Source organism: Danio rerio, chromosome 13 (assembly GCF_049306965.1).
Source record: "Danio rerio strain Tuebingen ecotype United States chromosome 13, GRCz12tu, whole genome shotgun sequence".
NCBI lineage: Eukaryota > Metazoa > Chordata > Actinopteri > Cypriniformes > Danionidae > Danio > Danio rerio.
This window is the reverse complement of record NC_133188.1, coordinates 7,714,488-7,786,576: the sequence shown is the minus strand read 5'-3', so window position 1 is coordinate 7,786,576 and position 72,089 is coordinate 7,714,488. Positions and strand designations below refer to the sequence as shown.

Sequence of the window (72,089 nt, the reverse complement as noted above, 5' to 3'; positions counted from 1 at the left end):
ACAAAATATTTAAAATACAGCTACTCACTATATATAGATCTCCATTTTTATTATATTTTACTCCCAAAATATGGCATTGAACTGAAAGTATAGTTACTGATTAATTGCTTATGATGTTTCTATTTTTAAGGATAAAAACACCTCCTAAATGTATTTATTTATGTTAGTTTAATGCGTGTAGCAGTGCTTTGACTGTATGCAGATATCCTGCCACCATATCCTCCTTTCTATATGTCCATACCTGTAAAATCCACAGGATGTCCTGACCCTGCTTTATCCGGAATATCTAAAGTGGTAGGCCTACTGGAAGTCTGGAGCACTGCTTTATTGGAAATTCCCAATGAGGGGAAAGTACACTCCTCTTTTGACACCATTTGATGGCCTGAGCTGAAACAGTGAGTAACTTTAGACTGGAAAAAGAATTAATTAAATTCTTGACCTCTCTTTATCTCTGACTGAATGAGTTTGACCTGGTTTAAATCTTATGGTGGCTGAAACAATAACAAGCTATTAACCGGTACTGGGGGAAAAGAGTTAGGGAGGACTCAAAGAGCTGACTAAGGATTTTGTCATTATATATTTCACAAAGTTCAAATGTCTGTTCATGATTGGTGAATAGATACCAACTAATACAATAAAGAGCTTGTTGGAATCATTTCCTAATTATTTACCATTTAAAAGAATTATTAAAATAAATAATATTTGTTTGAAATACACAAAACATATATTATTCATGCATGAATAGTATACAGAGGTCAGAATTATTAGCCCACCTTTGATTTCTTTTTTAAATATTTACCAAATGATGTTTAACAGAGCAAGGAAATTTTTACAGCATGTCTGATAATATTTTTTCTTCAGGAGAAAGTCTTATTTGTTTTATTTCGGCAAGAATAAAAGCAGTTATTCATTTTTATAGAACCATTTTAAGGACAAAATTATTAGCTCCTTTAAGCAATTTTTTTTCGACAGTCAATGTTAGAGCCATAAAGAGCACTAGAGATTTGTCTTTTTATTTTTGTAATATTTTTCTATAATATTGTATTGTTTGTATAGGGATGCAAAGTTAGTGCCATTTGATGCAGTATTTAATATTATTATTTGTGATATTATGGTGTGTGCATGACGTTTTATGTGTTCAGTGGTGCTATACGTCATATGTATGCGTAAGCATCTGGAAAAAATTATCAGAAAGAAGGAAGGGGCTTGATGATAAACAGTCTTTTGACCGTTTTAAAATCATATTTATTTCGAAACTTGATAAAGTGTACATAGTTCTTTTGTTTGTATTTTGATTATTGTTGTTCTCGACAAACAAAAAAGTAAACTGTTACATTGCAAGTTTTTGGTTTTGCGCGTCAAATCCTTTGTTTCGAGCCCCTATGGAAATGGTGAAGAACTTGAAGAATTAGATCGCCATTACAGTCAACAGAACAAACCATCATTATACAATAACTTGCCTAATTACTCTAACCTGCCTAGTTAACCTAATTGACCTAGTTAATATCTAGTCAAATATTATTTACTGTCATCATGGCAAAGATAAAATAAATCAGTTAATAGAAATTAGTTATTAAAACTATTATGTTTAGAAATGTGTGGAAAAAAACTGGGGGGCTAATTCTCACTTCAACTGTATGTTTATGTTTTGGTACATTTATAAATTTGTCTCCACTAAAAACACAAATGTTAATTTTCTAGAAGTTACTTTTATGATCAGAAAATAATTGACTATTCTTTATTAATTGGTCACAGTTCGCACACAGTTCTCAATGACAAGATTTCATTCATTTATTCGTTTTCTTGTCAGCTTAGTCTCGCCACAGCGGAATGAACCGCCAACTTATCAAGCAAGTTTTTACACAGCGGATGCCCTTCCAGCCGCAACCCATCTCAGGGAAACATCCACACAAACGCTCATACACTACGGACAATTTAGCCTGCCCAATTCACCTGTACCGCATGTCTTTGGACTGTGGGGGAAACCGCAACCCCCGGAGGAAAGCCACACGAAAGCAGGGAGAACATGCAAACTCCACACAGAAACGCCAACTGAGCCGAGGCTCGAACCAGCGACCCAGAGACCTTCTTGCTGTGAGGCAACAGCACTACCTACTGCGCCACTGCTTCACCCATGACAATGTTTTTCTTTATAAAAGGTTACTAATGATTAAATCCAGAGCTGTAGCCAGCCTGGTGAAAGGGGTGGTTAATTTTTTTCTCAAAAAGTGGACTTTTTTTGCAGTTATAGGCCTCATTTAGGCTACTGTTTAATAATGACATTTAAATACTGCATTTATCCTCTGGCCAAACTTTCTTTGTTCGTCTAGGCACCGGAGACTGGAGAACTTTGGACGTCCATCGTGGAGAAGCTGCAGGTGCTTGGAGACACTGCTCGTCGCAGAGCCACTTGAGCTGCAGCGAGGGGGAGCTTGAGCTCCGACTCCTCCTCCTAGAAGCTGTTTTAATTCGTACACCCACCCCACCCCACCCCTAACCCCAACCCCCAGTGACATCACTTGTAAAAGAATTGCAAGGAAGGAGGAGATGGAGCTCAGCTCTGCCCAAGTGGCTCTGCAGTGAGTATCACTTGGGGTGTGAGTAGGTCACCAGCGGGTGACTCAAGATGCAGAAATGAGTTTACAGCGACGACGGGGTTCGATTCCGATGAAGAACGGCTCCAAAAAGAGGGTAAGACAAAAACAGAAGCCAAAAAAATCAAACAAACAAGTAAATAACAGGATGAGAATGTGGTAAAATCTGAAAACGTGATAAACACCAGGGGACTTTTCTTTTTCTGGCTTTCTTTTCAAAACACTATTGGTTGGGTTTAGGAAAGGGGGTGGGTGGGGCGCGAATGGCACTCTTGAGAGATATTTGAGATCTGAGAAACCGAACCGCCAACTTATCCAGCATATGCTTTTACGCAGCGGCTGCCCTTCCAACTGCAATCCAGTCCTGGGAAATATACACACACACTGTGAATAATTTAGTTCATCCAATTCACCTGCACCGCATGTCTTTGAATTGTGGTGGAAACCGGAGCAGCCAGAGAAACCCATGCCAACACGGGGAGAACATGCAAATTCCATACAAAAATGGCAACTGTCCCAGCCGTGACTCGAACCAGTGACCTTCTTGCTGTGAGCCGACCGAGCCACCATGCCGGCAGCTAGCTCTCTGCAACTCTCACATGGTCGCCCACTGAAGCTAAGCAGGGCTGCGCCCGGTCAGTACCTGGAAGGGAGACCACATGGGAAAGCTAGGTTGCTGCCGGAAGTGGTGTTAGTGAAGCCAGCAGGGGGCGCCCAACCTGCAGTCTGTGTGGGTCCTAATGCCCCAGTATAGTGACGGGGATGCTATACTGCTCAGTGAGCGCCGTCTTTCGGATGAGACGTTAAACTGAGGTCCCGACTCTCTGTGGTCGTTAAAAATCCCAGGATGTCCTTCAAAAAGAGTAGGGGTTTAACCCCGGCATCCTGGCCAAATCTGCCCACTGGCTTTTGTCCATCATGGCCTCCTAACCATCCCCATATTCAATTGGCTGCATCACTGTCTCCACTCCACCAATCAGCGTGTGTGAGGTGTGCGGTCTGGCGCAAAATGGCTGCCGTCGCGTCATCCAGGTGGATGCTGCACACTGGTGGTAGATGAGGAGATTCCCCCCACTGTGTAAAGCGCTTTGAGTGCCCAGAAAAGCGCTATATAAATGTAAGGAATTATTATTATTATTATTATTATGCCGTCCTATATTAAAAACTACTTCAGTTATTTAAACAAAAAACTTTCTGACAAGGCTTTCTCAAGCCACCATAAAGTTTGTCTACGAACTTTACTGTTCTAGTTTATTATTAATGGATTCAGTTTACTGTTAATTATACATTTGTTGTATTGTATGTCATTCCAATTAAAGCAAAATGAATGGGAAATGACTGAAATGAACCTACAATTCCGGAATAAACTGCATATTTAATTACTTTATTGAACTTTATATTGTGTTTTTATAAATTATCCTGAAACCTATAGTTAATGCAGGAAGCGCAGTCTTCTTCAAAATATAATTTGTTCTTTTCAGACATTCAGTATTGCATGCTTGTGGCTTAAAGAGAAGTAAAACAAGGAACATGATTATTCAAATTTTAGTAAAGCCACGACATCTTAATATGGACATGTGAATGTTGTGAAAGTGGTCATTTGACTCATCTATTATTAGAGTTGCTTACTTTAGCTGTTACTGTGCACACAATTCTGACGAAACAATTAAAACACAATTAGCCAATTAATTGGCTATAACTGTTTATTTTAGATGCAAAAGGAATACTGTTCGTTTATTTTGATCATCTTTACAATGTAAGTTGATGTTCCAACAACATTCACTTATGCTGTTTGTGTCAGCTTGTAAAACTGTTCCCCTTTTACATGAGAGTCAGAAAACCCCACATCTTAGTGAATTTAATCTGGACTGGGTTATGCAATTGTTTGGGCAGGGGGGTCATGTTTAAACAGAAGTGGTCATTTACTTTTCACTTTTAACTGTATTTCCCAAACGTTGATATCTATCTATCTATCTATCTATCTATCTATCTATCTATCTATCTATCTATCTATCTATCTATCTATCTATCTATCTATCTATCTATCTATCTATCTGTCTGTCTGTCTGTCTGTCTGTCTGTCTGTCTGTCTGTCTGTCTGTCTGTCTGTCTGTCTGTCTGTCTGTCTGTCTGTCTGTCTGTCTGTCTGTCTGTCCGTCCGTCCGTATGTCTGTCTGTCTGTCTGTCTGTCTGTCTACCCTATCCATCTATCCATTCGTCCATCCATCCATCCATCCATCCATCCATCCATCCAACCATCCATCCATCCATCCATCCATCCATCCATCCATCCATCCATCCATCCATCCATCTATCTATCTATCTATCTATCTATCTATCTATCTATCTATCTATCTATCTATCTATCTATCTATCTATCTATCTATCTATCTATCTATCTATCTATCTATCTATCTGTCCGTCTGTCTGTCTGTCTGTCTGTCCGTCCGTCTACCCTATCCATCCATCCACCCTATCCATCCATCCATCCATCCATCCATCCATCCACCCTATCCATCCATCCATCCATCCATCCATCCATCCATCCATCCATCCATCTATCTATGTATCTATCTATCTATCTATCTATCTATCTATCTATCTATCTATCTATCTATCTATCTATCTATCTATCTATCTATCTATCTATCTATCTATCTATCTATCTATCTATCTATCTATCTATCTATCTATCTATCTATCTATCTATCTATCATCTATCCATCTATCCTATCTGTCTGTCTGTCTGTCTGTCTGTCTACCCTACCCTATCCATCCATCCATCCATCAAGACTGTCATGGTACACTAAAGTCATGGTTCGGTAGATACCTCAGTATTGGAGTCACATTTCCATACATTCCTGTGCTGAAACTATCCAAGGGGCATGTGCAGGATTACAGTTGTTTTAGAGCGGGGGGCAGGTGTGTTTTAGGGTGGGGGGTGGGGGATGTGTTTCAAGGGAGGGAAGTTGGTTGTCTGGGGTGGATGTTATGTCGAGTTCGAACTGAAGAGTGGGGGGGGGGGGGGTTGTGGGCATGGTAGTGGGGGCTTAATGTCGCGCGTCAACTGAAGATGGGGGGGATGGGGGGTGTGCGGTGCAGTGTCGCTGGGGCACTTCAGATAATTTTGAAAGGGCACTTTCTATCCAAGACTAAAAAGGGCACAGGTTGAGCCCTATGTGTGCACGTGCCTGTTTCCATATGGGTTTTGTACAAATGAGCATCAAATCTGCGAGTGCTCCTTTATTTGAACAGGAAAAGTTGTTTTGTCCAGCGCAATATCACGGTAATTTGTAACAATTTGATTTAGTGGCTAATTTGTATGAATTTGTACGATCTAATTTGTACATTTTAGACGATTTGCTCATCATCACCCAATGATGGTTGGGTATAGGGGCGGGTTGGGTGCTACGCCTCCTTTTTAAAATCATACGTTTTCATCTGACTCAACTTTAATTTGTACGAATTAGACAATAAACTGACAAAACGTAAAATACTTATGTTTTCTCGGCTGGTTTTGTCACAATCAACTACAGACCTGAAAAGCTTCCTGTGATGCAAAAGTAAAATGAACACAATAATGAAAAATAAAACTGTATAAATAGACATATATGGGCCTAAAATTTATTAATCATTAATTTTATTAATAGTTAGGCCCAAAATGCATGCATGGGCCTTTAGAATTGTCCTAACTTCTGTATGTAGGCTATAGCTGCATTTCGTCTTTAAACGAACGCTTTGGAGCAGTATGATGCCATTTCTTTTCGCGCTAGCAGCTGACTCTTTAGCTCCATATGGATGGCTTTACCGCTGTTACCAGTTTTTTCTCAGTAGCTTGCCATGTATGTTGGTGGACTTGAGATGCAGATAGGAGTTGACCACAACGACGAGGTTTAAGTGCGACTAAGAACTGTTCCAAAAAAAAAAAATGAGTGAGACAAAAGCCAAAAATAAAAAATTTAAATAAACAGGATGAGAAAGATAACATCAGAAAACGATGTGAAAATCAGGGGGCTTTTCTTCTTCTCGATTGCTTTTCAAAACACTGTCGGTTGGGTTTAGGGAAGGGAGTGGGTGGGTGAATCTCTCAGTCAGTCAACAGCGGCCTCTGGTGGATTTACACAAGAACAGCAGGGGCGAATGGCACTCGTGAGAGAAATTTGAGATCCGAAAAAGTGTACACAACAGCCTCTGGTGGTTTTGCAAAAGCAAAAACTGCAAAAAAAAAAAAAAAAAAAAAAGTAGCTTCTGGGACATATTTGGCGCTCTCCAGAATTGATGTGTATACAGTAGGGCTATGTTTTCAGAATTAGCATACGGTGACAGTTCCGAATGAATACATATACAAATAAATTTACCAGAGCCTTATTGTTTTTAGTCAAAACTGTGAGCACAGAGTTGTGGTGCATACTCCTACAACTAAAATAACCCCATTTGATTTATCTCTTCTACATCTTACTGATATACTCCAACAAGTATAGTTTTGCTGTCTGGATCGATGCAGTTCAGTGTTCAAGAGAAGCCTGAATCTCGTCACATCACACTTCAGGTCTAACGCAAAAAATAAATAAATAAATAAATAACATGTCTAATCTTCTGCCGTTATTCCTTAAACATGGACTTTGCGACAGTAGGAAATTACAGTCAAGTATTTTTAGCCTTGTTTGTAAGAAGCATAGTGTTTATCTTTTGGTTAGTGTTTTAAAAAAGTTTAACTCACATGTAACTTTTCTAAAATATAATATCTTGTAGTCAGTAATTTCCTTTGAAGACAAGCACATTAAAATCACATAAAAAACTGTGGAGTTGGCTCTGTTTAGACTTTAGAGAACCATGAGGAGACCCAGATTGAGGGGTTTTCCTGTCAGCTGCAGACTACTCTGTCACTCCTTTAAATCACGTGATTTTTAAAACATATTCGTAGTTTATTTTAGTTTAGTTTTAATATTTAAAGTTAAATACAGTTAAATGAAAAAAAAACTTAATGTAAATAATACGGTTTTGCACAAAATTAACCGGCCTGTACAGTTGCGCACAGTTATCAGATCTTATCTGTAAATGTTTGTTTGTGAGATAACTGGTTTATTTTTCTGCAATGAACACGTGAGCTGGTTTCAAACTATTTTCACTTGCTCCAGATTCACGTTTAAAGAAAACAGCACTAATAAGGCTTTAATGTAAAAAAAAAAAAAAAAAAAAAAAAAAAAAAAAAAATATATATATATATATATATATATATATATATATATATATATATATATATATATATATATATATATATATATATACAATTGTTGAATATTTTTTCTTATCATCATCATCTCACTTCAAACAGACTATAAATATCAATTGGAACATTAAGCTGAGTTTAGAGTTGAAATTTGATTATTTATCAAATAAGTTAAACTATCAAAAACATTTGATGTCATTAACTGGGTTTGTGTTTATGTTAAAGAGCACTTCTCTGTGAAACTCTGTGAGGAAGGGAAAGTTCAAAATTAATAATTCCTCAAATACATCTTTTGTTGGTTAGCTCACCATAAGCATGGATGATGAAAAATGTATCGTTTCTGATAAATAGAACCCTAAGGGTTCTTCCAATAAAGCAGGAGGTATGATTTGCAAAAAAATAAATAAATGATTTCTTTTTCAATGCTACGCAAACCAAAATAAACACTTGGCCATACAAAAAAATTTATATATATATATATACATTTTTTAATTAGTCACCACCGTGGATCGACCAACTTATTCAGCACATGTTTTATGTAGCGGATGCCCTTTCAGCTGCAACCCATCAATGGGAAACACTCATACATTCTCATTCACACTCATACACTACAAACAATTTTAGCATACCAAATTCGCCTGTACCGCATGTCTTTCAAGTTGTGGAGGAAACCGGAGCACCGGGAGGAAAACCACATGAACGCGAACATGCAAACTCCACACAGAAATGCCAACTGACCTGCCAAGGCTTGAACCAACGAGCTTCTTGCTGTGAGGTGACAGCACTACCTACTGTGCCACCGCGTCGCATTAAATTAAATTAAATTAAATTAAATTAAATTAAAATTATGTTTTTGGGGTGCAGATGCAATAAGAAACATACACACATACAAACCAAAACCTGCCCTTTTAATTAAATGGAACTGCACCACTTTGAAACTTAAAGGGTGTCATTCACACACAAATAAAATAATTAAATAAAGAAACATAAAATCAAAAATAATTTAAAAACTATTATAAAATACCATTAATGTATTGTGTTCACCTACACGGTCAAAAAGTGAACTGAACATTTTAGTTGTCACAAAAAAAAAAAACAACTTTGTTGATTCAGCTCATTTTAAATGACATTTTTTGAGTGTACATCAAAATAAACAATTGAACACTTGCTCGCTGTGCACTCAAGCAAATAGAGTTACACTGTGTGCTTAACGAGGCAACATAAACTATGTAACTTAGAGCATAAACAAATCAACAAAAGAAAATTCACCTTTGCCAAAAAATGACATTTGCTATTTGTTAAAAGTAACGACTTACTGAAGTTTATTTCTAAAGTAACTTCGAGAGGATCAGATGTTTATTATTGTCCGCGGCTGGTTCTGCATTAGCTAACACATGATTCACCAATCAGATAAAATTCTAACTCACTAAAAATAACTAGGGTTTCTTACCTCAGTGTCTTTGTCTTGAAGATTCCCCCTTCCACCCCTACTCCCACTCCTTTCTTGATTGGGCAACACGGTAGCCCAGTGATTAGCACTATTGTCTCAAAGCAAGAATGTCAAGGGTTAAAGTCCCTACTAAACCAGTCTACATTTTTGTGCAGAGTTCGCTTGGGTCACACTTTATTGTGATGGTCCGATTGGTGAATTTAAGTTACACTGCATCTACATGCCAACTAATTCTCATTAGATTATAAGTAGACTGTTAGGTTGGGGTTAGGGTTAGTGTAAGCTGATATGTACTTGCAAAGTTTTTTTATAGTCAGTTAAATGTCTGTTAAAGGAGCAGTATCAGCAGATATTAAGCAGACACTCTACTGATACTCAAATGGACCCTCAATATAAAGTGTTACCTTTGCTTGTTCTCCCCGTGCTTGCGTGAGTTTCCCTCGGGTTCCCCCATTTCCTCCCACAGACCAAAAACTCACAAGTGAAATAAATATTTCAAATTGGCATCATAGTTAAGCTCCTACTAAGCCGTATATCTCTCTTTAGCCATCTCTATATCTGTTATTAGCCAGAAACAAGTCAGGGGAGTTCATCGAGATATACCTAAGATCAGGGCCGGAATGAGACTCCTTTTCAGCCCTGGAGTTTCAAGCCTCAGACCTCAGTTCACGACTGACAATATTAAAATAAGGTCATTTCCAAATCAGTTTCTAATGACACTATCACATCTTTTTTTTTTGAGAAAACAGCTGCTTTAGAACTTCAAATGTTCAACAACCCTAACAGTATTATATGTCTTAACAATAAAAATGAAAAAAAAAAATTAGTACTCAAACGAGGATCGTACCCAGGTCAGTGGAGTCATAGCATAATGTGCTAACTGCTGGACCACAACAACTATACATTGACTAGAGACTCATCTGAGTTATATCATCATTAACCTGCAGGCTGCATCTTGCTCACGAGGATGCGAGAAAATAGATAAAAAGAGAAGAGTTGCGTTAAAATAATGAATAAAAAGGCTGTGGTCAAATAAATAACTGAATAAATTTAAAAAGTGTGACTGCTAAGAGCAACAGATTCTGGAGCTAGGGACACCGGCCCTCGCGGCCAAAAAACGGACTGGCCCACCGGGAATTCTCCCGGTCCTCCCGATTAGCCAATCCGGGCCTGCCTAAGCTATACCTATACCTCAAACTACCCTCCCGCCCTGCTAGAAGGGAGCCCAGGGCTCGAGGATCTTATAAGCTCATAGCTTTCTCCAGAGACAGCATGCCAGACAAGCTCCATTATCAATCATCAGCCATTTTCTTGAATTTAAATTAAGCTGATTTTATTTTATTTTATTCATTTATTTATTTTATTATTTATTTATTTATTTATTTGCGGCGAGAGGACAACTTAATTGTTTTATGTTCAGCCACTTAATTTTGAATACTCTGCAGGTAGTGCTGTCGCAGGTAGAAGGTCGCTGGATCGAGCCTCGGCTGGGTCAGTTGATGTTTCTGTGTGGAGTGTGCATGTTCTCCCTCCATTTGCATATCCTCTGGGTGCTCCGGTTTCCCCCACGGTCCAAAGACATGTGGTACAGATGAATTGGGTAGGCTACATTGTCCATAGTGTGTGTGTGCGAAAAAGTTTGTATGGGTTTCCCAGTGATGGGTTGCAGCTGGAAGGGCATCTGCTATGTAAAACATATGCTGAATAAGTTGGCGGTTCATTCCGCTGGGGGGCGACCCCAGATTACTAAAAGGGACCGAAAAGAAAATGAATGAACGCTGAATGAATATTCACTGAGAAATGGATAAAAATATTCATTTTCCGAATTGGGGTGCACTTATTTATGTTGAGCACTGCATGTGACCTCAGTCCTCACAGAAACTAAAACCCGATTTGAAGTCAGATGTCATTAAAAAAGTTCTCTTGTTTTACTTTTAAATGTTTGCAAAGAGAATCAGAAACTGTTTTGAGTGTTTGAAAATAGCACTGTTGATATCTCCGATCATTTCAGGACACAGTTTGAACCACAAGACCTTAAGAGGCCACAAGAGAAAGTAAAACAGGGGACTTCCTATTTAATTAAAAAATTAGGAGTTTACCTTATTATTAATGTTAGAATCTCTTCTCTAATGGTCAGTATTGATGCCTGAATTAACCCTTAATAATCTTAGGTTTTTTCCTTTATTTCCACACCTCCATTGTCAGGTCAGTGTTTCTGGAAAAAAAAAGATGTTCTCATACCTATTAAAACCTTTTGTTTGACACATGCTTTTTTGAAGTAATTCTGAAACTCTGAGCAGAAGTGTCATGTGGTTAATGCACATGCTCCACAAATATCTTCCTACGCCTATACATTATTTATGTCATATTAAGTCATACAAAGCCTTAAACCCTAGTTCCCTTTACCATTTTCAATTGAAAGAAGCCTGCACTGAATGATACGAAAATATATAAAGTTGAAGTCAGAATTATTAGCCCACTTGTTTAGTTATCTCCCCAAGTTCTGTTATTCTGGAGAGACACATTTCTAATCATAATAGTTTTCATAACTCATTTCTAATAACTGATTTATTTTATCTTTGGCCATGATGACAGTATATAATATTTGACTAGATATTTTAAAGACACTTCTATACAGCTTAAAGTGACATTTAAAGACGCATCTAGGTTAACTAGGCAGGTTAAGGTAATTAAGTGAGTTATAATGATGGTTTGTTCTGTAGACTATCGAAAAAAATTATAGCTTAAAGGGGCTAATAATTTTGTGATTAAAATGTAAAAAAAAATTGAAGAGCAATATATTTCAAGTATTGCAGGGCATTTCCAATGTGGCTAGTGTTGCAACGATTGAAAGTGTTATTTCCGTATTTGGACAGAATAATAACCGCTGGTTCAAAGTAAAAACAAAGAGCTTAGAATGACCAAGAGGCGACACTTTAGTGTAATTTGGAAACAGCCACTAGAGGACGCGGCGGCCATTTTGGAATGAAAACTCCAATAGAACTACAGCATATTGTAAGTCTGTAAAATAAACTGTTAAAAGTGCTGATGATTGTGATAATAAGTCTCGTATTGTCGTCTTTCAGGTTGTAGCTCAGCTTTAATACGCTTTTTAAATAGATAAATAAAAAACAAAGCAGCTGCTTGCCATCGCAAAAGTAATGAGAGCCAATGAACAGCCGATCACTTTCACTCCAAAATGGCTGAATTCGGGGCTGTTGCTGGGCGCTGCTGTTGCAATGGAACGTTCTATTGAGTGTCGCCTCTTGGTCATTCTAAGCTCTTTGGTAAAAGTGATGAGATGTAAACATCTTCATCATTTTGTTTTCATTTCAAATACATCTATTAAAGGTTTGTTTCAGGCCCCGTTTACACTAGTGCGTTTTAGTTTTAAAACGGCGTTGTAGAATGAAAACGTTCCGCGTCCACACCCGCGTTTTACCCAGCGTTTCTGAACTGCTCTCCGTCCACACCAAAATGCTGAAAACGCACATCACGTGACCACACACACACTCTCGGGCAAGCGCTCCAGCATTTCTACCCAGATGAGAGCTCTGCTTGTCGGACTGCTCATCACGCATCTCCCGCGGGATCTAATCTCACTATATTTGCTAAACGTGATATTTCATTCATGTTGTTGTCTTTATCTAACGACATAGGCCAATTCCCTGACTTTGGTCATTGGAATCTATTAAGTTACTTGTTCACGGGTAACATGTTTTGGTTAAGCGCAAAGATAAGTTAATGATTAATCCAGGTACATTGACTGATTGCTTGCCTTTATTTCCTACAATATATAAACTTATTGTATGTTATACTTTTATAATTATCGATTATTAAAACTGATATTCAGCAAAAGAGAGACTGCGTTTCGTATTTTCACTGAAATTGAAAGGAGGCAGTTGTTATCGTCTCCGTTTTGTTATAAATATCCACACAGTGAAGATGACGCTCATATATGCAGCACGACGCCTCAACATTTCTGCTGTCTGTTAAGTTGCTAATATTAAAATGAAAATAGGCAGTTCCTTAAATCATGTTTACATTTTATTGTTGAGAAAGTGAAACAACGTAGCCAAGGTGATGTGAATGAAGTTATAAAGTACACTGTTCCCTGTGAAGATTTACCCGTGTCCTCGGTATAGTCTGTTTTCCATATCAAACTGAGAAGAAGAGACTGCAGCATTGATCAAACTTGCGAAGTCTGAACTTACAAGAAGAGGATGCGAGACTGAACTGTGTGTGGGCTACTTAATATTGAGGAAAAGCCCCAATCAGATAGGCGAACGTTTGCAGCCCCGCCTCCGTTTTCAGATGTCTCCGTCTTTCCCCATCCACACTGAGACGGAGCAGCAGCGTTTTAGAATGAAAACGGCCTCTCCAGCGTTTTCAAAAAGCTCCGTTTTTGGCGCTCGAGAACTCCGGCGTAGTGTGGACGGATGGCGTAACCGTAGCAAAACTTGTGCGTTTTCAAACTAAAACGCACTAGTGTAAACGGGGCCTCAGTCTGTTAGTTTTAAAGGGCACCTATTTTACCCCCTTTTCATGATGTAAGATAAGTCTTTTGTGTCTCCAAAATGTGTCTGTAAAGTTTCAGCTCAAAATACCCATCAGATTATTGATTTTCCCTGCTAAAAAATCCAGCTTAAACCAGCCTAGGCTGGTTGGCTGGTTTTAGCTGGTCAACCAGGCTGGTTTTAGAGGGGTTTTGGCCACTTCCAGGCTGGTTTCCAGCCATTTCCAGCCTGGTCTTAGCTGGTCAGGCTGGAAAATGACCAGCTAAATCCAGCAAAAACCCGCTTGACCAGCCTGGTTTAAGCTGGACATAGCTGTTTTGGCTGGGCTCCCAGCTTGGCTAGGATGGTCAAGCAGGTTTTAGCTGGTCATCTCCCAGCCTAGGCTGGTTTAAGCTGGATTTTTCAGCAGGGTTACCTTTCTTAGGGTGCTTTCACACCTGTGAATCGATTCATTTGTTCCGGAAAAGGGATTAAAGTTGTTACATTGTTGCTCTTTGTTCTTGGTGCGGTTTGCTTTCACATGGCAAAGTTTCTAAACGGACCAAAATAGCTAAAACAAGTCACGGTCAAGTCATTGGTCAGTGTTTCAGGGTTTATATTGCAGAGTCCCGTTCAGCTGCCATGCGTCCTTATTTTAATTTATGACGATGAACAATAAGACGTTATAAGCAAAAAGCTAAGGCACTAAACTTTTGGCAAAAAACAAATCCCCTGACTCCAGTGGATAAAAGCTGTTGGCAGATTTTAGGGTAACAGTAGTGTTAACTGCACAGGACTTTTAAAATCTACTCTCGACTAGCATGAAAATAAATTTGTTTTTGATAAAATTCTCGGAAGGATGACTATTAATGCCAATGAGTTTTGAAATGCCCCTGCACAAGCAATTCAGGAATGATCTTTTGAAAGATACAGGCTATTTCAAAACACTCAGGCCAGGTCATCTGCACACATCCAGCCCTGCAGAGGAACATTCCAGGAAAACACCAGCAGATTACAGGAAAACCCTGCCTCTGTCTGAACTAAAGCTTGTGAGTCAGCAATCCAGGCGAGGGGAAAAGGCAGTCGGTTACAGAGAAAGGAAAAAGATCAAACCTGCAGTGTTTGTGCAGTGGAGCTGATCTTCAGCGGGTCGTCGTATTGACATTCATATAAAGCTGAAATGAATAAGTGTTAATCTAATCTACAACCACACCAGCTTTCTACCACTGCTATGCTGTCTGACATGCTGTTCCATTGCATCTGATATATATCCATATGAAGATGTCACCACAACCAGCCCATATAATCAATTTTCTGAAACACTTACATACATACATACATACATACATACATACATACATACATACATACATACATACAGTTGAAGTCAGAATTATTAGCACCCTTTGAATTTTCTTTTTTAGATATTTCCCAAATTATGTTTAACAGAGCAAGGATATTTTCACAGTATGTCTGATAATATTTTCTCTTCTGGAGAAAGTCTTATTTGTTTTATTTTGGCTAGAATAAAAGCAGTTTTGAATTTTTTAAACACCATTTTAGGGACAAAATTATTAGCCCCTTTGAGCTATATTTAAGCTCTCTCTCTCTCTCTCTCTCTCTCTCTCTCTGTGTGTATATATATATATATATATATATATATATATATATATATATATATATATATATATATATATATATATATATATACATACACATATATACATATTATATTTATACAGAACAAACCATCATTATACAATAACTTGCCTAATTACCGTAATCTGCCTAGTAAACCTAATAAACCTAGTTACCTAGTTAAGCCTTTAAATGTCACTTTAAGCTGTTTAGAAGTGTCGAAAAATATCTAGTAAAATAGTATTTACTGTCATCATAGCAAATAAAAAAAATCAGTTATTAAAGATGAGTAAATAAAACTATTACGTTTAGAAATGCGTTGAAAAAAACTGCTCTCTGTTAAACAGAAATTGGGGAAGAAATAAACAAGTGGTCTAATAATTCAGGGGGGCTAATAATTCTGACTTCAACTGTATGCATGTTTGTGTGTGTGTACTCACACACACACACACACACACACACACACACAAACACACACACACACACACACACTCACTCACTCACTCACTCACTCACTCACTCACTCACACATATATATATATACACATGTGGCTGTTGTTCCATTATTCAAGTGGATGCTGCACACTGGTGGTGGTGTGGAGAGACCCCCCTCATGATTGTGATGTGCTTTGGGTGTATGGCCATACACTATACATGCACTATACAAATACACATTACATTACATAATTCTAAATTGTAAATATTATGTTTTATTCAGCTATTTCACATATTTTTCAACTAAAGGTTTTATTTCTTTGTCAAATATGCTGTTGTTCATTTAAAACATTTTGTGTTTTATTACTTAGAATGTTTAAAATGTAAGTGAGAATTTTTCAAAAACAAAACTGAAAATGTAAGAAATAATTGTTTATTATGTTGTCAACATGTTGCGATTTGAGTAGTTTTTTAGTATTTAGTCAAGTAATTAATTTACCAATTGAGTAACTAAATTTCTTTTCAGACAAAGTAATTAAGTATTTTTTAATAAAATTGTAATTAATACTTAATCATTTTTTAAAGTAACTTACCCAACACTGCCTGTGCAACATACAGTACGGATGTTTGTTTTTGCTTAAGGCTCACATATTATTGTTTTTTTTTTTTTTATGATCTTTCATTTTCTTTTTTTATGCTGTCTGACACCACACACATTGTAGAACACTCTGTATGAATAAAGGTGACTTAACTTGTTTTGGTGGAGTCAGGACCACTTGGTAGCTGTTTCTGGATAAACTGTCTGCTCCTCTGCCTGTAAATGACTGCAGAATCTGCTCCTTTTGTAATTTGATGTAGGAAATCCTCCACCGGAGGAAAAGCTACTTGATCTCACAAGTTCATTTCAGAAAAGGATATCCTGCTATCTACAATTTATGAGTAAATACAGCCAAAACAAAAATCCAATTAGGCATCCTTAATCCATTTGGGACTTGGGTTTATTTTAGAACAAAATTTTCCCACTTCATAAAGCAGCCCACTGATATGTATAATAGTAGTTAACTTTTAGATACAACTTGTTCGATCTAAAAAAATGTAAATACATTTTTTTAAATTAAATTATAAAATGTTTCATTTGTATTGCAAATGTACTACAAGTGAACCCTTCACAACAAAGAGGCTTCGGCAGGGCCCATGCTGGCTTTTTGCAGGCACAGTACTACGGCCAGTTCATGCCAAACCTAAGAAGATCAGGTATAGACTTCACTGTGGGCTCTGTGTGAGACGCCCATACCAGCAGACAGCCTAGAAAACTATATATACACTAAAAATATCCATGAAATAGCAGTTTTTCGTATTTTATTATTCAAGTTTTTGTTCATTTTATTTTTTTCACCATTTATTTATGCATTTTGGTACGCCAGTCTTTCTTTTTACAACTTTCAACCTTGAAAAGTTTGAAAAAGTGACTTTTATTAGCATTTTTGGTAGTATATAGTGATCTATTGTCTGGGTTGGTGTTAAATATTACAGTACAAAAACATGTAATAAACTCAGTAAATTTTCTGTTATTTACAGACATATTTCTCCAAACATTATTTCAAAAGTACTAAAATGTCAACAAGTCACTTTTTAGAGTTGAATTTTCAATATGAAATGTCGACAAAGCAGCGATTAAGCTCCCATAATGCAATTCACAAACAGAAATAAACAGAATTATTTATAACAGAATATAAGATAATTATTTATTTCTTTATTTTTATTCATGATTTTTTTTTTTTTGGTAAAGAATTATTACAGAAGCCAGTAAAATAAACCACAAGCCACAAGTATTCATAATAATAATTGATTATTCTTTTTAAATATATGTTGATCAAAAGAGTCAAGCAACTTTTACCTAAAACTACATAAGAATACTTCACTTAAATTCTAAGTTTATACACAGTTAATGCATAAAGTACATTACTGAGACGAATACAAAACATGCTAATAAGACAACTTCAACTCATCGACGTTGCATGTGTTACATCATTTTTGAAAACCATTTGTCATGACGGAGTAATTTTGAGAGAAAATGTATAAATATTAATTATAAATAATTATTATTTTTATAAATAAATATAAATAATTAATTCTACAAAAGATTACAAATCATACAGTAGCCATATGATTCTACAAGATAATCAGGTAAGATAATACGCGTTTAATTTTGTCAAAATCATTTATTTCAATTGAAAAAAAAATCAAATTAAGGTTACGGTGCCAATATTATGCCAGTGTGTTGCAGTTAAGCATTTTACTGGTTTCATTGGTAAAATAACAGGATGATTTAAGGTTGCTTAGAAAGGTTGTTACTAGAGAGACCAAGCTTCAGCTTACAGCTTAATTCACCAAAGTCATTACACCATCATATATATATATATATATATATATATATATATATATATATATATATATATATATATATATATATATATATGATGGTGTAATGACTTTGGATATATATATATTTAAATATATTACATGCTAGGAACATTTAATTCATACCACCCATGTACTTACAACAGGCTAATATGAGCTAGCAATATGAAATTCATGAGTCCTTCTGATAAAATAAAAAACATACTAGAATCTTGCTAATTTGTGTTGCAGACATGCTAATTAATGATAGATTCATGTTGGTAACATTCTCATTCGAGCAAATAGACACTGAATTAGCCTATATTAGGAAGGATTTACATGTATTCATATGTGCCAATCCCTTAACCCTTCAGAATAAAATGCATTGTGATGCCAAACAACTTACCTTTGCAAAGAATCATGCAGGCCCAATTAAGGTGTCCATCACCATGCTGGTTTTAGCTGGATTTGGCTGGTAATTTCCCAGCCTGACCAGCTAAGACCAGGCTGGAAATGGCTAGAAACCAGCCTGGAAATGGCCAAAACCCCTCTAAAACCAGGCTGGTCAACCAGCTAAAACCAGCCAACCAGCCTAAGCTGGTTTAAGCTGGATTTTTCAGTAGGGTTTCCATTCCTTTTTTTCTGAAGGTCCTTTTTCCAAGTCGCCATAATTGAGCACTTCAGTTTAGAACGACAAAACAACATGGGGGCCATGATTGGTGCAATATCCAGTTTGTAATGCACCACATGTGTAACATGACATGCTGGCCAACTAATTCAGCTAGCCACATGCTGATTTCTACTAAACATGGTAAGTTCTAACCTTATTATGCTTATAAATGTGTTGAAAAAATCTTCTCTCCGCTAAACAGAAATTGGGGAAATAAATAAACAAGGGTACTTCAAAAATTCTGACTTCAATTGTAGATATATTTCAGAAATTAGATGGTGATGAAGAGAATACTTCTGAAATGTCAAAGATGTTTTTTAGATCCAGAGTGCCCTGCTGAAAAATACTGCTTAAACCAGCCTAGGCTGGTTGGCTGGTTTTAGCTGGTCGACCAGCCTGGTTTTAGAGGGGTTTTGGCCACTTTCAGGCTGGTTTCCAGCCATTTCCAGCCTGGTCTTAGCTGGTCAGGCTAGAAAGTAACCAGCTAGAACCATCTAAAACCAGCTTGACCATCCTGGTTTAAGCTAGACATAGCTGGTTTTGGCTGGGCTCCCAGCCTGGCTAGGCTGGTCAAGTTGGTTTTAGCAGGTCATCTCCCAGCCTGTCCAGCTAGCGGCTGGAAACCAGTCTGGAAGTGGCCAAAACCCCTCTAAAACCAGGCTAATCGACCAGCTAAAACCAGCCAACCATCCTAGGCTGGTTTTTCAGCAGGGTGTGCAGTTGCCACATCTGCCGGCAGGGAGAACTGTGCCAACCGGTGTCCAGACATTTTATCCTACCCATCAGATAATGCTAGCAACACTGTAATTAAATGTTTCTGAGGTTGGGATTAGTGATTATGTGGGTTAAGGCGATATTACAGCTTCATAACACACTTCTCCACATTAAAATTTACACTGGTAGCAAAATCTGATGGGTAGCACATTGCGTCATCAAAATCTGCTACCTACTTTTTGAATGGGAGGTAGGAAAATCTAACAAGGCAAGACAAATCGACAGAACACCGGCTGCAGCCTTGATGTTTTTCTTTTCATATTTCATCATATGGTTATTTCTGTTGCTTCATCATAGCGGAATAACACTGCGCAATCTTTTATTATGAATATTATTCTTGAGATGACTTTAGGGATGCGGTTCTGTCATCATTCACTCATGTTATTTCAAACATACAATTTTTTTTTTTTTTTTTACGAAAAAAAGAAGCTTGATTTCTCCACTGAAGGTCTGTTCAGCCAGAACTTAAGCCACAGTTCAATGTCTAAAAGTTGTCAGTTCATTCTTCCACATATGTTATTTTAAAAAAAAATGAAAAATACAATTCATGCAATTCTCCATATAGGTTACTCACCTCTAAATCAGAGTAACTGCTTGCTTATGAGCATCATGAAGCATGATGGTAGCCTACTGTGTCATACTAAACGGGAGTGCAAGTTTCAAGAAATGATTATTGCAAAAGAAACCACAAACTGATGCACACAGAATTGAACTAATTCCCATAAACTCCATATCATGATAACAAAACTGATCTATTCTACTATAAAATTAAATATAAATCCACATTCCAAATCAAATTTTGTTTACCCTCAATTATATTAGTATATAAGCCTATTACTTATATTTCAGAGATGCACTTTCATTGACCATCGTGTGTGTTATCATGTTCATAAATATAAGACAGAAGGCAAAATGTGTTGAACAGCTATAGCATGTGAAATAAACCCTGAACCGACACCGGCTTGAATTATTAAAAACATGTTGAGTTCACATTACATCAATTTTATTGTACATCGATTAGTGTCACATAACAATGTTCATGTAATGTTGGTATCAATGCATTCACTTGTATAATTGCATATGTAAATACCCATAACCACCTTATGTTTACAATGTTATCATTGTCAAACGTGTATAAGATTGTATAAAACCTTTAATTTCAAAACATATTTAGCATATAAGTGACTTCCCTGATCCTAAGAGTTCCCTGATCCTGATTTATTTATTTAGGACATTCACACTGCTACCATGATCAACACAGTGCATCTTAAACCATTAAAATCATGTGTACAGAATAGCAGAGTTTAAGCACAGCTCAATAAAAATATCATAACCATAATGTGTATTAATTCAAAATCATATATATATATGTGTGTGCGTGTGTGCATGTGTATATATCATTTATTCATTTTCTTTTCGGCTTAGTCCCTTTATCAATCTGGGGTCACCAAAGCAGAATGAACCATCAACTTATCCAGCATATGTTTTACGCAGCGGATGCCCTTCCGGCTGCAACCCATCTCTGGGAAACATCCATACACACTCATACACTATGGAGCATTTAGCCTACCCAATTCACCTGTATCGCATGTCTTTGGACTGTGGGGGAAACCGGAGCAACCGGAGGAAATCCACGCGGACGCTGGAAGAACATGCAAACTCCACACAGAAACGCCAACTGACCCAGCCGAGGCTCGAACCATGGAAGTTCTTGCTATGAGGCAACAGCACTACCTTTGGTCACTTGTGCCAATGACAAACATCAGTTTTAATGCTGCCAGCAGTGAAAATGTTGGGCTATGGACAACATGAAACATGTATTGTTCTCTGATGAGTTCACCTTCAATGTCTTACCCACAAATGGGACAGTCACAGTGTGGAGAATCCCCAAGAAGCATACCAACCAGACTGTTGCATGCTCAGGGTAAAGAATGGGGGTGTATCAATGATGGTTTGGGCAGTAATATCATGACATTTCCTAGGCCAATACTTGTGCTGTATGTGCACATCACTGCCAAGGATTACCCAACCATTCTGGAGGAAAATGTGCACCCAGTGGTTCAAGCATTGTATGCTGAAGACAGTGCCATGCATCAGGATGATAATGCAGCAATACACACTGCTAGACTGGTGACATAGTGGTCTGATGAACAAAAGTATAGTTGAACATGGCCAGCACATTTACCAGAGCTAAATATTATTAAGCCACTTAAAACACTTACTTTAGGATTATTAATGTTGATGACATTTTATCGCGATTCGATATAATATTGTTTATCGGCCCAGCCCTAGGCTGATACAATAATTATTCATAATTATTATCTTATAATTACATAAGTTATCAAATTAAAATCTGTATCAGCCAATGTTTTTTTTTTCTCTATCAACTAATATATTATATTTATATATTATAAAAATATAATTTTTGTTACTGAGAATTGGTAAAAGCAAAAAAAAAAAGTGGGCTGATACAAATTTAGAAAAAAATAATAATATTGGCTACTACGCCCACACGAGTGGAAAGCAGAGGACTACAGTTTGACAAATATTGCAGCTGTTGGACAACATAATGAACTTTTAAGGCTTTTTCAGGCGAGAATGTAATTTAGATTGCAACTATGCAGTTTATTTCGAAGGATAGTGCCTATTTTAAATGTTCTTAATTTCGGAAATTTAGCACATCGGCGGCTATCAGCCTATCATACTGAGCAGAGTAAAGACGGTTGACATTCTGCCACAAGATTGCAACAGAGACTGCATAATAAGTCCTTAGGGGAGAGACAGGATTTTCTAAGCATACATTTCAAACTACAACTAAACAAATCATTACAGAACAGAATAATATATATATACATATATATATATATATATATATATATATATATACACATATATATATATATATATATATATATATATATATATATATATATATATATATATATATATATATATATATATATATATATATATTAGTTCTTATTATTTTTTTGTATTTGTATTTGTATTTATTATGTTTTGGAGGAGCGAGTGAGGAAACATTTTCCCCCATCAGCATCACGAAGTGACCTGGTCACTATTCTACAAGAAGAATGACTCAAAATCCCTCTGGCCACTGTGCAGGACTTGTATCTGTCTTTCCCAAGATGAATTGTTGCTGTATTGACTGCAAAAGCAGGACCTACACCATACTAATGGATTATTGTGGTCTAAAACCAGGCTTTCATTGTACCCTGTACATCCAATTTGTGTGACAAATGCACACAATTATTATCTGGAAAAATCTGTCATTTTCCTGAAAAGGCCTCGGATGGTGTACAGAGCATATTGGCTCTTATTATTTACAACATTTACATTTCTGAGTGACACAAGCGATCTAAAACCCATCCTGAATGTAAGTTTGAGAGTTATTGAACCGCCACAGATGTGCTTTTTTCAGAAAGCACCATGAATATGATGTGGCAGCTAAAAATGTAGCATCATCATTTACAGTACTTTTTATTTACCATTAACTAGTGCCTATTCGTTTAAAAGGTGGGCTGGCTAAAACATAACATCACAATTTTTTTGGCCAATCTGTGAACAGTTTGTTTAGAAAATTCAAAAGGATTCACTCAAAGGATTCAGTACAGGGAAAATAATATCTAGTGACATTTACACACGCTAAAAAAACGTTGAGTTATTTATTTAACCCAATGGTTGAGTTAAACATGCTTTGTTGGGTTATTTTTAAGCTTTATTATGTTTTTTATTAAAACTTTGTTTTTTATATCCATTTCACCATCCAAGACTATCTTTTAGAAGCGTTTGGATGTGGTTCAAATGTACTGTACATTGTGGACACTGAGTGGAGCCTGCTGCAGCTGCTGGACAGCCTCTACAGCATACAAAGCTCCATATTCTGCTCCATCAACAGAGGATTTTCTGCTTGCACAGTTTATAACTGTCTGCACTTTGTTCTGTTTCTTCATTGTTTGTGATTCTTGATTTATTTTAACAAAAGTGTCTGGAATTAAAATGTAATGGAATGAAGCCTTTTCAATATTTAAAAAAAATGTATGTTTTTTTTTTTATTTACCCAGCCATAACTATAAAAATAACAGTAGTATTATTAATTAAACTATTTTAACAGAGCACTCCTGAAAGCCTTTCTACCATTCGGACACAAAATGAATGCTTATATAATGTTCAAGATAATAATGAACACAAGAGCTACTCTGTGCTGTAATGTCAATGTGTTTGAGATTAATTCAAACTATAATCCTACATATCAATATCTATATAAACTATATTCTCAAATATACTTAAAATCGAATTGATATAACCAGGGCCGGCCCGTGGCATAGGCAGTATAGGCAAATGCTAAGGGCGCTGTACATCCAGGGGGCGCCAGAAATGAGCGCAGTTAAGTTGGTTTTGTTTTCAAAATTCCTGACACACATTCAGTGATAGATGGCAATAACTCAAAAACCTCTTACCCTAAAAAGATCTAAAGTGTGTTTCCTACAAAAAGACAAAGCTGGTTATGTTTCACAGCTGTCTTTTTCTTTTTTTCCGCTCGATATTACGAGCACTGCTCTGTTTAGCCTGGGATATGCGTTTAGCCGGGAGAGCTGAGCTCGCGCAGAGTGGAGCTCTCCGTAAGGGACCGTCGGAAAAGTGCTTCTTTTTTTTTTTTTTTTTTTTTTGCTCTATTCTGCTTGTTTTATTTTAAACACAACTAATTTTCTCTTAAATGAGCACAACAGTTACTAGAGTAGTCGAATGCTTCATTCATTCATTCCTTATAGATCTGTGAATTCTTACATTAACACCTCTGTTATCAAACAAAACACAATGAGAGATTCATTTGCTGCTCTTCACTAAATAGCAAATACAATTAAAAGTTAAATAGATTTTATTGTCAATATTTTCTATTGTTTGCTATGTATTCTATCATTTGAAGCTATTTGTTGTCCCATATTTTAACATCCCAACGTTGATAGATATGACATAACATTGCTAATCATTAAATAGCTATAGTGCTATCTGTTAGTTTTACGTCAGCTAATGTTATGGAAGGGCATAGATGTTTTGGAAAATAGTAATAGTAATGTAACTACCCCCATCACTCCTTCCTTAAGCAATTGTGTAAATATTAGATCTATTCAGCAATAATGTTAATTGCATTGGCATATTTATCTGACGTTTTCCCAGCTTGTAGTAGTTGATCAAAAAGATGTTTAGTTTCTTTTGACTTTACACTAGCAGTGGAATTTACTGCAATGTGACGGGGCGCCACCTGAAATCTTGCCCAGGGCGCCAAATTGGTTAGGGCCGGGCCTGGATATAACTAAAAAGCAAGGGTTATCCGATGCAGTTCACTTAATGGCCACCGGTGTCGCTAATAACAAGCATTTCTGAAGTACACCAGAAACTGGTGAACATACACCAGTTTAACTCATTCACTCCTGTAACAAAATTTTTGAAGATTAAAATCTGATTCTCATTAATAAATATGTAGATGCCATACAGAATGATAATACACAGACTAATGCAAAGAATATAAGTCTATTAAGCATTAACAGAGGCATGAAAACACTACCTAATGCTCAAATTATATAACATAGGTTCATTATTAAACATTGCAATCATTTCTCCCACTTCTATTGAAGTGTATTTCTTACGATTATCTGTCTGGCATGATGAAGGACAGACAGGAGAAGGGAGTACCTGCCAGACAGTCTGTGTTTGCTGAAGCTTGAATCTCACTAAAGAGAGCTTGCTCTTTATTCCCAGAACTCCCCAAGCTCTGTTTCAGCTCTGCCAGTCGCTGTAAGATAACGTGCTTTTCCCTGCCTCTTATTATTCCTCGAAAATACAGCACTGCAGAGAGATGGCTCCTTCTGCAACAGGAGAAGCATGTGTTAAATGAAAATGAAAGACTTAAGCCCAATTTACAAATAAACGTCAAGTGATCTATCTGCGTAGCTTTTTACGTAAACATTTGTCAGTTAAGTTGCTAATGCATACATGTTTAGTTGTACGAAAATGTACGATTTTTAAAAGGACGTGTGGCACCGAACCATCAAACTTAAACACAACCGTCATTGGAGAATGAGCAAATTGGACAAAAATTTATTAATAAGATACAAAAAGCTATGAATTGACCTGTGATCACCCACCAGATTTCGCCAAGCGGCATAGAGATTTACATTAGATGTCGCCTATGCTATTGCTGTCTATTGAAAGGAATGTGTCAATAAAGCCGCCATTTTAGCACAGGGTAGGGCTCCTTTGAAATGAATGTAGGTCCAAGGTGAAGTGGAGGACTGGCCATCCAGAGCCATAGATATGTAAACATATATACATATACACTCACCGGCCACTTTATTAGGTACAGCCGTTCAACTGCTCGTTAATGCAAATTTCTAATCCGCCAATCACATGGCAGCAATTCAATGCATTTAGGCATGTAGACATGGTCAAGACAATCTGCTGCAGTTTAAATCGAGCATCAGAATGAGGAAGAAAGCTGATTTCAGTGACTTTGAATGTTTAAGGCAGTTTTAAAGTCAAAAGGGGGTCCAACCCGGTACTAGTAAGGTGTACCTAATAAAGTGGCCGGCGAGTATATCTATGATCAAGAGTTTTCCCAGTGGTCAGTATGCAAATATTTTTTTTCAATTATGAAAATTATAATTTTTCTATAACGATAGATAAATGACCGCATGGACATTGCTGACAGAGAGTGTGTTTGTTTGCATGGAAATGTATTATCCTCCCTACCTGTTGAATTTGATCTAATCCTGAAACACACCCCGTCTTCTACTTTCACTTCGATTTGTTTGTTTATGAATCTTCAAATTAAAAACCTTTTATTATGAAGATGTTATGAAGTTGTTTTCTAAAGGGCTGAAAATAACCACTTCAGTTTTCACTTCAATTAATGATAGAACATGTTGAATAGTCAGGATTTGACCTTGTTTAAGCAAAATAAAAGAACAGTCATGGCCAATTGATCTTTCTTCTTAAAAGGTAAATAGATTTGTATGTGTTGCTGGTTCGAGTCCCAGCCGGGTCATTTGGCATTTCTGTGTGGAGATTGCATGTTCTCCCCGTGCTTCCATGGGTTTTCCTCTGAGTGCTCCAGTTTCATCACAAAACAAGCTCTGGGGTATTAGTAATTTGTATAAACTAAATTGGAAATAGTGTATGAGTGTGTGTGTGCATCGGGGGTTTACGAGTTGCACTCATAAGTTGTAGCCTCAGTGCTGGGTTGCGGCTGGAAGGGCATCCACTGCATAAAGCAATTGCATAATTGGCTATTCATTTCAATGTGTCAACCCCTAATAAATAAAGGACAAGGCCGAAAGAAAGTCAGTGAGTGAGATTGGTGTGTCGTCACCCTAAATATGAAATGGAATGGCTTCTAATAATTGAGAGGTAGCAAATGCATCAAAAGTTAGAGGCAAATATACATGGTAAAGAAAAAGTGGAAGATGATAATTCCCCTAACCACATATTTTCACTATTCTTCGCTGAGATTGCTTCAGCAAAATGAAGTGCATCTTAATCAGGCATATGTTTTCTGTGGTGGATGCCCTTCCAGCTAAAACCCAGCACAGGAAAACACCCATGATCTCTTTCATTTCTACACACTCTCATATACTACGGCCAATATTTACTTATCCAATTCACTTATACCACATGTCTTTGGACTGTGGGAGAAACCAGTTCACTTGAAGGAAACCCACATGTACAGCGAGAGAACATGCAAACTCCATACATAAATGACAACTGGCCCAGCTGGGATTTAAACCAGCGACCATCTTGTTGTGAGGTAATAGTTTTACGTATTTCTTCACATATTTCCAGTAGGACAAAAAATACTGGAACCACTTTAGAACTGTCTGATAGACCACTCAATCTGCCTTTTTAGTGGCTAAGAAGATGTGGTTCAGCACTCTCAGAAGGGCATTCAGTAGTGTGGGCAGCCTTTAAACCAGCTTGAAAGTGCTTACTGAAGTAATTGGAAAACCCCAATTTTCCAAAACAGAGATAGGGCAGCAACATTTAAACTTCTGTAATTTGTCTGTGTTGCTCTTCAGTAACCCTTTCGAAATGCTAGTGGGCAGTGGGGTTTCTTAGCAAGTGTTTTGAGTTTACGCTGGAAATGCATGAGATGCTATGGAGTTAGTTCAAATTCATTCATTAATTTTCCTTGGGCCTAGTATCTAATATATCAGAGGTCACCACAGCAGAATGAATCGCCAACTATTCCAGCATAAGTTTTATGCAGCGGATGCCCTTCCAGTCACAACAAAGTACTGAACAACACCCATATACACTCACATTCACATTCACACACATACACTATTTAACTTATTTAAACTATTTAGCCAATTTAGCTTATTCAACTCACCTATAGCACATGTCTTTGGACTAAGGGAAAACAGAGCACCCGCAGGAATTCCACATGAACATGGAGAGAACATGCATACTTTACATAGAAATGCCAACTGGCCCAGTCAGGACTCAAACCAGCGATCGTCTTGCTGTGAGGCAACAGTGCTAACCCCTGAGCCACATGTCAGCGTGTAGTTTAAACGGGTGGGAACCGGCGATCATTCAACAACTTTGATCATAAAATTAACACAAAATAAAAATATCCATCCAGAGCTCCTCTGTGGGAATTAAGACCCATGGCACCTCAGGCCCCGCCCACAGTTATTACAGCTATACCAAGTTGACCAATCACAAAACTTGCACTTGCATCATAATGACCTGTAGTTACGTTTTTTGAGAGGTGTTAATCAAGGTCCACATAAGGACATGGCAAAGGCGACGCTGGACCTACCATGTGTACTCGACACATTACCTGACAAAAGTCTTGTCACCTATCCAAGTTTTACGGACAGCAAATAATAACTTGACTTCTAGTTGATCATTTGGTATCAGAAGGGCAAAGGCCTCTAGATTATGCTTATTTTACCCAAATTAAACATTCACTTCACTTATATAAATAGTGTACAGGATAGAATATAAAGTCATGGTGCAGTAAAAAACGAATTAATATTGTGTATGACTCCCATGAGCTTGGAGGACTGCCTCCATACATCTCTGCAATGACTCAAATCACTCATTAATAAAGTCATCTGATATGGCAAAGAAAGCGTTCTTGCAGGACTCCCAGAGTTCATCAAGATCCTTTGGATTCATCTCCAATGCCTTCTCCTCAATCTTACCCCAGACATGCTCAATAATGTTTAAGTCTGGTGACTGTGCTGGCCAATCCTGAAGCACCTTGATCCTATTTGCTTTCAGGAGCTTTGATGTGGAGGCCGAAGTATAAGAAGAAGCGCTATCCTGTTGAAGAATTTGCCCTCTCCTGTGGTTTGTAATGTAATGAGCAGCACAAATGTCTTGATACCTCAGGCTGTTGATGTTGCCATCCACTCTGCACATCTCTCGCACAACCCCATACTGAATGTAACCCCAAACCATGATTTTTCCCTCACCTAACTTGACTGATTTCTATAAAAATTTTGTCCATGTGGGTTCCAGTAGATCTTCTGCGGTATTTGTGATGATTGGGATGCAGTTCAACAGACGATTCATTAGAGAAATCCACCTTCTGCCACTTTTCCAAATGATCAACTAGAAGTCAAGTTTTTATTTGTTGCTCTACAACTGGGATCGACGATAAGACTTTTGTCAGGTAGTGTACAAGTATAAATTGACCTTTAAATTCACAACCACTGTAAACCTAAACAATATAATCTCACTCTCACCTGATGTCAGGATAGTTCTCAACCAGTGGCTTTAGGTTGTGTTTTACATCACTTTTTTTGCACCCAATGATCTGACTCAGATGGTTCCCAACTGAATGGAGCCAATCTAATGTAGAATGCTACAGAAAAAGTAAGGCAGATGTTAGAGAGTTGTGACCAGAAAAAAAGCACCAACGTTACAAATTGCTTAATAGGGATTGTACCATATCTTGGAAAATCTCTTTCAGTTCCTCCCACTGTTTTGTGATTTTAGCTGCAGCCGTCTCGTTCTTCCTGTTTTTGCACGAGTAGTTATTCTTCATCAGCTGAGACACGTATTCCTTCACCACGAAAAAGTGAACTTCATTCACAAAGGCCTAAAAGTGCCCAAACAAATGAAATAAAGAGAGAAACATTGATATATCGGAAAAAATATCAGTGTGTCTGTGTATATACATGAAATAGCTGCAGTCTCACCTGTCTATATTTTGGACTCATGTATTTGCTCTGCTCAGAAAGACTCTTGATTCTGGTGGCGAGCTGTGAAAAGTCTTCATCAAATGAAAACCATTTCCCTGTCATCTGTCTCCTGAGGAAGGGCTACAAACAAAAGCTCTTTGTTACTTAGCTAATTTTTTAAATACATTTGAACTGCATATTTAGAGACATCAATGCTTACTTTTATAACTTAGCTATTTAAAAGTTAATAATCATATAATTGTGTGTTATAATCTGAATGGCACTGTATATTAAAGGGTCACGAAACACCAAAACACATTTTTTGAGCTGTTGACAGTCGTATATGTGTCCCACACTGCTAAAAACACTATTAGGACACCTATATTTCACTAAAAAGTGTAAATTGGTTGTTTTTGCGTTATTTCAAGCAAATTCGTACTTCCTGTTTGAAACGAATTTTTGAAGCTGCGTCACGGTCATGACATAATAGCGTGTATTCCAGCGTGCAGACTGGGCGTCTGTGCCAGAGTGTGTCTTATTACGTCTTACAGTGTGCTGCATTAATGCATGAGTAAGGCTTGGTTCAAACCAATCAGCGCGCTCTATTGTGCAACTTCATTAATATTCATTAATGTCACAGTGTTTAGACGACAGAGACGCCACGTTGTGTTGGCAAAACAAGCGTGAAGTGTTGCTTTTATAGTTTGCTGCCGTTAAGTTTCGTTTTCATTTTCTCTCTGTGAGAGCTCATCTGGATCACGTGTGGATTAACAGTGTACGCGACGCTCGACAACAATAACTTACGTGTCTAAGGAGGATTATTGTTTACCTGAGAGCTGTTCTCAACTGCAAACGCTGAGATCCGGATTCGCTTGTAGTCTTCTCTTCATAAAGACGCGGCTCTAGATGCTGTTGATTGTCCTGTCTCTACAGATTTGGTAAGTGAGTGACCAGTGCTCTTTGTTTATTCAGTTTGTTCGTATCGAACTAAGTTAACTATTGCACCGAGTGCAAACATGTTAGCACCACAACCAAACTTTAACCTCGTGTAGGGTTTTTACCGCATTTAGTGACCGGAATAACACACGCGGCTTTCTGACACTACCTGCTGTGTGCATCTAAGTTTCCGGAAAATGCTGAGTTTTTTTCTCTCATTCGCCGTGCGGTATCAAACATTGCATGAAAAATACACGCTTAGAGCAGATCCTCGAATCAAATATCTCGTTTGTCGCGAGGGGCATGAATGAATTCCCTGAATGAAAGAGCCAAACTGCAGTTAAAGTCCACCATTTAATAATTTGGCAAATAATTCGACTACAGATGTCCATGTAGGTAAAACACCATCACTTTCTCCTGTGTGTGAGTATTTTGACTGAAACTCGCGCGTGCCCAAATAAACACTTCCACACCATCCCACTTTAGTTCCTCTGACACTCCCCCTAAACAGAGCTGGACATGCCCACTTTTCTGACTTTTTCCAAAGTAGAGGTGTGAAAACACCCTGCTGAAACGAGGGGGTTTCATGGCCCTTTAATATTTCCTTGGTGTGTCAACTCTCTTAAATATATATTACATTAAACTTAAAGGGCATCAATGATGAAAATTAACTTTTTAAAGCTGTTTGGACAGAACTGTGTGTAGGTAAAATGTGTCCACAGTCATATTGGAGTGATACGAACACAATAAAATAGGATCCAAACCCCTCTCATTTTGAGGCCGACCGCATTGTGATATAGGAGTGCGGTTTCCCCGCCCACAGAATTGATTGACAAACGCATTTTAACATGTCTCCGTAGTAACGCATATACTGTGGATTCATAATCACTCTGGATGCCTCGCACCCAGCACACTACCTGTTCGAACTGTTGTCTGGTCGGCGCTACAGAGCACCGAGCACAAAAACAGCCAGACACAGGAAAAGTTTCATTCCTCAGGCCATCGACCTCATGAACAAGTAAATATTTCAATACTGAGCAATAAATATGTGTGATACTTTCTCATACGCACTTGTACACAGCACCTTATAACAATATACAATGCAATACTTTCTTCATTCGCATTTGTACACAGCACCTTGTTACCTGTATATTTATAACAAATCTATACAATTCAACATCCAGATCTTTTTGACTAAGTGCATCTCTGTTTAATGTTTATCGTCTTTTTTTCATATTTATTTTGTGTTGTCACTTTATGCACACTGGAAGTTTCTGTAGCCAAAACAAATTCCTTGTCTGTGTGAAGCACACTTGGCAACAAAACTGATTCTGATAAAAATGATTCTAATAATTATATCCACAAGACAGGACATGTGCAAAGTAACTGGATTTAAAATTCTGTTCAGCTCGCTGTGATCACCAATTATCATCGACTGTGATCAAGAATGAGTTTTACATGTCTAAAACATTTTTAAAACAGTGCATGTTTGTAATAAAGACAGTAAAATCGCTACATAATTCAACAGCAAAGGAGCGTGTCGGTACAATTATAAACGAAGACACTTCAATCCCGGGTTGTGGACATTAAACCACAGTTGTAGAATGACTTGCCTAATTACCTTATCCTGCCTAGTTAACCTAATTAACCTAGTTAAGCCTTTAAACGTCACTTTAAGCTGAATACTATATCTTGAAAAATATCATTATGTCATATGTCATTATGGCAAAGATAAAATAAATCATTTATTAGAAATGAGTTATTAAAACTATTATGTTTAGAAATGTGTTGAAATTTTTTTCTCTCTGTTAAACATAAACAAGTGAAAAAATATACAGGGGGGCTAATAATTCAGGAGGGCTTATAATTCTGACTTCAACTGTATACGCCTACGGGATAGAATGTCTGGAGTAAGTTGTGGGTGCTAGTCATTGATGCCCTCTATTGTCGATGATGTTAAAAAATAAGAATGATAAATGACACTAAGCATTGTTTCACACCTTGACATCTGTTTTGAACTGCTCCATCAGAGTCTGTCTCAGTCTGGTGGTCAGTCCGTCTATTTCTTTTCGAACCTGCTCTAGCTGAATCTGACAGCTTTGCTTATAGCCTTCCATGTGCTCTCTGAAAAACAAAAATAGTTTTACACTCGTGTCAGCTGGTCAGAATAGAAACCTTTAAATAGTTTATATTTTCAGTTTTTTTATGTGTTTTCAGTCCACCTGAGGCAATTTTCGTATAGCATTAAAAATACAAACACACAGCAATATTTCTCTGAATTTAGACAGAGTTTAGGGCATCACAGTGGCCCAGATGGGTTAGTTGGAATTTCTGTGTACAGTTCATTCTGCTGTGGCGACCCCTGATTAATAAAGGGACTAAGCCGAAAAAAAATGAATGAATGAATGAATGAATGAATTAGTTAATAAATAAATAAATAAATAAATAAATTAATTAATAAATAAATAAATTAATTAATTAATGCATGAATGAATGAATAAATGAATAAATGAATGAATGAATGAATGAAATTCATAGGCAGAGTTTAGGCAAGAGTTATTTTGTAAAGTGATTGCAGTGTAAAATGCTCACTCCTTAATCTGGTTTGGTAGATATTTTATTACTTCTACATTGCTATATTGATTTTGTCTGCCAGAAATATTTTATTAGATTAAAAGTCACAATTGTATAATAATATAATAATTAATAATCATAATCATAATATGTCCATTCTGGTAAATAAAAATTCACCCATGAATAAACTATTGGCTCTTTGTTAATGTATTCTAATATATAATATTATTTAAGTAGTTTGTAGTCATGCTTTTGGTCTCTTAAGCAATGCAAGGCAGCATTTATTGCATTTAACAATTTCAAAACACAAACACAAAAAGAATAATGTTGACAAATATGATTTTAACTTATAATATTAAAATATGCAATGTATGCATAACAATATACACCCACTGGTCACTTTATTAGGTACACTATACTAGCAACGGGTTGGACCCCATTTTGCCTTCAGAACTGCCTTAATCCTTTATGGTATAGATTCAACAAGGTACTGGAAATAATCCTCAGAGATTTTGGTCCATATTGAAATGATAGCATCACAAAGTTGCTGCAGATTTGTCGGCTGCACATCCATGATGCGAATATCCCATTCCACCTCATCTCAGAGGTGCTCTATTGGATTGAGTACTGATGACAGTGGAGGCCAGTTGAGTACAGTGAACTCATTGCCATGTTCAAGAAACCAGTTTGAGATGATTGACATTTAATACATCCTGCTGGAAGTAGCCATCAGATGATGGGTACACTGTGGTCATAAAGGTATAGACATGGTCCTACAATCCAAATCGTGACTCATCAGACCAGGCAATGCTTTTCCAACCTTCTATTGTCTAATTTTGGTGAGCCTGTGCGAATTGTAGCCTCACTAGTACCGGGTTGGTTCTTAGCTAACAGGAATCTCAGTCTTCTGCTGCTGTAGCCTATCCGCCTCAAGGTTGGACGTGTTGTACATTTAGACATGCTCTTTTGCATACCTCAGTTGTAACGAGTGGTTATTTGAGTTATTGCTGCCTTTCTACCTGCTCGAACTAGTCTGGCCATTCTCCTCTGATCTTCAGCATCAAGAAAGCATTTGTGCTCACAGAACTGCCGCTCACTGGATATTTTCTCTGTTTCAGACCATTCCCTGTAAACCCTAGAGATGGTTGTGCTTACATTCCAGTAGATCAGCAGTTTCTGAAATACTCAGACCAGCCCATCTGTGTATGGCCCAATGATGCCAAGTTCAAAGCCTCTTAAATCATCTTTCTTCCATATTCTGATGCTCGATACAGAACATCAAAACAAAGCAGCAAACAAAATAAAGTAAAACATACACAGTATATAAAATAAATAAGTAAAGTAAAAGTAAATAAATAAATAGGGAGAAGACAGTATAAACCAGTGGAAAAAACTATTTTGTCAAATCAAATCAAGTGGTACTGTTTTAATATAATTCATAAATAGATTCCAAATCATTCATTTCTTGTCGGCTTAGTCCCTTTATTAATCCGGGGTCGCCACAGCGGAATGAACCGCCAACTTATCCAGCAAGTTTTTTTACGCAGCGGATGCCCTTCCAGCCGCAACCCATCTCTGGGAAACATCCACACACACACACATTCACACACACACTCATACACTACGGACAATTTAGTCTACCCAATTCACCTATACCGCATGTCTTTGGACTGTGGGGGAAACCGAAGCACCCTGAGGAAACCCACGCAAAGTCAGGGAGAACATGCAAACTCCACACAGAAACGCCAACTGAGCCGAGGCAACCTTCTTGGTGTTAGGCGACAGCACTACCTACTGCGCCACTGCCTCGCCTAGATTCCAAATCTTTTTGAATAATTCACCCTTTCCTCTCAAAAAATATGTGATCTTCTCCAATGGTATACAGCTGCAATCTCCTGAGATCCACAGTCCAATTGGTACATCAATGTCTGTTTACCATTTTAAAGCAATGCATTTTTTAGCTATTGTCAGCAACCTTTCAGTAAGTTTAATAGCATAATTACTCAGGAGGTTAGAATTTGTGTAATTGCCCCTTAAACATATCTCTGGATCCAATGGAAAATCAATTCCGTGAATCTGCATACTTGTACCCACAACACATTCACTTTAGGGCACAGCCATGTAGAATGCAAAAATGTACCTTTTTCTATACTACATCTGAAGCAGATGGGTGAAATACGGTTTTTAAATTTGTGTAATCTGGATGGAGTATAATAAAGCTGGTGTAAGTATGTTTAATATTTAATATTTGTGTGGAATAGTGGTGTAACGATGTATACAAATTTTAATTTCTTAAATTTTTTTAAAATGAAAAAACAGTGCCCCATACTTTTAAACAGTAGTGTACTGCTTATTTGGGTTGTAGCCAATAAACTTAGAGCCCTATCATACACCCGGCGCAATGTGGCGCAAGGCGCGGCACAATAGTCTTTTGCTAATCTTTTGCTAATTTCAGCTCGGCGCAAGAGTCATTTTGAGAGGTTGCGCCACACTGTTTAAATAGAAAATGCATTTGCGCTCATATGTGCGCCCATAGGCGTTCTGGTCTAAAAAAGAAGATGTGTTTTGGCGCATAGCTATTTTGAGAAACTGTAAATAGTCTGATCTTTAGACCAGAAAAAATTTGGTCTATTGTCTGGCGCAAAGTGCGCCTGGCTTACACACTACACACAAGATGTAGAGCAATACGCAAATAGCTTTACATATGAAAAAGATATAATATATTAAGGATATATATATAATAAGGATATATATATAGGATATAAATATAAATGATTAAAATATTAGAAAACATATAAATTTTTAGCCTACATGAATTTAAAAACCACTGCCTTCATACTTTCATCATCTCGGGAGGCTTTTTCAGTTCATTCAATTTGCTTTTGTATAATGTTATTATTACTAGCTGTTTTATTTATTATATCTATATTTATATTTGTTTTATTAAAAACAAACTTAGATTTGTCCACCTGCAGGTTTTAGACCATATGGGGCATGGCAGGTGTATTTGGAAATAACTCAGTATTTTGACCACACTTTGTTATTATTGTTCATTTATTCGTTTGCTGGAAATTAGAACTGAATTTAGAAATAGTTTTGAAACAAATCTTTGCGCTTAACCAACTAAATTAATTATTTATAGGCTAATTGATGTCTGTGCGTTAAGGTTTCCCTATCCACGAGAGCAAAAGAGAAAGTGAACTTACTTTACGTCATGTTAATAGCAAATGCGCTTATGGCGCGACGCAGCTGGCTCTTAAAGGGAATGGGAGATGAGACTCTGATTGGTTTATTCTCAAAACACACCTATAACTCATTAAGAAAATAAACTCAACCCTTTTAGACCATGTGCCACGGCGCAAAGCGGATTTTCCCATCCTTAAATGAGCGTTTTGCGCTCTGCGCATGGACCATCAAAATAGAGCCCATAATGATTAAAAGATGTGCAACATACTAATGAACACAATAATACAGTATTCTTTGCTTTGTTATACTTTAGATATCATTGTAATGTGATATTGTTTTGATAAAACCTGTTTTTCATTTGAATAGAGCCAGATCTTTTGTTTGCATTTCAGTTTCATCAAATAATATCACGGAAAGCATCAGGGACTTTCCCTGACAGTTGCCTCATAGCCTTGATGGTGCCTAAATTCCTAGAAACCACGTGATGGATCATTTGTGTTATGCTTTTTTTTATTCATGGTGTGTAACCGCTCGTGTCTTCTCTGAGTGATTTTAATCTGAAACTCAAATAAAACTGCATTTGAGATTATAGATTGACAAATTGCTTCCTCTAGCTATTCAAAACCTCTTGGCATTATCCAAACATAATCTATCTAAATGGATTTACAAAGCAGGTTGTGTGTTATGTTGATTTCTAGTGAGTGTAATGGTACTTTTGATTAAAACATACTTGTCGAAGACTTACTTTAAATCACTGAAGCTGTTGATGTAGCTGATGTGATACTCTGCCCAGAGAGAAGAGTTCGAGAAAACCCTGCAGGACTCCACAAACGCTGATTCAAACCTTCAAACACAGTCAATGGAAAAGAGACATAAAATGAGACATAAAATTTAGCATTTCCTAAAAATAAATAGTTTTAAGATCATCTGATTGACCAAATAGTAAGGGGAAATAATCATCCCAGCTAAAAAATCCAGCTTAAACTAGACTAGGCTGGTTGGCTGGTTTTAGCTGGTCGACCAGGCTAGTTTTAGAGGGGTTTTGGCCACTTCCAGGCTGGTTTACAGCCATTTCCAGCCTGGTCTTAGCTGGTCAGGCTGGAAAATGACCAGCTAAATCCTGCTAAAACCAGCTTGACCAGCCTGGTTTAAGCTGGACATAGCTGGTTTTGGCTGGGTTCCCAGCCTGCTAGGCTGGTCAAGCTGGTTTTAGCTGGTCATCTCCCAGCCTAACCAGCTAAGACCAGGCTGGAAATGGCTGGAAAGCAGCCTGGAAGTGGCCAAAACCGCTCTAAAACCAGCCTAGTTGACCAGCTTAAACCAGCCAACCAGCCTAGGCTGGTTTAAGCTGGATTTTTCAGCAGGGATGGGAATGCATCTTAAAGGGATAGATCACCCATGTGATGTGCTCATTATTTACTGCCTCTCAAGTGGTTTCAAACCTTGAGGAGTTATTTGGTAATCCTAAAAGTGGAGGTGTTGAACCACCAACACCTCCAGCCTGGTCAGAAAGGCTTACCAGTGCCTATTTTTCTTAAGGCAACTTTCATCAGCCGTCTTGGTGAACTTCTACCGCTGCACAATGGAAAGCATCCTGACCAACTGCGTCACAGTCTGGTATGGAAGCTGCTCTGTTGCTGGGCGTAAGGCACAGTAACGGGTGGTGAAAACTGCCCAAAGCATCACAGGGACCACACTGCCAGCTATTGAGGACACCCAGAGAAAACACTTTCTGTGCCGAGCAGGCAGTAATCTAAAGGACACCTTTCACCCCGCTTATAGACTGTTTTCTCTCCTGCGTTCCGGCAGGCGCTTTAGGCTCCCCCAGACAAAAACCATCAGACTGAGGAACAGCTTTTTCCCCAGAACTGTCTCCCTCTTGAACTCTGCCCCTCACTGACTTTTTGCCCCCAATACACCCCCAACTCTCCTCTAACTTAAACTCCTCAAAATCACTGCACTATTTAACATTTGCACATTTTAAAATTTGCACATATTCATTGCACTACATTACACTGATTTACTTATTTGAACGGTACATACCCACTGCACATGGACATCTGTAATTATGTACACATCCACTATACATATACATTTGTAATTATGTTAATTTATCTGCACACTTCTAATTATTAATAGAAACCTGTTAATATATTCATTTATTGTAAATCTGTTCATAGCTAATACAACCTGTATATAATGTTGATAGTACATCCATCTGTAAATATCACCATAGTTTTTCTATAACTGCACTTAATAACTTATACCTGTATCCTGCACTTGCTGCTATTGCCCTGCTGATTAGACCTCAACTGCATTTCGTTGCATCATACTTGTACATGTGTAATGACAATAAAGTTGAATCTAATCTAATCTAAAAAGGAAGATATTCTGAAAACTGGTAACTATTAAAATCCATAGGATCAAAACTAAATACTATGAAAGTCAATAGTTACAGCTTTCCAGCTTTCTTCAAAACATCTTCTTCTGTGCTCAACGGAAAAAAAGAAGCTCAAACAGATTTGTGACAAGTAAAGGATCAGTAAATGATGACAGAATTTTCAGTTTTGGGTGAACTATCCATTTAATCTACATAAAAAAATAAACTTGCAAAAAAGGAAAACTAAAATTGATATTTTTACTCCAATAATTGTCAAATCGCCCTCTAAATAGCGGATACATCAGTTAAGTATTTAATGAACAAAATATTGATTGCATATACAAACGCTTTCAGAGCTGCAGAATTGGTACTGCTAAGTAGCATGTTAATGCTTTTTGACAAACCTTTTTGGAAAGCTCTTCAGTTCATCCAAACAGGACCGCACAACCTCCTTCTCCAGGGTCACATCGATTCTTCTAGACCCTTGAACGTGCCCTTTAATATTCTGGGAAGATAAACAGCTTAAATGTGTTTTTGCATTCTTCTATTGACTTGCTTTTAATTGACTGAAAAACACACACACACCACTTAACAAGTCAGAATGTCACTGGAATTTATTTGAAAAATACATGAATTACACCAAGTGGCAAGTGGAATGTACTTATAACTAGAATGTACAATAACATCAGCATATTACAATAGTTACAAACACAACCCACCAGTTGGTTTTATTTTTATATCAAGTAAAACAATTTGATTTTGGAAAGTATGATTAGGTTATCTTTCTTTAATGTGCTTGTTACTTTATTTGAAATATAATGCAGTGACATTCATACGCTGAGTGTGATTTAGGTGTCCAAACATGTGTAAGGGTCATTATAAGTTAAGCTAGAGGTCCTGTACTGCCCTCTGTTGGTAAACCAATGACCTTCAGAGTGTGTGGCCAGATAAACAGTAAATCAATGTGGGAAATTCCTTTAACACTCATTTGTCTTCCACATAAAACCAATGAGCTATTAATGAAAGTGTGTATTCTCACCGTCCAGATGTCCATGTCAATGTGTGAGCTGTAAATTCCCTCATCAATCTCTGGTTTTCTTCTTTCCTTCCAAATTTCCTCATTCTCCAACTCAATAACCCTGTCAAGTGATGTTCGCATATCAACCTGTTTAGAGAACACGAGTTTAGAAAATCTCAACATACTGTCATTCTAGTTTCAGTACCAGCATCATCTCAGATGACATGTGCTTTTTTATTCACCTGTAAGCGACTGCAGTATTTCATTTTGATCTGATTAAGGAAATCATTGTCCAGTGGGAGAGCTCTATTATCTTCCTTCACCTCTGGCTGCAGAGAGGTACTTCCCATTATCTTCTCACTGAGGAAACCACAGTTAATTACAGTTTTAGTAATAGACATAATTGTAACCCTTAAAATACCTACACATCAGCAATTAATCTCATTTTGTCATAAAACAAATGTTGAATACTTCTAACTCTTAAAGCTAGGGCTGCACAATATTGGAAAAATATACAATTGAGATTTTTTTTTTCTGCTACATATGAATACAATTTCACTAGTACTTCACTAGAATAACTATTTGGAAAGAACTGATCAATATAGATCCATCTGCATAAAATATAAAAAACAATCTACAAGCGTAGATAATTCAATAAAGTAAAAAATACTAATTAAACAAACAGTGTTTTACTGTTTTCAGAGGAATAATCAAATGTAAAATAAGCAGTGGTGTAAAGTAACAGATTACTAATACTCAAACTACTGTAATTGAGCAGTTTTTGTCTCAGGAATTGTACTTTACTAATTAGTTTTAAAAAATGTTGACTTTTACTTTCCCTTGAGTACATTTTTAGTGCAGTATTGGAACTTTTACTCCACTCATTTCCTTCAACCTGCAGTCACTACTTTATTTTTTCTTGTCTATGGGGATTAGAAAAATCAGTCCTGTGATTTCTGTCCAAATTACATACATAAGGTAAATCGCATCAAAAGGAACTACCTCGAACATCATTGAAAATTTATAATTGCAGCAAATTGTTTGGAAGCATTAAAAGTGTCCAAGAAGATGTCCAAAATCTGTACACACATTGACCCAGAGAGTGTTTAGATGCATGTCACTGATGAAAAGATGACCAATGTTTACTGTATGATGACCGAAACGGCCTTAAACACACAGCTGGCACAAGACGTCAACATGACGTCAGATTAACATTGTGCCCTAACATCATGGGGACGTTGCATTTTGTTTGAGAATGAAGATCAGGTTGATATTAAACCCCAACATCAGGCTGACATTAATGTCCAACCTAAAAATCAACCAAATATTAACTTCTAATGATGTTACAGCTTGACATTGTGTGGACGTTACCACTATGACGTCCATCAGAAGTTGGATTTTTTTTGCCATATCTGATAAATAAATGTCAGTATTTGACGTCAATATGACGTTGGTTTAAGATGTTGGCTCGATGTTGGATTTTAGTGACTTTCTAACTACCTAAAATAAACCAAATATCAACATTGTCATTTGACATCATTATTGGACGTCAAAACAACGGTATCCTTAGACGCTGGCTAGACATTAAATTTTGGTCACATGACATCACAACCTAAATCTAACCTAATATTAACATCTTCTGACGTTGTGGCAAAAACTAAATGCACTACAGAATGTTACGTTTACAAACGTCCACAAATTACATGTAAATGCATCAGCTTTTTACAGCATAATACTCCCATAATACTCACTACTCTTGAGTACTTTGAAAGGTCTACTTTTTACTCATACTTTGAGTAACATTTACAACAGATACTTTTACTCTACGTGCACTTCATTTTTAGGCAAGTAATGGTACTTTTACTTAAGTATGATTTTTCAGTACTCTCTCCACCACTGAAAATAACACAGCATAGTCTTCATTATATAAACAATTCAATAAAATTAATCATTAATACTTTTTTAAAGTTACAAAAAAATGCAATACAAATACAATTTCTGATGCCTGAATGTTTTTAAAATCCATCACAGGCGTAAAAACATGCCTAAAAAAACACTTGCAAAATGATCCGTTGTAATCCAGACTCAACACCGCATATTCTGCAATGTGACTATTGCGAATGATCACATTGTGATATCAATGCTGAAACTATATATTGTGCAGCCCTACTTAATGCACATCCTTATAAATTATTACTATTATTTATAGTTTGCAAAATTATGGACCAGCACCATAGATATCAACACTAATAATCACACAAAAATGTTTCTTAAGCATCTAATCAGCATATAACGATGTTTCTGAAAGATCATATGACACTGAAGACTGAAGCAGCCACCTGCCATGCGCAAACATTTTGAGGTGCAGTGGCCCAAAGCAAGAAACAATGATAGCTGTTTGTGAAATAAAAACACATATTGCAAAATCATAAGGAAAGTTGCCTCTTAGCACTTCTCAGGAACCTGAAACAGGTCACTGCATCATGATAAGCATCAATATAGACCTTCAAGGTACACAGAACAATCTTTAATTTCACAAAAACAACACTCATGGTCCCATATTGGGTCCTGTTCTTGAGAAATAAAGCCCTTCCTCAGGGCAACCTGCAAGAAAGGTGCTGTTGTGAAGAGCTTCAGGCTTGAAATGGTATGCTTAGCTAGTAAGACGCAACCAACATAACCTGCTCCTTGTCTTTTCTAACCATGCACAATTGCACAATATCTGTATGAGCAGACACACATGGTGGAATGCATACTTGTGCACACCCTGGGGCCATCTGTGTACCATCTAATCCAAACCAAGAAGGGCATTGGTCTGGGGACAATTCATCTGGAAGTTTGAGGAACAGTGATGTTCATGGTAGTGCAAAAAAACTTCACAATTGAACTCCCCAGGACACACAATAATTTACACTACTATAACTGACTAGTGGATGAGATGATGGACAAGAATACACCTTTCTGGTAATTGATTTACGTGACCTTTTGTAATCAAAAGTTTTCAATAGTATATCGCCTACTGTACCAATTAATATTAATTTAGGGTTAATGAGCATGTGTACAACTGGAAAGGGGGTGATATATGATGCAATAATTGTTTTATCTCGTTTAATGTTTTTTCATAACAGTAACCTATTTTTTTTTTTTGAGAGGTGCTTGTCAGCATCTGCGTCAGCCAGGTTGAAGGGTATGTGACTATACAAAGGTTGCGCTAGACCAGTGTTTCTGGTGGACCATCAACACTGCAGGTTTTAAATGTCTCCTTTTGTCTGTCACACCCATTTCAAGTCTTTTGGTCTCTGCTAATGAGCTAATGACCTAAATCAGGTGTGTTGGATTAAGGAGAAATGGAAAATGTGCAGAGCTTGTGGTCCTCCAAGAACGTGGTTGAGAAACACTGCGCTAGACCATCCATGTGCACTTGATGCAGAAGTATAAATCAGCCTTAAGTCAGCAACTGACAGCCCATACTAGCACTATTCTCAAACTTTAACTCACCAAGCATGGATCTCCAATGAGGAGGGAACCACTGCTGAATGTGACTTATATTATTCAGCTATTCAGTCAGAGGAAATTGCAATGCAATTTTTTTAACAAACATAAAGACAGACAGAAAGAAAAACTGACCCTACCTGGGGTAGCGATGAATAATGAAATCTAGAAGAGCGTAGTAATCCTTCAGCTCTGTCACTTTTTCCAGAAGTGTCTTCAAATGTTCTCCTACAGCCTCATGATGGCAGGAAACATATGTTTCAAACACATTAAATTCTGGCGGATACGAGCTCACAAGTTCAGTCTTCACTCTTTCCAAATCCTCCAGTATAGCTTTACCCAGAAGCCCCAGGTGCACTGCCAGCCAGGAAATGTTCTGCTCACGGGTGTCCAAGTGAACTCTCTTCAGTGTATCTCGAACACCATCCCGTACCGCAACCCTCCACGATTCCCTCCATCCCTGCATCGCTCCTGGCTCATCCTGCCTCTTCTCCTCCTCAAGGATAATGTATGCTACATACACCAGCAGTTCTTTATTGCGAGAAGGCAGAGTACTTGAGTTGCGTACAATGTCAGACATTTTATTCCGTAGTGTACCATAAAGCAAACTGAGATCTTTCTCTTTATGGACGAGTTCAATCGGACAGTCTTCTTGATTCTGAGATTTACGCTGTTGCTGAAGCTCCAGGCGTAGAGAGAGTAGATTCACATAGGCCTCTTCTAAAACTTCCATCTCTATCAGTTTGTTAATCTCCATAACTGCAGCAAATCAGAAAATAAAAGGTCAAAAAGAAAATTCTTGTAACGACACACTCAGCAGTTACAATACTTCAGTGTGGAATCTTTTGTCAGATCTCTGCCTGATTCTGAATATAATCTTATGATCAGGGCAATGTCAGCACATGTGATGTCCTTTGCAGATACTGAACACAGTACTTGCATTGAACTTGCATTGTGAGTTCACTCTAAGACATGTTTACACATGTTCAGACGTACAGTTCCAAAAATATTTTGCTATAGTACTCATGTTCTGTTTCACACTACCATTCAGAAATTCTAGGTTAATGTTCATGTAAGCATATTTTCAATCTTGTTTTGTAATTAAATTACATTGCTTACTGTACCATCATGACTAACTATAAAACTTAAAGGTGCTATAGAATGAAAATCTGAATATACCTACCGTAGGCAAAGTTGAATATTAAAAGTTCAGTGGATGTAAACGACATATCGTGAGCCCTAAACATCCTTTTAAATATCTCATATAAATACTGTGAGCGTAAAATCCCAGTAAAAAACAGGCCAATCTAAACAAAACACTGTGATGATCCACATGGGATCATTAATATGAATGTCTCAGGCAGCATTTGATTGGCTTTTTGCCTAGTGACATTACAACAATATTCCCCCCTTATTTTTAAGTTTATCCAAGCTTGTATCAAACTTAAAATGTATGTGGGTCTCTTATTTGGTAAACAAGACTGTCATCATAGAGCTCTCATGTAATGCAATAGGTATGGAGTATGTCATCTCATCACAGCCCATAATCAGATAGAAAATGCTGAATTTCAGCACCCTCAGAGAGGCATACATGAAGTTTGTTTAACTGTATCTTTTTTCAGTTTAATGTGTAAATTGTGGAATTTCTCACATGTTTGTAATGAGGCAACAAACACATGTAGACTGCTGAATATATAGAGTGTTAAATGCACATTTGCCAATAATTTCAAAAACTCATCTGTTTATGTGGAGGTTGATATTAATTCTTGCCTGTGTGCTCATATCCATTAAACCCACAACATACAATTCTAAACAACTCATAGTCGGCAGGGGAGAACTTAACCAATAAGCAAGGTAAGCAGCCGCTTAGGGCCCAAGGAAATTAGGGGCCCCAAACCAATGCCAAGAAGCCTATATTAATTATATAGCTCTTTTATACATTTTCTATCATATGTTGTAATATCTGTCTATAATTGTTAGAATTTTAACGCTATTAACTTTTTTTCAAAACCGGAAACCCCCATGAATAATGGAACATTCCTTCTATACTGCACATGCGCAAAGTGTGAACGCAGTGCTTCAATCAAGTACACTGCCAGTCAGTGTTGCAAACCTAGCTGCTTTTCAGACCCTACTTTCGCCAAATTTTCAAAAGCGACTAGTGAATGTTTTTAGTTGTTACTGGAGATTTTTAGAGCCTCTCATGTGTCTGTGCCATTCCTAATGTTACTCTTCGTAATGAGCTGCAGGTGATGTCGCAGGTTTCTCCCCCGCCTCAGAGCACTTAAAGGCGGCACAGTGCCTCACAGCAGATCATTCATCTGCATACCGACGGCAAATGTTTTAGCCCAGCAAGGTTTTTCCCTTAGTGATGGTGAAATGAAGCTTTCTAAAGCAGTGAAGTGCTCGACTCAACTGTATCGGAAAAGGTTCGTTACTCGAAGCTTTCTAAATCAGAGCTCAATGAGGACCTCGTTAAAGTGTGGGAAAGCACTGTGTTGCAATAATGTCAAATGTCCACAACTGACCAACTCATTCATGTAGTAATACAACAACAGTAATATAAACAAACTACTCAATTACTGTAGTTTTTACACATAACGTATGTTACATTACACCACCGATGAATAGTAAAATCTAAGGTATTCAAAAGAATTTACATTTTTAGTATTCCAACTAGTCCTTCACCCACCTACTTGTTCCAAGCGGGGATCGAATCGGCGAATCCTGCATGGGAGGCGAATGCTCTAACGAGGAGGCTTTGAGAGTGATGCTTTTGGGCTGCACTAGCCGGTTGGCCTCCTTTAAACACTATATTACGATATGCAGTGCTTTTCTTAAAAGATGGTTGTAAAAAATATGTTAACACACTTAGGTATGGTTCAAAACCTTTTTACCATAAATTACTATTGTATTTTAGTTTAATTACTGGTGTGTGGGACCGGTGCAGGGCTTTGAAACAGTAGAAATGTATGTAATCGACGCCTAATCTCTCGACACACTATACTAACCCCAGAGGGTGTTAAAACCTTTGAATCAAAATTCGAAGCAGTCATGTGGGTATAGGCGAAAACGAAGCTTCGGACGTCACTGATCACGTGATTATGGCAAAACGATTAACTCTGGTACACTGCTTCACTGCCAGACGAATCTTTTTTTGATGCAAGCTTCAAAGCCTCGGCGCACAACGTCACATTACTAATTCCCCTGGTACAGTTAAACCAATCTGCTCCTCTGTTTTAAATGTACTAGTTTAAATGGACCTTTTAACATTATTCTTTTCTTGCTGTTGTTCACAATCACGGTGATTGTAGTGACACCAGTCTGCCAGCAATCAGAGTAGAGGCAGGTAAAGTGTGCAAGAGTGAGAATGTTGAGAACGTTTGGGGGGGAAAGTAAAAATACGACAAACAATGAGATGCAGCTTCCTCCACGATCCTGTTGTCTGGCCAAAACATTATTTTTTAATTTATTGCCTTTAATTGTACATTAGAAAGATAAAAGTTCCTTTAAATATTAAAAAAATATATAAAATATACTTTAAATATTTATACAACATGCAGTTTATTTTTCAAAACTGCTATAGGGTCCCATACCTGCAATTGCTTAGGGCCTCCAAATCACTTAGTCCACCCCTGATTGGCGGCCCCTTTTGTTGAGTATAATTATAATTTAGCCTTGGAGGAAACTAAGTTACTGTTTAGCATAGGAATAGCTCACTCACTCCTACTAGCTAATAGTTGACAACTGAGGTATGAGTATTTTGCGTGTGTGTGTGTGTGTGTGTGTGTGTGTGTGTGTGTGTGTGTGTGTGTAAGCATCAGGCACTAATTAATATTCACATCTGTTCCCAGATCTGTTGCACAACAATGCAGGGTTTGCCTTAATTGTTAACCAGGGAAACCATGCTTCTATGTTAAAGTGGGGTTTTGAACAATGAGAAAGCTAAGTAACCCAAGATGAGACACACTTTATACTTGTCAGACAATCATACCTGACAAAGGCATTGCTGGGATCTCCGGCAGAACATATGTGTCTCTGAGCTCCAACACCATCTGGCCTTCACATTCATCAGCAACCTCGGGTTTTGGCTCTTCTGATAGAGGCATGGCTTCTGTGACAGTGACAAGTGGTTCCTGTTTGGGTTTTTTACTCAGACCCAAACTCCGCCTGATCGATGAGCCCTTCTTTTGCAGTGTTATAACATCAGAATCTAAGAATAAAATTAACAGTTACAGTTTATGCAATTATTTGTAACATAATGTGTAACAAATTTAGAAAATAATATCCAAAAAAACATTTGACTGATCAGAAAAAAACTTAATATTAAAAAAAATATAACGTATAATATATATATATATATATATATATATATATATATATATATATATATATATATATATATATATATATATATATATATATATATATACATACACACACACACACACACACACACATACATACATTTATTTTTTATATATATTTATAACAAAAAAATATTATATATATATATATATATATATATATATATATATATATATATATATAATATATATATATATAATATAAAATATACATATATATACATATATATATAATATACACACATATATATACATATATACATATATATATATATATATATATATATATATATATATATATATATATATATATATATATATATATATATATATATATATATATATATATATATATATATATATATATATATATATATATATAYACATACACACACACACACACAGTTGAAGTCAGAATTATTAGCCCTTCTTTGATTTTTTCTTTTCAAAATATTTCCTAAATGATGTTTAACAGAGCAAGGAAATTTTCACAGCATGTCTGATAATATTTTTTCTTCTTGAGAAAGTCTTATTTGTTTAATTTCGGCTAGAATAAAACCAGTTTATAATAAAAAAAAATAAAATAAAAAAAACATTTTAGGTATAAAATTATTAGCCCATTTAAGCTGTATATTTTTCGATAGTCTACAGAACTAACCATTGTTATACAATAACTTGCCTAATTGCCCTATCCTGCCTAGTTAACCTAATTAACCTAGTTAAGCCTTTAAATGTCACTTTAAGCTCTATAGAAGTATCTTAAAAATATCTAGTCTAATATTATTTACTGTCATCATGGCAAACATAAAATAAATCAGTTATTAGAGATGAGTTATTAAAACTTTTATGTTTAGAAATGTGTTGAAAAAAACTTCTCTCCGTTAAACTGACATTGGGGAAAAAAATAAACAAGGGGGCTAATAATTCTCACTTCAACTATATACATATACACATATATATCATAATATTCTAATGTCTGAGATACTGAATTTGGGATTTTCATTAGTTGTCAGTTATAATAATTAAAATAAAAAAAAATAAACATTTGAAATTTATTAGTCTGTGTGAAATGAATGTATACATTATACAATATATAATACCATTATATTCTTGAATGGAATTAGTGAAATAAATCAACTTTTTGAAGATATTCTAATTATATCACCTGTATACTGTATGCTGTATACTGTATGTCCCTTTTTAGACCTATTTAATTAATGTATATTCATAATTTAAAGACAAGCATGGCTTAACTCCTAAAATATTTAAACAATCACTATTTCTAAATTGTTATTAAACAACTAATATCAACACATCCACCCATGATAGCTTAAATCACATTTTGCTTGTCTAGAGGTGAATCTAATGACATGCAGAGAGCAGCCACCTGACATAGTTCTGGTAAGAGGAGGTTTTTCTGTCCTTGGACTTCGAAAGGAAGATTGTCCTGGAGATCCTGTGATCAAGCCTAAAAAAAGAAACATGTCAGATATTTAATCTAATCAAAAGCAAATAAACATGCAACTACCATGTGTTCAACAAGCTGACATTTCACATGGTTCCTTAATTCTTTGATATACTATTTAGTAAAACCAAACTGGGTTACTATACTTTATGAGTACAGTCTCTGTTTTATTACAACAGACTACTAACACAAGAATATTTTTTTTACATCAAATCAAGTGGTTATACACTTACTTGGAGAGTGCAGCGGTTGTAACTGAGCATTTGAGATCTGGCTTTGTCCGTTGTTTGTATTCTCTGGCTTTTTGTTTTTCATAGGGCTGGCCACTTTTTTTAAACTTGCTCTGAATGACTTCATAAGTCCAGTGCTCTTCTGCTTGACTGGGCTTTCCATATGTTCTCCACCATTTTTTAAACTCTCTTTTGCATCCTCATGCCATTCTGGAAGGTCATTAACCTCATTTGCTTCGTCTACTTCTTCTTTCACAGTTTCTGCCATAATAGCAAATGTAAGTTGGATCAAGCCTGCAGGAAAAATCAAGAACTTTAAATAAAAGTTGAATGTTTTTGACCGCTACAGCCAAGTGTGAGAATGCAACTGTTGAATCTATCAGCAGGGACATCGTGAACTCTGGAGATTTTTATTTACTGACAACATGGCTTTTCTTCACTGTGGTGGAATCATGTACGTTGTCATAACAACAGAAAAAACATGAAGTCATATTGTTTTTACATTTAGCAGACACTTTCATCCAAAGTGATTTACAAAGCTACTCGATTCTTTTACAGATCTGTTAATAGACCATTACACTGTAAAAGAAATGCAGGGTTACACACAATTATTCATGTTGTCCCAACACAAATTAATTAAGTTAACTTGACACTTTTAACAGATTTATATGGATTGAACATAAAACAATAAGTTGTCGCAATGAAATCTCAAGAATTGTGTTGTTTCAGCTCATTTTAAATAAGCAGTTTGAACGAGCAAAAACTATTTTTTTTGAGTGTATTACAGATGCAAATAACTAACATCTAGGTTAGCCTATTTTTAAGTCAAAATGTAGAAAACATTTTACTTTCTTATTTTGTCTAAAAGTGCAACTGTTTCAATTAAAATGTAACCTTAAATAGATTCAATTCATTCAAATCAACCCCCCCCCACGCGCACACACACACACACACACACACACACAATGTCCAGTTCTTTTAACTTCCCTTTTGCTTACACTGAACTCCAATGCCCTATTTTATTGCTGTTCAAGTAAATAATAAACTCATGACACAGTAAACATGTTTTTGATGCATTGACTTAGATTTGCCCAGAAATACCAAGGTAAAACTGTGCTTAATGTTGCAAAACCATATTAAATTAGTCATGTTTGATTATGTTATTAGCAAATTAACTATGGATTTAACCTTTACTATGACTTTTGTTTGAAAATTGTGGTTACAAAAGGTATTCAGTGCACCAGAAAATAACACAGAGGTAAAGTTGGTTTTATATTCGGATATTTAGACATTCTCCTTATTAATATAACTTCAGAAAAGTATTCGAAATATTGAAATCATATTATCACCCAATGATTATCAAAGGACAGCATTGTTTACAGTCAATTAAATAGTGTTAATGTTGTTTTGAATTCATACCTGCATGCTAATACTGAGCGAATATTCAAATTAGCGTGGTAAACAACACAAAAAAAACCTAATAAATAAATATATATATATATATATATATATATATATATATATATATATATATATATATATATATTTGCTTGTTCAAACTACTTAATTAAAATGAGCTGAAATATCACAATTATTGAGATTTCTTTTTTAATGTTCAATCCACATAAATGTGTTAAAAGTATGCTAACTTAATTGATTTGTGTTGGGACAAAGTGAATGAATTGTGTGGAACCCTGCATTTTTTTAGTGAATATAGAGACAGTTAAATGAATGAATGTGCGAATGTAAAACCAGCTTTACCTCAATGAAAAACAACATGGTTAATATAGGCTATTAAAATACATGTTATTAAGGGCAACTTAAGTTTTAATAAAATATTATTTACATGCACTTTGCATGTACTTTGAGCCCGTTCTTTCACTTAAAAATGTTAAATAGGCTACTTGTAAGTCATGAAGTATGAGTTATGAAGGAAGCATTGCCTTAATAATGCTATAAGCTAATAAATAGTGTAGCCTACCTAAAGCACTCACCGAGGCACAACAAGATCTCAGCTTCAAACTTTCATTTTGAAGGTCAGTTAGTTTTATTGATCGTTTAAAAACAAACCATCATTTCTTTGCAACAGTAGCCTACATATTTGTTTGTTAACATGACATTGCATAACAAAGCCCGCCCCACACTCACCTGAGTTCCAAAGTCGTCAGTGTCTGGTACTTTCACTTAAATGTAGGAGGAAATCATACAGCTGGCACACAAACTACCCCGACCCGTTGTAACGCGAAATTTAACCATAGCTGGCTAACTTTCCCATCTGTGCGAAACTACAGAAAATCCCTGACGCTTCCAACAGAAGTTCTCATATTCACCTTGAAACGCCACCGAAGGCGGAATGTAAGCTGCGCATGAGCGCAGGAGGGTCAAATCTTTGTATAGTTTCAGATTCAGCGCCGAGTTTTAGGCTATACAGGATTTACTGACTTCATTGTTTTTGTAAAATGATTACACATCACTTTCAGATTCCTTTAATCTATGGAAATACAACTGTCTACAACTAAAAGAGAAAAAATAGTTATGCAAAGCATCGTTAGTTTCCTGTAGCCTGTAAGAGTTATACAGATAAGAAGTCAACAAGGTGTTTTAGTGTATATTAAACATTGTATAATATTATTAAACTGCTATATTTCTAGATATTTTACGTTCTGTCAACTAAACTGAGGTAAACACTGTAATAGCTATGTCTATCGGCTATGCGTTAAATATCTATTGGCTGCATGTTTGTGTTTGGCTTTTAAATGATGCATTTAAAAAAAAGGTAGGCTATTACTCACCAAATACAGTTCTTCTTGGGATAATAGTCTTACTGTGGCATTTCTGTCCTACGTGTCCATACCTGTGAAGTAGTATAGGTGAAAGTGAAACTAGTCCTTGCCTTACAGGCTATTCTGAGAAAAGAAACATATCACCGAAGTCTCAGGTAAGAGCTACACTATTAGCATGCTGTGTTCTTTTCTCTTTAAATAAAAAAAAAATAAATAAACAGTTAATTTTTTAAACAGGTAATGTTGATGTTAGAATCTAAACAAATGCCATTTACTTTTTAGCAATAATAAGAGAGAATCAAAAAGTAGTGGCAACACTTTTCTCTGCTCACATTTTTAATACTGTAGCCTAGTTTATTACCATAAGCCTCCCCTATTACAGACCGGGACTGCTGTTGCTGCAATTATTTTAAAGGTTTAGTGACTTGCTGGTAGGTTAAATTGTAGAAAGAGTCTTTGTTTGTTTAGTGTAAGCACTGTGAGGTACAAAAAGGGCTGAAACCTCTTCTTTTTTTGTGAATAATTAACTAACCAGTTATAAAGTCACCATCAACATGAGAAGACTGACTAATGTTGCTTGATATTTAACTGTCATTCTAGCTCAAGTACTTGCAGAAACACTTCATGGGAATTTAATATTGGACTAACAATGGCCAAATCTCCCACTTCTTCAGGTAAATAAACCAGTCATTAAAATTAAACAGGATAGAAGTAAACAGCCTCGCATGAACAGATTATTACGTTGGTGTGTTTTGCTGTAATATATGAGTATGCAGGTATAATTGTAATTTACTAATACCGATATACAGTGGTCAGCATACAGTAAGTAAACCCCTCACAAATCTTTTAAATTCATGTTTTAATAGCAAGCTATACAATATTATATTTGTGCATACACATTAGATCAGTCAGTACTGAAGCCAAATCTGGAGCTTTTCTAACAAAATAACTTACAATAATGGTCCAAAAACTAGTATAGCCAAATTTATATGTTATAGAAAAATATTAAATACAAAAAAAAAAAGGAAAAATCAAGAGAAAAGAAATTAAAAAATTTAGTTGAAATTTTTTAGGTTGTAATTTTTTGTTGCAATATTTAGCTTGGATTTAATTGTATTATCTTTCAATTTCTAAATATGTTCGGTGACTAAAATATTATTTTTAATAATAAATCTTTTTAATAAATCTGTTTTGTTTAAATGCACCAAAATACATTGCCTATATTCACTGAGAAACTGATAAAAATATTAATTTTCAAAATGGGGTGTACCAAATTATGCTGAGCACTGTACATAATACAAAATTTAAAAAACAGTGTAAACTATAATGAATGTTCCTATAAAAAATACAATACAGTACTCAAATGCTGACAGATTGTAAAGTATTTAATATGCCTGAGTGATGAAATGTTTCATATTTACAGTATACATGTGTAGACAAAATTATTAGCCCTTCTGTGAAATCTGTAAAGAATTTTTTCCAAATGTTTTCCAAGTTTTCTTCTAGAAAGTCTTAAAAATAGATATATACACTAGAAACACCAGAAACACTACCAGACTATGATATAAATACAGCACTACAACATAAAACAGAGAGGTCAACTCAGAAAGTCACTTACCTGCTCTATAATGATTTGATCAGCTGTAGTTTGAGTTTTTCTCCTCTAAGGGCTTATTATGCGGTCTTTGTCGCCATCTTGTGACGGAACGTCAACTGTCTTTGCTCTGCTAAGTATGACAGGATGCCGATACACTGTATTACCATCATTATAATTATTTAAAATAGGCACTATCCTTATAAATAAACTGCACAGTTGCAATCTAAACAACTACATTCTAGCCTAAAAAGCCTCAACAGTACATTATGTTGTCCAACAGCAGCAATATTTGTCAGACTGTAGTCCTCTGCTTGCCACTCATGTGGGCGGAGTATTACACTAGGGCAAAGAGCTTATATGAGTTCTGATATTACTTTAATATCTCATGGCTATTAGCCTATCAGATTCGAGAACCAGACAGAATTGTTGTATAAATAAATAAATGTAAATATATAAATTTGGCTACATAACAACAAAAAGAAAAACTGTTGTACAATTTGTCTGTTGTCCAATCAATTTGCATTTACATTTAGTCATTTAGCAGACGCTTTTATCCAAAGCGACTTACAAATGAGGACAAGGAAGCAATTTACACAACTATAAGATCAACAATGAATAAGTGCTGTAGGCAAGTTTCAGATATCAGCTGCCGTCCGTTTGTTTCGGTTTAGACAGCAGTCTCCGTGAGGAGCTGCCGTTCATGTTATAAGTAAATATTTTAAACTACGTCGGTTCTCCGCCTTCTACTTCCCGGTGGCCAAAGGGCTGTAAACTTCATTACAGTGGTGCCGAAGCCCGGGAGAAGGAGGGACGCGTTGTCCAGATGCCCTCGCCGCTGAGAGAGGGGGCGAGTGTTCGGGAGTTAACCCGAGTGGGGGAGAAACCCGTTCGTCTGCCCAGAGTGCCGGGGCGGCCTGAGGCTGGCGAGGAAAGGACCTGCCTGCTGCCGTCTCCCAGCATGTTTTGTTCATATTATAAATAAATATTTTAAACTACGTCGGTTCTCCGCCTCCTTCTTTCCGGCGGCCAAAGGGCCGTAAACTTCATTACAGCGAGAGTTCGGGAAAGTGATTTCTTCCCTCTTTGGGATGGAACCACGAGGCGACGTTCATTCACAGAACGCACGTTTCTGGAGGACACATAAATCTGCAGAAGTGAGATCAGATAAGAAGGGGCGCAGCCAGAAGTTGCTTTGTAAGCAAACATCAGAGCTTTGAATTTGATGCGAGCAGCAACTGGCAGCCAGTGCAAACGGATGAGTAGCGGAGTGACATGTGCTCTTTTAGGTTCATTAAAGACCACTCGTGCTGCTGCGTTCTGAAGCATCTGAAGAGGTTTGATAGAGTTAGCTGGGAGCCCGGCTAGTAGAGAGTTGCAATAGTCCAGTCTGGAGAGCACAAGAGCTTGAACAAGGAGTTGAGCTGCATGTTCAGATAGGAATAATTGGACCTTTCTGATGTTATAGAGTGCGAATCTGCAAGATCGAACAGTTCGAGAAATGTGGTCAGAGAAGTTTAGTCGGTCATCAATCGTTACTCCAAGGCTCTTCGCCGTTTTGGATGCAGTAATGGTTGCCCCATCCATCTGGATTGAAAAGTTATGATGTTATGATGTAGAGTCGGGTTGGCAAATTAAAGCCGGGTAGGCAAATTAAAGCCTTTAAATTGCACATCATCCAGGCAATACACAAAAAGAATTCATTTTAGTTATTATGTTTAAAAATGTGTTAAAAATTTCACAATAAAAGGCCTAATAATTTTGTCTTCAAATGCAGCTATAGATTTCTGAGATCGAAAACAAGTGTTAATATTAGTTTATGAAATTGTTTAGATAGTAAAAGTGTTGATCTTTTTTTAATACATCGTATGACATATTTTTAATTGTACAGTTTGTTAAAATATGTTCTGTGTTTGCACAGTGCAGACCATCTTTCGCAGGTTGTCTTTGTTTACAAAAAGTGGCAGTGAACGTAAAGAATATAAACAGTCCCGAAAGCATTCTTTATCAATAAGTAAAGAGGAAGAAATTACCGCAGAGATTCCTCTGAGGCCATGCTCAGGTAAGTCCATCAGTTTGCTGTGGTAACAATAAAATAAATGCCCCCTTTTACCTATAGAACGTTTAACTCATTCTTACTTTATTTTATAAACAGTTTTGGAGATCAGAGATTATATACAAAAAGACAGGCTAAAGGAGGCCTATGTGAACCTGCAAGCCATGCGCCTGGAGCTCCAGCGTGAACGGAAACCCCAGGAAGAAGGAGCTTCTCCTGTGAATCTAGTGAATAAAGAAAAGGATATTAATATCCTATTTGAGACTCTAAGAAACAAAATATCTGACATTGTGCGTTCTAGTTTTCAGCCCTCTTTTAATAAAGAGCTACTGGAGTATGCAGCACACATTATCAAAGAAGAGAAAGAGAAACAGGTAGAGCCAGGAGCGATGCCGGGATGGAGGGAATCATGGAGGGACGCGGTGCAAGATGGAGTTCGAGATACACTGAAGAATCTTACCCTGGACACCCACAAACAGAACGATTGTTCTTTCGAAGTGCATCTGGAGCTTCTGGGTAAAGCTGTGGTGGATGATCTGGAGAGAGTGGAGACTGAACTTCTGAGCTTGTATCCAAAAAACTTTAATGTGCTTGAGACATATGTTACATGCTATCATGAGGCTGTAGAAGAGCATTTAAAGAAACTTCTGGAAAACATGACAGAGCTAAAGGATTACAAAGTTCTTCTAGACTTCACCATTCAGCGCTTCCCCAGGTGAGGTTTACAGAAAAAAAGACAAATATCTGAGTAATTTTAAATGGTTTGTTGACCCAAAAAATAATTTTGTTATTAAATTAGTTTTGTTAATCATGTTAGACCTTCCTTCATCTTCATTCAACACAGATTAATATACTGGGGCATTTAAATGAAATCTTATAGGGGTCTCTTATCCTCCTTTGAAAGCAATGGTCATGAGATGTTTAAGGTTCAGAAAAGGAAAAAATATATATAGTCGAAATTCCTTTGGTGTGCCAAAAAATTAATTCAGTCATTTTGGTGTGCAGAAAAAAAAAATTCAGTAAAAATGACTTTGCCTATATCTGCATCAGGGTATGTGTTTACTACGGGAAATACTACACTGTAAAAAATTGCTGTAAAATTGACAGTATTATTAGCGATTTCCAAGTGGAACGTTTCAAAATCAGGTTGATCAGCTTGTTTCTCTAAGCTGACATATGAACAATTTGCTGATGAATCACGGCTTTAAAACAATCCAGTGTCCCGGTATTTAAGTTTACACTCAGCAAACAGTGGTACGTTTGGTGAACTAATGACCTTCATGGCCAATCACAGTCAATTCTGATGAGCACATTAACATAATGGCAAATCACCGGTGTCTAAGAACTTGATAACAGCGCTCAAATATTAGCGAGAAACAGACGTTTTTAAAATTTCAGTATCGAGTGGTACTGAATTTCAGTACTGTGACAACCCTAACAAGTACACTGTAAATTAACAATTACAATTACAAAAATAATTTCTATATTTAGGTTAAAACACTGCTTTATTTATTTATTTATTTATTTATTTATTTATTTATTTATTTATTTATTTATTTGTTTATTTATTTATTTATTTATTTATTTATTTATGTTTAGTACTTTCCTTTTAGTTGTCTTTAATTTTTTTGTTTTGATTTCCAAAATATTCATCATATTACTTAGCAAGTTACAATGATAATAAAGCTTAAGTTTATAATAATTTATGAAGGATTAATAATAATAATAATAATATAATTCCTTACATTTATATAGCTCTTTTATACTCAAAGCGCTTTACACATTGAGGGAAATCTCCTCATCCACCTCCAGTGTGCAGCATCAGACCACACACCATGCTGCATGGTGGAAACGAGACTGAGTGATGAAGCCAACTATGATATGGGCCATGATGGACAGAGGCCAGTGGGCAAATTTGGCCAGGATGACGGCGTTAAACCCCTATTCTTTTTTAAAGGGTTTTAATGACCACAGAGAGTCAGGACCTCGGTTTAACGTCTCATCCGAAAGATGGTGCTCACTGAGCAGTATAGAGTCCCTATCACTATACTGGGGCATTAGGACCCACACGGACCGCAGGTTGAGCGCCCCCATGCTGGCTTTATTAAAACCACTTCTGGCAGCAACCCAGTATTCCTAAGTGGTCTCCCACGCAGCAACTAACCGGGAGCAGCCCTACTCAGCTTCAGCAACCGACCATGTGAGAGTTGCAGAGAGCTAGCTGCTGGCAATTCTAATGTTTTGTTTTAATATTTCTTTTTCATTCTAAGTAGCAGGGTATTTACAGCTGCTGTAAATTTCTGTAAATTTCCCATCCCTTTGTTACACCTAAAACAAATTTGTCTCACTATGGCATCAGACTCGGCAGTAGTGGTTATTCTGAACTATTACTCACTGTATATCACCATTAGAGTCAGCAAAATTGTATTGTTTGCAATAAACACACTCTCTGATCTGATTTGGATGATATACTATAGGCGATTTTTTACCATTTTGTGGCACACAAAAGTGTTCTTGGGGGTTTGTTTGATTACAGTTAAACCACTTAAGTCACATGCAATGTTTTGACAGTGTTTTCGGTATGTTTATAGACTTTGAATCTCTCAGAACGTTGCTGTCCACAGAGGATGATGGAGCTCTCAGATTTTATATAAAATATTATGATTTGTGTTCTGAAGATGAATGAAAGTCATTTCTGAGTGAACTAACCCTGTAATATTCGCTTGTTTTTTGGTAGCTTGTTTAGGGCACACAGTGACCAGGAAGACAAGGCAGCTCCTATAATACAGGAAGACTTGCTAAATAAAATAAAGAGCTCATACTGTCAGTGTCAAAAGGTGAGCTAGTGCAACCACATAGAACTACTTCACATCAGTGATGATTACAACTCTGATATCTTATTTGATGTTAGGATGATTTTAAATCTGAACTGGAGAATATTATCAGATGTGAAAAAGACGTGTGGAAATTGAAGAAAACTCCTGATAAAACAGAAAATGGATTCCTCACTTCAAACATCCACACAAATATCTGTCAGGTGAACCTTCAGTTGCTCTAATGATTAAACGTTTATTTTATTTTCATTTAATCATTAATTTTCTTTTCGGCTTTGTCCCTTTGTTAATCTGGGGTCACCACAGCAGAATGAATCGTCAACTTATCCAGCACATGTTTTACCAACACAATCTCACGGCAATTTGTAACGTTTTGATTTAGTGGCTCATTCTTATGAATTCGTATGATCAAATTAGTACAATTTAGTACGATTTGCTTATCGCCCTATGACGGTAGCCACGCCTCCTTTTTAAAATCGTACATTTTTGTAGGACTGAACAAATTCGTACGAATTAGCCACTAAACTGGCAAAACGTAAAATACTTCAGGCTGGTTTTACACAATGGATGCCCTTCTAGCTGCAACCCATCACTTTGAAAGTTTATTTTATTTTATTTTATTTTATTTTATTTTATTTTATTTTATTTTATTTTATTTTATTTTATTTTATTTTATTTTTGCAGAAAAACATTTTTGGTTTCCAAAAGAACCTTACAGGGAAATAGTAATATATTTATATGAATTAATTGTCTTAATCACACACAATTTTGTAGTACAAATTAATTTAACTGGTTAATGTACTATGTGGGCGACGCAGTTGAGCAGTAGTTAGTGCTGTCGCCTCACAGCAAGAAGGTCGCTGGTTCGAGGCTTGGCTGGGTCAGTTGGCGTTTCTGTGTGGAGTTTGCATGTTTTCCCTGCATTCGTGTGGGTTTCCTCCAGGTACTCCGGTTTCCCCCACAGTCCATAGACGTGGTACAGGTGAATTGGGTAGGCTAAATTGTCCGTAGTGTATGAGTGTGAATGAGTGTGTGTGTGTGTGTGGATGTATCTTAAAGATGGGTTGCGGCAGGAAGGGTATGCGCTGTGTAAAAACGTGCTGGATAAGTTGGCGGTTCATTCCTCTGTGGCGACCCTGAATTAATAAAGGATTAATAAAGTTTTAGGATTAATAAAATTAAAGGATTAATAAAAATTAATAAAAGGGACTAAGCCGAAAAGTACTATGTGGTTTTCCTTGTTATTCCCTTAATGAATCAGCAAATGAATCTTGAAAATTGATATAAAAGAAGGTGAATTACGACTTCAGTGTTATTTTGATTTCCAAACAGAGTTTCTGGATTCTTCTTTTAATAGTCTTTGTCATAACTCAATCTCTTTATTTGTCTTATTAGCTGATAACGAGCTATGTTGGAAATCTTAAGGAGATCGATGAGGATCTGGGAAAATTATTTATACTTGTCTGTTTAGAGGAGCTAAATCCATTTCTGGCAAGGTTGGATTCACAGTAACATATTAAATTAGTATCTTTTTTTGCATCTTTTCTTGACTGATTTTTTAAAATGTTATTATCTTTTAGGTTTGAAGAAGTCTTTTCACAGAGCACATGCTTTCTGTTGACCTCTGACCTGCTGGATATCTGTCTGTGGATACAGTATCACATTACCTACATCAACAGTTTTAACTCACTCAAGTAAGTCCATCTTGAGATGAATGTTTCCTTTGAGAAGAGTACTTAATATAGAAATAATATGCTTCACAAGGATATACTCAAGTTCAAAGTGAATGTAATGTGATGTTCATCTTAATGCTTTTTTTCTATAATGTTTTTATATAATTTCATAAGTACTTTCACTTTATAAATAAAGTTTCATTAGTTAATGTTAGGTATGTATTTATGAAAATTAACAAAATACCAACTGTCACCGACTCGGTCCCAGTCATTTCCCTCGCTGGCCAGCAGAGGTCATCATCACCGGACTTCTAACCATTACATCATCCACTTACACTGATAGCATGCACACCTGCAGCTCATCGAGTTGATCACCCACGCTCACATATAAGCAGCACACACACACACTCTCATTGCGAAGTCTTGTTCTGCCCTGGCTAACACTACTGAGCGTTTCTCTACATTGCCTGCTTTTCCGTTGCTTACCCTGCCTTAATTATCGACCTCCTCCTGCCTGCCTGCCTGCCGCCTGCCTTGTACCTCTGCCTGAATACTGACTCTGATCCACGCCGCCTGCCCAGAACTGTAGCCTGAACAACGACCTTGATATTCGCCGCCTGTCTCTGACCCATGCCTGCATACTCATCCTGTGTTTACCTGCCGCCAGCCCTTCGACTTAATACAACTGTGTTTGATTGTGAGTTCGCACACGCATTACATCTGTGTACTTGTTATTATTAAACTGTGTTTAATAAACATACAGCAAATGGATCCCTCCGTGTCAGCCACTTCATTACACCAACATTGAAAATTGCAACCCCCCCAGAATCAATACGTGCCTCAGACTAGAGCTGTAATGGAGCCATAAAAATTAGGCCTGAAAGGGCTCGGGCAAATTTTGTCGGGCTCAAAATATACCTTCTTGCTATGAGGCGACAGCACTACCTACAGCGCCACTGCGTCGCCCACATTTATTAATAGGTCCCCATTAAATGAACTGTTCCCCTTTAAATGAAATGAAACTCTTCTTCTTCCTGTGAGAATGTCGATTTTGAGATATGTTTGTTCAAATGTTGTTTTTTAATGTTATTGTGTTACAGAGAGCATGTGCAGTGCTATAAAGAGAGCTGCTCTGCTCAGGTGGAGACTCTAAACAAACAAGTGGATCAATTGAATCAAAGACTTAGCCAGACCCTCATTAAACATTTCCAAACAGACGTCAAGGTGGGTCAACTTATGTTCATCAGAATCTAATATTCTACATAAGTCATGAGCATGCTGTATATTACCTTTGTATATTTAGGGTCGGATTTGAAAGATTTGGGCTAAAATGTTTCTTATTATTGTTATATGTTCAGATAACATTATTGTCTGGCATTTAAAATGAAGGAATATGAGTCAATATAATTCCCTCTACCCTCTACTACATGTATTTGTCTTCCGCACTGCTTGCTCTGATCATTTTGCCCACGTCGAGTGTAGAGTTTAGACAAAAACCAGAAAAACCAGTGATCTGGCCGCCACAAACCTTTATAAAACACAATGCACGGTTGATTTCAATACTCTCCCCATTTAGGGAAATTCCTACAATGGTCGTTTAGTGTCCTTGATTGACCTTTTTGATATTTATGTTAAATTTATTTTTCTGGTAAAAGACAGCAATAAAATAATAAATGCCATGAACTATTGTTCACCAAGTAATCCACCATTTCTTTTAGAAAGGGTTGAATATTTCTGGCACCAAATATTACTCCATGGCAGCACCATTATGTTTTGTTTGTTGATTTAATTCAGAGATTGGTTGGTAACTGATATGTACAGATGTAACACTGTAGTCTAGTTCAGTGGAGATGTGTTTTCTGGACTGACCAATTACACTTCTCTTGCATTCTGATGGATGAATCAGGGTTTGGTGATTGCCTGGAGAACTGTACATGCCTGACTAAACTGTGCCAAGTGTAAAGTTTTGTAAAGGGGCGGTTATGGTGTTGGAATGTTTTGCAGGAGTTGGGCTTGATCTCTAGTTCCAGTGTATGGTGACGCATTGCTGCCATACACATATTTTTTTCCCACTCAGCTATATGTCGTTATAATGAAATCTTTTCTCATACAAATGAGATCTTTTCTCGTAAAAATGACATATTTTCTCGTCATAATGACATCTTTTCTTGTAAAAATGACATCTTTTCTTGGTATAACAATATCTTTTCTCATAAAAATGATATCTTTCCTCGTTATAACATCTTTTCTAATAAAAACGAGATCTTTTTTTTGTTATAACGACATGTTTTCTTATAAAAATGACATCTTTTCTCGTTATAACAATATCTTTTCTCATAAAAGTGATATCTTTCCTCGTTATAACGACATCTTTTCTAAAAAAAAAGGAGATCTTTTCTTGTTATAACGACATGTTTTCTCATAAAAATTACATCTTTTCTCATAAAAATGACATCTTTTCTCGTTACAATGAGATCTTTTCTCGTTAAAACGACATCTCTTCCCATAAAAACGAGATCTTTTCTCATTATGAGATCTTTTCTTGTAAAAATGACATCTTTTCTCATAAAAATGACTTCTTTCCTCGTTATAACGACATCTCTTCCCATAAAAACGAGATATTTTCTCATTATAACGAGACCTTTTCTCATAAAAATTACATCTTTTCTTGTTATAACATCTCTTCCAATAAAACCGAGATCTTTTCTCATTATAACGAGATCTTTTCTCATAAAAACGACATCTTTTCTCATAAAATGACATCTTTTCTCTTAAAAATGACATTTTCTCGTTACAACGAGATCTTTTCTCATAAAACCGAGATCTTTTCTCGTAAAAGCGAGATTTTTTCTCATTAAAACGACATCTCTTCCCATAAAAACGAGATCTTTTCTCATTATAATGAGATCTTTTCTTGTAAAAATGACATCTTTCCTGTTATAAAAAGATCTTTTCTCATAAAATGACATCTTTTCTTATTATAATGACATCTTTTCTCATAAAAATTACATCTTTCCTCGTTATAACGACATCTTTTCTCTTAAAAATTACATCTTTTCTCATAAAAATGACATTTTCTCGTTACAACGATCTTTTCTCATAAAACCGAGATCTTTTCTCATTATAACGACATCTTTTCCCATAAAAACGAGATCTTTTCTCATTATATCGACGTTTTCTCATAAAAATTAGATCTTTTCTTGTTATAATGAGATCTTTTCATTTAGAACCCACTGATTATTATAAATATAGTGAATTACTTAGTAATGCATCCTTGAGATTTATGACTTTGTCTTTGCCCAGTGTTTATTGACTTTATTCTTTAAGTACAAGTGGGCACAACATTTGGAACCTTGCTTGAAACTTCCAGGCTTATTTACTTCCACATTTAATTTCAGATGTTAAAAACAGCTCGCTTTGCTGCTTGATGTTGGAAACTTATAATTTCTAATTATTTTATTTGTATGCATAGTCGTATACACACTTGTTTGTAGAGAGAGTAATTTCACAGTTTCCTGTCGTTTTATTATTCCTAGTCATTTCTACCATAGGTAACTCAACTGGAAGTTCTAAAACAATCGGGATTAAACGAGCACACTTCCACATTGCAGAAAAAGTTTAGGTCCCACTTTATATTAAGTGGCCTTAACTAATATGTACTTACATAGGAACTAATTATTTGCTACAATGTACATTACATTACATGTATTTACTATGTACTTATGCTTGATTAAATACATGTATGTAATTACATCTGTAATTAACTTTTGTAATTACATTTGTAAATACACTGTTGACCATCCCTTACACCTTAACCCACCCTTAAACCTACCCATGCCACCAAACCTGTCCATAACCCAACCTCTATCTCAACTCAAAAGCACCACAAGTGTTCTCAAATACATTTTAAACACAGTAAGTACATTGTATTTATTTTTGGATGTAAGTACATAGTTACTTAGGACGCTTAATATAAAGTGGGACCAAAGTTTAATACAGTGTGTATATTTTTGCAAGAAAATATTACCAAAATCAAAAATTAGTGGCTAAAATTTGGTTGATTTGACATGGAATGATCCAATTGCTGCAATTGCTATGTGTTTCACTGCATATCCTGACAGTATAGATTTAATGCCAAAAGAGAGTTTGCTCTGATGTAAGTCTTTTAGTAAATCTATCTCTTCGAGTCTAATTAACTACTGTACAATGCCATTTTGTCCAAAAGCCTTTAATGGATGAAATGATGACCAAGAAATGGCTGAAAACAGATGAAGATTTTAATGAAGTGGTTTCCAGGATATATAATATTTCTGGGCTCTGCAAAACCATGAGAGCTCCTGCAGCACAAGTGAGTTCATTTTCCATCTTTTTAGAAAATTCTTTAACAGCTGCTGTGTTTAACACAATGTCTGTTTTTGCAGGTTTTTGCGAATGATATCCACTATTATGTAGCCAGAGAATACATCTCCAAGCTGATGAAGAAAAAGTATAAGTGCAAAAAAAGCAAAAACGAAGAGGCAGCCATAAAAATCAGAGAACAATGGAATGAACTCAAGAAACTCTTTCAGGAAATGGTAAGATATAGTTATACGTGAAATAACAATGCAACACAGCTCTGTTTTTCAAAGTTATGCACTAAAACATTCTTCTGTGTTCAGGGATCATCTTTAGATTGGCTTTACCCACTGGGGGAGTACCTTAGCGACATTATTAAAATGGAAAATTACAAAAATATCAAAGAGCTGTTGACTCCGTTAGTTAATGATTATCCAGACATCAGGTACGTGTTATGATATCTTGGAATATGTTACTATTGTAAAAAGTTAACTCATGAGTACCTATAAAATCAACCCAGGCTCATTCTGAAAACATAGTCCCGTAGACATTTCTGGAGACCGCAAACTACGTCCAGGGAGGGGTACGTATTTGTGCAGTTTTTGTTTTTGCGAATTTGCAGGAGGCCGCTGTGCGCACTTTTTCGCATGTCAAACATCTCTCGTGAGCGCCATTCACGCCCACGCTGTTCGACCTGAATGACGGCCTGTCCGATTGGCTAAATGATTGACTGGGCGACCGACCAATTGGCCGACCCACCCTCCTCCTCCTTCCCTAAACCCAAGCAGTTTTACCGATTGACCCGCCTGCCCACTTACTACCCTAAACCCAACCAACAATTTACAAAAAAAAGCCCCCGAGAAAAAGAAAAGCCCTCGTCTGATGTTTATCACATTTTCGAATTTTACCACATTCTCAGCCTGTTATTCACTTACAATTCACTAAATTTTTTGGATTCTGTTTTTGTCTTACCTGATTTTTGGAACCGCTCTTGCCCGGACTCGAACCCGGTCTTGTTGTCATAGTCAGCTCCTTTCTGCTTCTTAAGTCCGCCGACGTACCTGACGAGCTAACTGTACAAACTGGTTGCAGTGGGAAAGCCCTCCACACGGAGGTTAGCAGTCAGCCGGCAAGCGTGGAAGGGAATGGTGTCACACCGCCCCGTAGCGTTCGCTTAAAAAAATGAAATGCAGCCATACATACCTCCGGCTACATAATTTGTGGTCTCCAGAAACGTCCGCAGCACTACGTTTTCAGAATGAGCCTGTGTTGCATAAAGTAGCTGTTATTGATAAATTTAACTTTTCGTTTCTAGCAAGAAGCACCTGTTGGCTGTCCTTTACTTCAGAGGCAGCGTCTTTGGTGGTTTGAACTTTAGGAATGAAAGTGTTCTTAATCCTTTTACCGTGCTTAAACGGGATGTTGGGGATCCACATCTTGGACGCGTCTTCTTTTCTGACATTGAGGTAATTACTGTTTTGTAAATGTGACCTAAATACCTAGATAATAGTCAGTAGTTTAGATAATATTTTACAATTGTAAACAATGTTTAAGGTCATTATTATCAGCCCCCTTAAGAAAAAAAAATATGTGTGTGTGTGTGTGTGTGTGTGTGTGTGTGTGTATATATATATATATATATATATATATATATATATATATATATATATATATATATATATATATATATATATATATATATATATATATATGTATATATATATGTATATGTATATGTATATATATATATATATATATATATATATATATATATATATATATATATATATATATGTATATATATATGTATATATATATGTATATATATATATGTATATGTATATATATATATATATATATGTATATATATATATATGTATATATATATGTATATATATATATGTATATATATATATATATATATATATATATATATATGTATATATATATATATATATGTATATGTATATGTATATATATATATATATATATATATATATATATATATATATATATATATATATATATATATATATATATATATGTATATATATATGTATATATATATGTATATATATATATGTATATGTATATATATATATATATATATGTATATATATATATGTATATATATATGTATATATATATATGTATATATATATATATATATATATATATATATATATATATATATATATGTATATGTGTATATATATATATATATATATGTATATATATGTATATATATGTATATATATGTATATGTATGTATATATATATATGTATATGTATATATATGTATATATATGTGTATATATATATATATATATATATATATATATGTATATGTATATGTGTATATGTGTATATGTATATATGTATATATATATATATATATATATATATATATATATGTGTATGTATATGTATGTATATATATATATATATATATATATATATATATATATATATGTATGTGTGTGTGTGTGTGTGTGTGCGTGTTGCATGTGTATATATATATATATATATATATATATATATATATATATATATATATATATATATATATATATATATATATATATAATATAAATATAATATAAATATGTATTTACAATTCTGGATGCACTGTACAAACACACTCCAATGCATTCACTGTAATCTAATGAAGAATTTCTCTTTCATTTTATGTTTTTCAGTGAGATTTTGCTTCTTCAGGAGAGATTAGATTCAAAATACTAAAGGTCATAAAGAAGAAGGCAAGAGGCAATATTTGAAGTAGGGCTGCATCATTATATATTGCATTAGTATCTGCAGCTGTTATAAAAAGAACATGAATACTCACATGACATGTTTTGCTCAAATGTCTCTCTAATGCAACCATTCTGCCATTGAATGTTTTTAATTGATAGTTGGAATGTAATTTTGCTTCTGAGGGTTTGACTTTTTGATAGTGTGTCATATGTATATATGGTTAATGTGAATTATACTTTGTTTAGCTGTCCTTTATACAGTGTAACTATTAATTTAGCTCAGGTATACCTAAATGTGAATCAGGGATCTACATGAGATAAACCATCTCTAAGTTAACTTAATTTGTTTTTGTGCAATAATTCTACATTACGTAATTACATTACATAGCAAAATGAACTAAAAGTGAGCAGTTTATATGTATAGCATGTCTTATTTAATCATTAGTAAAATGTAGTTGTTCATGTCAACTTACCATGCATTAATATAAAAACACAATTCTAGATTATAATAACAGTGTAGTAAATGGTGATTCTAACATTCACAAATTTTATTGCCGTGGATTTTTAATACTAATATACACGCTAAGAAATTATAGGTTATTTAAACCCAAATTGGCTAAAACATGGACAAACCCACACAGTGTGTTAAATTTGGTCCTATAAATTAAATTTATTACACCCAGAATTGGATTGAAATAATGCAACATTACAATTGCAGTTAACTTGTGTTCATGAAATATAAAATCTAATGTAATGTTCTAATGTGTAATGAATATTAATTAATGTGATTTCTGAGCAAAACCACATAGTCAGTTTAAACATGTGCAGCCATATTGTGTGTTTTGGGTGCTAGTACTTATACTTGCCAATAGAGGGAGACATTAAGCTATCGACATTTGATTTACATTTTAGAGAGACTGACTCCTAATGGACTCATATGGCAAGCCATTTAGACAATTATTCAATAACCTGTGCTAGTATCTTGATGTTACGATTCTAGTGCTAATTTTTTAGATACTAGCTTATTTCCCATTAAGTACTAGCACTATTCATTAGAAACGAGTGCCTATTCACTAGATACTAGTGCATATTCATTAGATACAAGTGCGTATTCGTTAGATACCTATTTTTTAAATATTAGTATTATACATTAGATACCAGAGCTTATTCATTATATACTAGTGCATATTCTTTAGATACTAGTATTATTCATTAGATACTAGTGCTTATTAGTGATGGGAAGTTCGGATCATTTTACTGACTCAGATCTTTGAGTCTCGTTCATCAAGATGAACGAATCGTTTTTCGAGTCATTTAGTTCTTTTGGTTCAATTTGCCAAAATGTTATTACAATGTTACGAATTGCTTCCAAACACATCTACAACTAGCTGAAAAGGTTGATCACACAACAAATAAGTCATAAATAAAATACTATAAGAAGGAGAAAATAATAATGCAATGTTTACCTGCTCTTTTGTCTATGAAGGTATTGTTGTCTCTTTGGTCAGCTCTTCATGTCTTCAAATGTCAGTGGTTCGTTCACGTTACACTGACAGTCACATATAATCTTAACCAATGTACAGTCTGAGCCGATAGGAGCCATAATAATTAGTTCACCTTTCAAGTCTTCTGGTTCTTGAGTCGTTCGTTCATCACGTGGGAGAATGACTCAAACCCGAGGACTCGAGAGATTAACGGTTCAATTCTTTTTCCGGCTCTAAACCATATTTTACAGTCTATGCTCTAAACACATATGATTGGCTTCTGCCTTTCCACGATGAATGACTCAAAACTTGAAATGAACGATATCACCTGCACAAATGTGCGCACTCGCGGATGAACGAATCACTCCCTGAGAGGACTCGTAGTTCCCGAGTCATGTTGAAGATTTGTTCAAAATGAATGAATCGTTCATGAACGACCCATCACTGGTGCTTATTCTTTAGATTGAATTATTTATTACGTACCAGTGCTTATTCCTTAGATACTGGTCCCAATTCATTAGATACTAGTAACTATTAAATAGATACTAGAAGTTATTCATTATTACTAGTATTTATTTATTTGACACTAGTACCTTTTATAACTTTTACTAGTAACAATTCTTATTTTACTAGTCAGCTTTGCTTTTTTACTCGTCTTATGTTATGACTAGTCCAAATGGAAGAGTGGAGTTCAATTAAACATTTTAATAGTAAAATAAACATTTTACTTGTAACATTAAAAAAAAGTACTGGTATTTAATAAATGTGTACTAGTATCTTTTAAATAAGTTGTAGTATCTATTTCATAAGTACTAGTCTCTAATACACAAGCACTTTTATCTGTAAATTGGGTGCTAGTATCTAATTAATAAGTACTAGTACCTAATGATTAACTACTAGTACATAAAATTATGTACTGAAATATACACCTGTCAAAACTGAATAGTTGATATCTCAATGACAGATAAAATGTATTACTAGTAACAACAAAATAGTTACTAGTCACTATTAAAACAAGTACTAGTATCCAATAAATAAGTAGTATCTATTTAATAAATACTAGTATCTAATGAATAAGTACTAGTATCTAATAAAAAGAACCAGTGTGTAATGAGTAAGCACTTGTATATTTTTAAAAAGCACTAGTATATAAAGAATAGGCTCTAGTAACTAAAGAATAGGGACTAGTAAGAATAGACACTAGTATCTAAAGAATAGGGACTAGAATCTAATGAATAGACACTAGTATCTAAAGAATAAGCACTACTATCTAAATAATTGGCACTAGTGTCTAAAGGATAGGGACTAGAATCTAAAGGATAGACAATAGTATGTAAAGAATAGGCACTAGTATCTAAAGATTAGGCACTAGTATTTAAAGAATAGACACTAGTATCTAAAGAATAGACACTAATATCTCAATATAAGACACTAGTATCTGAAGAGAAGACACTACTATCAAAAGATAGGGACTACAATCTAAAGGATAGGCACTAGTATCTAAAGAATATACACTAGTAACTAAAGAATAGGGACTAGAATCTAAAGGATAGACACTAGTATCTAAAGAATAGACACTAATATCTAAATAATAGACACTAGTATCTGAAGAGAAGACACTACTATCAAAAGATAGGGACTACAATCTAAAGGATAGGCACTAGTATCTAAAGAATATACACTAGTAACTAAAGAATAGGGACTAGAATCTAAAGGATAGACACTAGTATCTAAAGAATAGACACTAATATCTAAATAATAGACACTAGTATCTGAAGAGAAGATACTACTATCAAAAGATAGGGACTACAATCTAAAGGATAGGCACTAGTATCTAAAAAATAGGGATTAGAATCTAAGGAATAGTCACTAGTATCTAAAGAATAGACACTAGTAACTAAAGAATAGGCACTAGTATCTAAAGAATAGGGGCTAGTACCTAAAGAATAGGGACTAGTTTATAAATAATTAAGACTAGGATCTAAAGAATAGGCACCATCTAAAGAATAGCGACTAGTATCTAAAGATAGGCACTAGTATCTAAAGAATAGGGTCTAGTATCTAAAAAAATAGGGACTACAATCTAAAAAATAGGGACTACAATCTAAAGAATAGGCACTAGTATCTAATGAATAAGTACTATAGTACTTACTGGAAAATATACTAGTATCTAAAAAATAAGTACTAGTCACTTAAAAATAGATACTAGTATGGGCTATAGATTAAATGTCAAAATGGCTTGCCATAGGACTCAGTCTGTTTATCTAATATCAGTCATGTAAATGTGATTTGTACAACAGAATGTCGACCATGTCTGTGTGTGCTTCAGAATACAAACAAAAGCTGTTGTTTATTATTCATATTTCTCTCTCTTCTCTCATTTAATGCAAATTTAAACCCTATACCTATATCTACTTGAAATGATTTACTCACGGTCTCTGTATACTTTTCTAATATTTGTGGACATTTATGCATCATTAATTTTGTAAATGTTTTCAGAGGGTGAACTTAAATATATTAATTTTATTGACTATTAAACTTGCTTTTTTACCACATGCAGTTTGAGTATATATGTGTTTGTGTGTTATTCCAGGACAGGCTGGCTTGTGTCCAGATGTCCTGAGGATTACAATCTTATCCACAGTCTCTTTTGTCATATGTCATAAAATGACTAGGGTGGGATTTTAAAGATATTTGTAGTTCAGAGATTGAGTTTCACAGTCTCTGCTTCATCCAAAACTCTGCTCACCTCCACGTAAGCATCTATTTTACCTCCTATAAATCCATAATCCTTCTTTTCCCACAAGTTGCCCTACTTAACATGTTCACAGGTCTTTTTTTTCCTCTCTTCTCTCCCAAGAGGATGCAGCTTATTCAAATATAGCTGATTTGTATACAGAGTCAGAGGCAGCTGACGACTTCCTGGGTGTCATGTCAGTGTGTGAGACTCAAGTGTGTGTGTGTGTGTGTTTGAATGAAAATGCATGTCAGTGGTGCTGTCTCTGGTGTCTCAGTATTATATTTAGATCAT

General features: G+C 35.9%; 2 protein-coding genes across 7 annotated transcripts; one reads left to right on the top strand and one right to left on the bottom strand.

Annotated features, from left to right (window-relative positions):
* Positions 1-24,350: 24,350 nt before the first annotated feature.
* On the bottom strand, positions 24,351-52,908 carry exoc3l4 (exocyst complex component 3-like 4). Of its 3 annotated transcripts, none has more exons than XM_009307098.5 (15): positions 52,691-52,908; positions 52,339-52,400; positions 49,550-49,840; positions 49,239-49,319; positions 47,479-47,697; positions 43,625-44,243; positions 40,235-40,352; positions 40,014-40,139; positions 39,379-39,479; positions 37,340-37,438; positions 32,835-32,958; positions 29,917-30,039; positions 29,664-29,816; positions 29,461-29,579; positions 24,351-25,572 (listed from the first exon to the last, which is right to left on the bottom strand). In XM_009307098.5, the coding sequence occupies exons 3-15, from the start codon at positions 49,812-49,814 to the stop codon at positions 25,356-25,358; spliced, it is 2,364 nt and encodes a 787-aa protein (XP_009305373.1). In that variant the 5' UTR covers positions 49,815-49,840; positions 52,339-52,400; positions 52,691-52,908; the 3' UTR covers positions 24,351-25,355. The 3 variants fall into 3 exon arrangements, with proteins under 3 accessions (XP_009305373.1, XP_073775775.1, NP_001138266.1); XM_073919674.1 differs by having other exon boundaries at positions 52,662-52,800; NM_001144794.1 differs by lacking the exons at positions 52,339-52,400; positions 52,691-52,908 and adding an exon at positions 51,695-51,906 and having other exon boundaries at positions 25,261-25,572.
* si:dkey-45k15.1 lies at positions 51,734-71,627 on the top strand. 4 transcript variants are annotated; one of them, XM_073920647.1, is made up of 15 exons: positions 51,897-52,322; positions 52,409-52,484; positions 52,930-53,003; positions 55,845-55,985; positions 56,079-56,694; positions 58,717-58,816; positions 58,891-59,016; positions 60,209-60,309; positions 60,394-60,507; positions 61,587-61,710; positions 64,712-64,834; positions 64,908-65,060; positions 65,145-65,266; positions 66,137-66,287; positions 67,521-71,627. In XM_073920647.1, exons 3-15 carry the CDS (start codon positions 52,979-52,981, stop codon positions 67,521-67,523), a joined length of 1,899 nt encoding a protein of 632 aa, XP_073776748.1. In that variant the 5' UTR covers positions 51,897-52,322; positions 52,409-52,484; positions 52,930-52,978; the 3' UTR covers positions 67,524-71,627. The 4 variants fall into 4 exon arrangements, with proteins under 4 accessions (XP_021336390.1, XP_073776748.1, XP_073776747.1 ...); XM_021480715.3 differs by having other exon boundaries at positions 51,734-52,484; XM_073920646.1 differs by lacking the exons at positions 51,897-52,322; positions 52,409-52,484 and having other exon boundaries at positions 52,863-53,003.
* Positions 71,628-72,089: the final 462 nt, after the last annotated feature.

Coding starts and splice junctions, on each gene's coding strand:
- exoc3l4 (XM_073919674.1), bottom strand. Junction 47,698..49,238: donor TCTTACCAGAACTATGTCAG/GTGGCTGCTCTC, acceptor TTTTATTCTTAG/ATTCTGATGTTATAACACTG. Junction 32,959..37,339: donor AACAGCTTCAGTGATTTAAA/GTAAGTCTTCGA, acceptor TTTGTTTTTCAG/AGAGCACATGGAAGGCTATA.
- si:dkey-45k15.1 (XM_021480715.3), top strand. CDS start 52,979: ATGGCCAAATCTCCCACTTCTTCAG. Junction 55,986..56,078: donor TCCTCTGAGGCCATGCTCAG/GTAAGTCCATCA, acceptor TTTTATAAACAG/TTTTGGAGATCAGAGATTAT. Junction 58,817..58,890: donor CATACTGTCAGTGTCAAAAG/GTGAGCTAGTGC, acceptor ATTTGATGTTAG/GATGATTTTAAATCTGAACT.